Raw genomic sequence first — 72,089 nt, 5'->3', positions numbered from 1 at the left:
CCTCCCAAGAAGCAACGTATGTCATGTGTGAACAACAAGGAGAAGCCCAAGTGGTAAGGAAAGAAAGCCTCTGGACAGCAGCCTACAAGTAACTGGGGCATGCCAACGACCACATCGAGTGAGCCTGGAAGCTGAGTCTCCATTCTAATTCAGGCCGTGACTACAGGGCCACCTGACAGGCCGACAGCAACCTCCTGAGAGATACTGAAGCACAACCCCTAGCTAAGCCACTCGCAGATTCCTGACCCTTAAAACATCTGAGGTAATCAATGTTTGGTGGTTTAAGACATTGGTTTTGGTAATTGGTCACAGAGCAGTAGATAACTAATGTTCTCCCACTTCAACCGATTAAGTGGCTATGGACCTCGAGGAATTAGATGATTGAACAGCAGCAAAGTACAGAGTGCTATCCTTTTCCCACCAAGATGGCACCACCAACCCCAGCCGGAGAAGCAGATTCAGGAGAGAAAAGTGGATGAGGTGGACAGTCATGGATGGACATGACCTTGAGCTGATTTGAGAGCGCGGCTAGAAGGATGTGAGGTGTAGATCTGAGCCATTATCTATACTGGGCACTTCTGGATGTGACAGAATGAATCTTGTACAGAAACACCATGGCAGCAGATAGAAGTTTGCCACCCAGCTTACATCACTTGAGAACCACGAGTTCCCAGGCATCCTGGCAGCTTCAAGACAAAGCCCCTTAGGCTGGGCAATACAGGAATTCGCCTTGGGTGATTTAAGGTAAAGACTGATTCTCAAGAGCAGCAAATCTTTGCAAGTCACTTCTCTTTCCTCCCACTCATTTTTTACACAGAAGGGGAACATTTGCTGTTTTTCTAGTGCCTAGAGCCTTAGCATCTGCCCCCTCGTCGTTTGGGAATTGACTATCGTGGTGCTTGCTGATTTTCAAAGTAGCCATTAATCACTTAGCTCACACTTAGTCCAATGACAAACTGGAATTGGTTCTAAACCGGAGCATTAAAGGGTTAGCCCAACATGTCACCTGCTGACATGCCTGACATTTGTTCTCCAAGCTAGTGGGCACCAACCGGAAATTCTAGAAACCAGAAGAGGTGGGAAAACCCAGAATCCAGCCCTCCCAGGAGAAACTTTCTGTGTTCTCTCTTCCGATCCCTAAGACTTTGCCCACAGGTACCCTTCTGTGGGGGAGACATCCCACAGGAGGCCACTTCTAGAACGCTGCGTCATTTCCCTAAAGCAGGGTTGTAATCAGTTCCACCCTGCTGTTTTTCACTAGAAAAATTTATAATCAAACAAATTCCCTTTGAATTCTGAGATTCAGAAGGACTAGTCTACATTAGCACAGTGTTTTCTCCCAAGAAAAGAATGTTCACATCACCTTCACTTAGGATGTTTCATTTCAACCTTGTGGCAAGTCATCCACTCACAAAGGACTGAGTTTGGTTTTAAATTTTCTTTTCTGGAAGCTGGAAAGCAGGGAAGTGGAGTGGTTGTGGTATCAGGGGAAGGGTAACATGTGATGACCAGTCTCTGTTAAGTGTTAAGGAAAGGCTGAGGTGAATGACCAGTGGTCTCCAAACACTGAGTGCTTAGCTGCACTGCTCTGTGCCAGTAGTCATAGCATAGCAAAGGCTCTCTTCTAGTGTCAATTTCTTTATATCAACTGACAGGTAAAGGGCTTTTGCCTCCTAATTGCAGGGAGAGGAAGAGGTCTGGTGGGCAAATGAGGTATCTAGAGAAAGCTGACCAAGGCAGGGGTGCAGATGGTGTGGAAAGAGGTCCTCTCTTGGTCCCTTACATGGATTTAACACCTGTGGGAGGGATGCAAGGGCCAATGACAGTGACTTGTGAGAGCTTGATGGCATTCTGGACACAGGCAGAGCTGCTTCAGGGCCAGGAGGGGGTAGACACAGCTGTTGTAGAAGGTCATTCTCAGCAGAGTGGAACATGGTGCTGGTCCCTCAAGAAAAGGGAATTCCTGACACCATTTGCATTTCTAATTCCATCTGTTCCCATAGAATCCAATCTGTGACTTGTACACACTGGCCTTGTCAGAACCTAGTTCTACTCAGAACCAGCATTATTGCAAAATATCTGAAAATAAAGGTCTTGTATTTGAAGAAAGGTTTCATGTCACTAGAGTAAACTGAGGGTTACGAGGGTTATAACAATTTTCTACAACAATCAGCATTTCCTTCAGCCCCCTGGAGTGGTCTCTGCAACTGTTTCTTTAGAGTTTCACATTCCAGAGTGGGAGATTGGACTTGGTCAGCCAAGGCTTAGCCATTCTCTCAGCAGAGGCATGGACTGTCTCAATTCTTACTCTAAGTAATAACCTATCAGAGCCTTTCCTGACAGGCTTCTTCCCTTCACAGTCAGATCACCCACCTGGAAAGATGTTTTAAGAGCCATCTATAAATATCCATTCCCGGACCTCCTGACACTTGAAGGTGCTTATTTTCACAGAGCAATGGCTTCCAAGCTTATCTAGAGATGGTGAAAAGAACCCTGATGTACGGAACATGTGTGCTGTTGGGGACTTTGGGTTAGAAGAGGGGTCGTGTCATCCGGAGTTCACTAAACCTACTTAGAAGCCATGCAGGAACGTTAAATGGCATCTTTGAGTGGAGTCAAGTGGGTCCCCTCTGTTTTGTTGCCCACTGACATCTCTCTCATCTTTGCAGAATGATAGTGAATTATAAGGGTCTCCACAGTTAGTGGCTCTGTAGCTATGCTGGGCAAGCGTGCCTCTGGGTGCTGCAGAAGACCTGGAGAAATGCCAGCGGGCCCAGTGGCATCTGTCCTGGTGCTGTTGAAGGTCGCTTGGCAGCCATTTGAGTGGATGCAAACCTCAGGGTCTCTGCAGTGCATGGGGTGTACAAATTGCCACTTGTGCATCCTTCGGGGGAACAATTCTGTGATATTATTTGGGGTTATTTTCCAGCCTCCAAATCTGGCTTTTCATCTTTCCTGAAAATTACTTTCTTTTTCGCTTAGCCGGAGTTAGTACTTGCTACAAAAAAACTGACTTTCACCAGTCTCCAAAAAAAAAGGACAAAGGAAGAAAATTTACTTCAGTAGAAAAAGATTCAAATGTCTCCCAAGGTAGAGTGACACACCACTTCTGTGTACCCTTTCTCCCTACTGGGCACCCTCCATTCCCACCGACCTGAAGTCCACGCTGGTGGTGTTTTACAGTTTGAGCTGTAAGAAGTGTCTGGAGAACAGAGGCAGTGCTCCAGCACAGACAGAGGGCCATATCCTGAGGGCCTAGCCAGAAGGTAGAGGGCGAGCCTCTTCTGCTTCTAATTGATAAAACTTAAAGAATAGTGCAAAGCAGCCAACTTCTCCACACAAACAGCTTTTGGTATTAAATGCCTCTGCTGGCCCCCTGCCTCAGTGCTGCTCCCTAAAAGCAGAACTCAGACAAAACTTGCTTGCAGCTCTTTGAGTTGACAAGGCCTCCCAGGGAGTGGCAGTGAAGGTCAGGGGTCATGAGATAGGGAGTGAGGAATGCCATCACAGGATGCCTCACTGTCATGGAGTTGGTCATGGGTCAGCCTCTGAGAAAGTGTATGGGGCACCCCAGAACTATCCATCTAAGGAACAATGAGCTTCTATTTCCCATTGGTCAAATGTTGTCCTATGGACCTTAACCCACCCCACACACCCAAATTGTGCTGCAGCTGGGTAAGGTGGGTTCCCATAGACCCAGGGCAGGTGTGTTGGACCAGAGAATGTAGACACCTGAAACAGTATACTCTTGTTGTGCCTGGAATCAGAGGCTAGGCTGAGGGGTGTGAGGGGCTCTGCCAGGCCTCAGACTCACACACGCAGCCCCTTCCAGTGTTTTCTCACAGCACAACACATCATGATTTTCAGAAGGTTAATTCCATGCTGCACGTCTGTTAAAAATGACTGTCACCTAGCTCTGGTCATTTTCAATGTCATTTCTAGAACAAACCCCACCATCACTCAAGGAGAGGCCGAGGCCTGGCAAAAGCAGGCACACACTCTTCAGCCTCTGCATCTCCACTTTGGACTCATCCCCATGAGGCTTCTCAAAGCGAACAGGGTCCCAAGATGCGGGTTTGGGAATAGGAGAAGAGATTGTATATTTAGGCCTCAGGCATGAACCTCAAACACAACCAGCTTCTTTAGTTTATACTTGAGAGTCAGGGGCTTATGTCACAGACTCTGTTGAAGTGGCGGGCTGCTCTCCCGTGTCCTATTCCTGGGTGAGGCACACCCTCAAGGACCTCTCAGGAAAGGTGTGACTAAACCAAGGCATGACGCAGAGTCCTCACCACTTTGATGGCAGCAAAGCCCCTGCCTTCGCCATGACATTAACATGGGCAAAGGCGTGAATGATGACGCACTTATTCCACAAAAACTTGAAGCTCTTCTTTATGCTTCAGCTTTTTGCAATGACTACAACTGTTTTCCCTGAGTTACTTCCAAATAGATTTGCAAACAAACTTCTCATCCTCTCCTAGGGAATATACTTTATCAAGAGTGTTGTCCAGCAAAGCAAGGGGTGGAGGGAAGGTTGACGACCATACTTATATAATACTATCTCTGAATATATTGTCATTGACAAAGTGCAGAAATAAATCATGAATGAAATTAGGAATCTGGAGTTAAGTTCATTAGAAAAGCAAATGAGGTTATACTCATTTCATTCTTCTTTCCTAGTGATACTGTAAACTGACTCTTACAGTCACTAAACACTCTGTCAGCAAAGAATTTCTCGGAAAATCTAAAACAGACCTTACTCACTTCACCAATTTCTTTCTCAAGTCCATTAAGTGAAGGTGAGCTGTTACAATGCCTTTTTCCTACAAGGACAAGAACAGTGACTTAAGCAGCATTAATGTGTCTGAAGACATTAAAGAGAGCAGCTATTAAAGTGTAATACCCATGTCATATCATCATTACACATGCAAAAGTTATAAGGTGGTCTCGATATAGGCTGAACTGTCATTGACAAATAGTAGTGCTAATTCAAGGAAGCAGCCTAATTCAGCACAGGATTTAGACACTGCCCATCATGGTGACCCCGAACTTGAGCCCAAGCACTCTCTTCTAATTATTCTTTTGCCTGGAGAGCACGTCCACCAACCACATTACTACACACAGCATCTTGCTTCCAACTGCAGCTTTGACGTAGTTTTAGCAAACCATGTTCACATCCCTATCAGGATTTGTTGATATTTTCAATACTTATAACCTTGTTTTCTCAGATTAAAACTCAGTTAGGGGGAGTGAAGATGTCAGACTTCAAAGGACACAGGCATTCTCTCTGTAATGGCCTAAATATTGGATGTAAACGAGTGCAAAGGGAAGCATAGGTGGGTGCGTAGGCATGGCAGTTGCTGGGGAAGGAACAATGAATATTGATCATTTGATCATTTGTCACATTTGTCAGTGCTCTCTTTTTTTTTTTTTTTTTGGAGAACTGCTCCCCCACCCTCTTCAGACAGTTCTGGTCACCCTGCCACTCACAAGCTGAGTTGATCAGTAATTTGTCTCCTAGCCTTGCCTTGATCAAATTCAGCCTAATCTGAATCCCTCCCTGAAGTTCTTAGTTGTCCAAAAAAAAAAAAAAAAAAAAACCCAGATCTTTTTCCTTCCTGGTCATACAGCTGTAGGAAATGTAAGTCTGAAGCTATATGAGCCTGAGAGAACAAACCCAACATGCTAAGACATGTAGGCACAAACAATATAGAACAAATGGCCGGGGAGTAGCAATGACACCAAAGTCCCTTGATGCTTACCCCTGAGATGAGCTCTACCTACACCTGTCCTTGGACAAAGTCTAGAACTTGAAACAGACAGCTCTGATGCAGAACACTTCCAAAATGGAGATGCCAGCCGGGTCTTAGGGCAGGTCTTAGATGCACATTAAGGAGAATGAGCATGGGGTGAGGAGATAAAGGGAGGTACAATGAGCAGACAGATGGAACAAATGTGCTGTCCTTAATTGGGGGGATGATCGATCAGAAACAGGGACAGGATTGTACACTTTCAGGTTTGATATTAGAATAAATACATTCTAAGTTAATTCAAATTCTAAACACTGTCGAAAAATTTCCCTCCCATACCTGTTTCATAACATCTCAGTTCCTATCCCATCCCGTTGACTGAGGAAATCTATGTTATCAGTCTCTTACATGTACAAGCAATAAACATAGCTATTTTAGAAAGCTTTGAGCACCAAGATAAGGCATTTGGCTCATATTTAGTAGGCAATAAGGAACCACTTACAGGTTTTTTTCTTAAGGTATGATTTAAATATAATAAATACTACAGATTCTTAAAAGACAGATAGTCAAATCATCCTAAAACACCACTCTCCTTATCAGAAAAGTTCAGAATTTCATTGGGTGGCCTTAATAGTAGATTTGAGATGCCTGGGGTAGGGGGGAGGAGAGGAAAGTGACCTGTGGGACAATATCGAGGCCCTACATAGCTGTAATTTATTGGAGTCCTAGAAAGAAGACAGAAACGGGGTACAAAATTTGACAAAATCATCCATGTTTTCCAAATTTGGTGAAAAATATAAATGTTTAGACTGAAGACATTTAGTGAGTCTTGAGGTTAAATACAAATAATTCATAGTCAACTACTAAAAAAAAAGAGAAAATGTTGAAAGAAGCCAAACAAAAATGACACTTGACATATAGAGGGACAAAGTTAAGAATTATGGTTGGTTTCTTATCAGAGACAAGGAGGCAAAAAGTCAGTATAATAACATCTTTAAAAGTGCCGAAGGAAAACTCTCAGCCCAGAATTCTTAGTCTAGCCAAAATGTCCTTCAAGAATGAAGGTAATATAAAGACATTTTCAGAAAAACAAAACCTAATTAGTTTTATAACCCAAAGATCTGTTCCATAAAAAATGTTTAAGAATGTTTTTCACACTGAAGGCAAATACCAAATAGAAACTTGGATCTTCAAGGAATGAAGAGCATCAGCAATAGAAAATATATTGACAAACATGAAATACTGTATTTTTCTAAATTCTTTAAAAATACAAATGACAATATGTATAAAGCAATGCTTACCAGTCTCTGAATCATGGAGCTTATAATATATGTGGATAGTATATAGATAGTATATGTATATGTTATATATAGCAGCTATGAATGTATATATAACATATATATGTAGACACATAGCAGTCCCTTATCCAGTTTCACTTTCCATGTTTTCACTTAATCACCACCAACCATAGTCTAAAAACATTACATAAAATATTTTGAAAGAGAAAAAAACCACTTTTACATGTCTCACAAACAGGAAACAATAAAACTATAGTGGCCACATTAAGATTGGATAAGGTACTTTAAGAATAGTGATCAGTAAAGAGAAAGATACAAATTACGTAAGGGACAATTCCTCCGAATACAAATTATAAATAGTATAAACCAAGGCCTCCCTGATGGCCTAGGGGTTAAGTCTCAGCACTATCACCACTATGGCCTGAGTTAGATCCCCGGCCAGGGAGCTGACCCACATACAGCACAGCAGACCTCTCCTGTCTTACCCACTGCTGCCCTTAGCAGTGTATTTCAGTAAATCCACCTGTCTCTGGTGAACACACACACACACCCTTTTCACAAAAATCTTCAGGGTCAGATGATTTCATTAACATAATCTATCAAACATTAAAGAAAAAGATAACACTAATTTTAAACTCTTTCAGAATACATTAGGAAATACTTCCCAACTTATTTTATGCAGCCAGGATTTCCATAATACCAACGCTAGACAGTTGATACAAGAACACTGCACAAACTCATAAACACACATGAAACATTCTTACCAACATAATAAAATCACTGTATTAAAGACAAATAGGTTTATGCCCAGAATGCAACCTTGGTTTAAGATTTGAAAACAATCAATTCTCCAAATTAACAGAACAACAACAAAAACCACGATTGTTTCAATAGGTGCAGAAAAAGCATTTATCAAAATTCAACACTTATTTATGATAATAACACTTCGCATACTAGAAAATGTCCTCAGTTATGATAAAAGGCATCAATAAAACATCATACTCAAAGATGAAATGCTGAAGGCTTTCCCCCTACAGTCAAACAAAGCAAGGCTATCCACTCTTACCATTTCTATTCAACATCATAGTGGAAACTGTAGCCACTTAACAAAGATAAAGAAAAGCCTTAACAATTGGAAAGGGAGAAGTCAAACTATTATCTATTCACAGATAACATGGTTGTTTATGTAGCTCTATAAATCAATAAATTAACAAGAAAATTTAGTAAAGTCACAAGTTACAAAATCAATATTGAACAATCACCTACATAGCAACTGAAAAACTGAAGATTTAAAAGTATACCATTTATGGTTATCAGAGGGGACAGGGGTGGGGGTGGGGGGGGGCCGGGGGGGGGGGGGGCCGCCGGGGAAGAAAAGGTGGGAGAGGGAGGCAGATGGGGTATGGGCATGAGGAGTTTGGTGGAGGGTGAATAGAACAGGTGCACATATGGAAGAGCAAAAACTACAACCCCCAAAATTAAAAAATAATAAAAATATATACCATTGACAATGTTTTCAAAAGCAATACATTTCCATTTAATTTCTTACCTCCCTGGCATTACGTGTGGCCTATGCCCAAGCTCAGTCAATAGACCATGATAGACAGGATCTGCACCCATCTAGGCCCTGAGCACATATCACATGTATACTTGGCCTTTACTTCTCTCCTAGAAACAAGCCAAAACTATAGGACATTTTCATCAGGTAGATATGAGAAGAGAGAGCTGATCACTCAATAATCCTACTGTTTTAAATTCCAACAGGAAAGAGGCACAGTTCCAGTTTAGCCACTTACTACGTGAATTATATATGATTTGAGATGAGGCTCTTTAGACTAGAGACTCATCTCAGTATCTAACTGCTGGAAAGGGTGCAATAAAAATACAGTTAAGGCCCCATGAAACAGCAACAGCCATTAAAGTTGTACTACTAGTTAAAGAAAAACTCATAATTAAATGAGATTGCTTTGCTCTCACAAGAATACTCCCATATAACTTGGAAAGGCCCAGCTCCTAGTGACACAAAATACATTTTGATCGTTGGCCCACCTTGGGGAAGTGTTTGAAAAAAGACTGATAACACCAGGAAATACCCGAGCAGGATTTCATCAATGCAGACAAAACATATGAGAGAGGAAAATGCAAAGGCTCATCACATTACTGTCACATTACTGATCTCGGCAATAAAGTGTTTCAACAGGCTCCGACTCTGCGCTGCGCAGATCTCAGAACGTCCAAGCATTCACGTCTGTGAACCATACTAAGAATTGTATAAAAGACACAAATATGACTTACCATCAGGCGTAACTGTTTCGACTTGCTCAGGACATGGTCGCCACGCTGGAGCGGATGCTCTGCAGGAGAGAAGCCAGAATCACACCAGGACCCACAGACAGGCAGGGTGCATTCTATACAGGATGCATTTTTAGCCAAAATATGAAACATTAGATTTGTTCTGTAGCAAAGTAGGGTGTGTATGGGGAAGGAGGTTAGGGGCCAGAGTCACGCTTTAGAACAATTCTTTCAAAGTAGTAGGCAAATTTTTACACCCCAGGGCAAAATTTTTATGCATGTTTTAGCAGTTAGCGTCCTGGTAAGAAATACCAATACCATAGCACCATCTAGTGGCAGCCTAGAAAGACTCACTCTTCTTTCTTGGGCCACGTGGAGCAGAGGAAGGGGCAGTGTGTGGAGCCTGGGAGCCTTTAACTTTGCGTTCTAGGTCATCTCTGAAAAGGGTCCCCCCACTGGGCCCTACTGATGACATTGAAGACTGCCCTTGTCTGAATGAACCCAGTCACCCTTCATCATTGCCAAGGACTATAGTATCACTAAGTCTGTTGTGAAAATGAAAACGATTCACTTGTGTAGTGCTCACTCCCTGCACCTCATCTAGGTGCTTCAGGGTTCCTTTCCACAACCCCCCACAAACATGGGGACCCAGAAAAGGTGGCCAAGGGAGCAGCACTTCCAGCAAGCAAGAGCAAAATGTAGCTGCGGGGAAAGCTTCCACCTTTGCCCTGCTGGTAGGACCATTACCTGTTCCATGACCTCCAAAGGGAAGTATGGTTTTAACCACTTGTGGTTTCACGGACCCCTCTGGGAATCTGGGAAAATGTGGGTTCACCAGAGAAACACACACAAAACCTTGCATTTGATTTTGGGTGTTTGGCTGACCAACAAAGCATACTGCCGTGAACACCAGGGTTAACACTGCTGCTTTTAGAGACTGCAGGGTCACCTGGAAACAGGTAAAGGGGGACTTCCCCTCCAGTCCTTTTTTAAGCCCTGTGCTTCTGGCCCTGGGGGAGACCTATTGGTGAGCACGGGGCCCACTGAAATATTTGTTTTCATCTCTGCCTCAACTTATTGAGGAAAAGCTGACAGACACTTCTTAAAGCTGAGATAGCCATTTAGCTGTCTCCTCAAGCTGTGCTGCCTCCTTCCTCCAAGCCAGGGTAAGGTGCTTGGGGGCTATCCTGGGCAGTATGAAGGCCACAAGCAGAGGTCAAAAGGCCTGGGAATTCCACTGCTATTAAGACCCCAGCCACCTGGCAGGTAACTGAGGATTTTAAATAATAAAAAGAACAGCTTGCAAGCAGGTGGCGACCCATATCTTCATGAATGTCACACCTTCTCCCAAAGAAGTGCCTATATGGGGGTGACCTAAGCTGTTATTGGGAACCCCAGAGCTTTCCCCACCCCACCACCAGTTACTTCTGGACCATGGCAGTGGTCTGTTGGATCACAGTGCACCTCCAAATTCAAAAGTTGTTCAAGGTCCAATGTTATTGTAGGGATGTCATTTGCTATAGTTTTATTCAGCTCAATAATTTTAGAGACACATTATCTGGTCTGTATGAAGGGTATGAACAAAGATTGTGTCCTTCCAAAATCAAATATATCCACCTACCCAACTGGACTGTAGGATGAAGCAGGAAGAAGAAAGTTGCTTTTAGCAGGGTTTTTTGTTTTTAATTTCCTTCCTATAATTATGACCTCCACTTTTCTAAATTACACATACGAGCTAAAAAAAAGCCTCTGCGGACAATCATGCTTCACTAAGTCTAACCACCTCTGATTAGCCATAGTCCCCACCTTTTCCTTTTGTCTCCCAGACATCAGGACCATCTTTCATATCTTACATTCTCTTTTATGTTTTCTTTATTCTTTTCTATTCCTTTTGTCTGGTCTTTTAAAATTCATTCTTCAGTTATCTCTACTGTTATTTATCCTATATAATTGCTCATTATGTATACTTTTCTAATATTTCTGCTTGGTTCTTTGATATCTTGCTCTTATTTCACCATTCTCTATCTCAACTTCATTCATCATCCCTAGTTTAAGTCCTTGATCCAAGATTCCTATGGTTCTGTTTCAGAGGACTTCTGTTATTCAATTTAAGTTCTTTTCTGTAATAGCCATTACATAAATGTCTAATAATTGAGGCTATGGACTATTTCCTGAGGGCATCAATTACGTTGCCTGGCAATAGGTCCTGGGCAGAGCTAAGAGTCCAGTTCTCTTATTTTGGTCCTGGTGAGCTTAAGAGACAAGGAGAAGAACCGCAGTCACCACACCACATCCTTTGAGCTCTCTACTAGATGATTCCCACCTTTAAACTCAGACACATTTAAACAGCCTTGTGGGGCACTATAGAGGTAGAAGAATACACACAGGCGTGCCCATAAGTGCCTGGTCAGCTCTCTCACTTCCTTAACTCCTCACACAGTGGGGATCTTATTTGTTCACTGCCCTGATGTTTTCTGGCCCTCTCTGCATCTGGATTGCTCCTTCCTAACCCAGCAAGGAGAGAGCAGGCAGTAACTATCCCAAGGCAGCATCGGGGGAAGCATGAACAGAACCTAAAGCTTTCTCATAACCAGCAACAACCACCTCACCCCTAGGGGTTTTGCAATTATTTTGCAAGTTCCTAGATTTAACTCTCTCTTCTTACTTTGCTAGGGTTTTTTTCTTTTTCTTTTTTTTAAATATTTTATACATCCTTGTTTATTTTTCACAATATAGAACTTCTCCCCTTAGGTGTGGTCACCATAGTTTTCCCACCACCAAAGGACCCATAGACTTCCCCTGTAGCCCATTGTGCTTTCTTGATGGGCCAAGAACCCACACTGTTTATCTGGCCTTGCCAGGACTCACCCCCTTATTAAGGCCATCTTTCCACATATACTACCAGCTTAAATCCTAGTCACCTTAACTCCTCTAATGAAAGATCTCAGCAAGAATTTAGAAAACTAAGTAACACTATTTTCCTAAAGGTAGTGAAAACATTTTTAATCTAGAAAAATGAGATCTTCGCCATATCACTGTAAGCCCGGGGTTGTTCTCGTGGGATTGTAGAATAAAGAAGAGAAAAAGGAGATCAAATACAAGGATGCTTATTCCAAGGCCTCCTCACACTGGGGAAGGCAAGGGCCTACGTGTTCAGCAGTGAGCAGGTAATACCCTACTCTTGTTACTCTCTGAAGAGGTGATAAATTTCAAAAATCCCAAACACATAGGAATGAGCTGATGTTATTGAAACAAACTTTCAGTTATCGATAGATTTCCAAATAACTTTGGAATCCCCCAAAATTTAGTCTCATTTTCTAAAAAAAAAAAAAAAAAAAGGAAAAGAAAAGAAAAATCTGTTAAGATTTAAGGAAATCAGACAAACAGCTGAGAAAATAGCTGATTACTGGCTACCTGGGACTCTCAGCAGCCTGCCCACTGGACCGGAGGGAGAAACATGACTTTCTACCCTCTGGGCCCAGCTGCCAGTCTCACTGAGGGCTTCCTCTGGGAGCAGAAACTGCCAGAGGCAACTGGCGCACAGCACATCTCTTTACCCTGGAGGTTTACCTGGTGCCTAAAAAAAGGGTGTGAGTGCTACCAGCAGAAGAGAGGGAAAAGAGAGGAAGGGAGAAATAACAAAGGAAGAAAGGAGAACTAACAAGGTGTGCTTGGTTGCAAATCCATTTCCCAGCAGAGTCATAGAGGTTAAGATAGTTTTAACTTCATAGCTCCAGGTTTGCCACAAAATAGTAAATACATGCTCAGTAAATGCTTGAATAAAGGCATTGACTGTGCATAACATGTTGGATCATTAACTCAATTGTTTGCTAGTAGCTCCCACTCCTACATGGAGGCTTCTAGTTTAAACACATTGACAAGCAAGCGTCAAAGTTCACTCAACTTATAATCTTGACCTTCATCGAGCATGGGACCCCTAAAACTTCATTGCAGGATCAGCATAGCCACAGTCAAGGAGTGTTAAGTCCACCTCTTGGCAGACATATCCAATAAACTCAACTTTAAAACCAGCAATCCAAATGTTGTACCTCTTGTGTAAAGAGAAAGGAGATAAATAGAAATTTTGTTTCTACTTTAATTGTAATAATGCAACATATTCCTATAATCAATTTTAGAAATGCAATAACTGCATGTAGACAAAAATGTTATCTCTCGTATTACTCAGAAAAACATTGTTCCCAGAGGAATATAATGAAGAGACTGTGACTCTGAATGATTCAAACCTTTGTGAACCTTAATTAAGAAGACACTTCAGACAAGGTTGTAAGGATTAGAAAAATATGTCTGGTCTAGCACAGTCCTGGCAAAGAGTCAGTAATAAAGTGTTTCTGTTACTCAGAATGGCCTTCAGAAATCTAGGGGAAAAATAGCAAGGAATCAGTCCAATACTAATAGAAAGAGTGGGGGCCATGTCATTAGCAGTTTCATGTTACAGAAAATTAGATGGAGAAAAACTGTACATCTCTCACCTAGCGAGGACATAATTCACATGGTTATAATGGAAAGGTGATGGAGGTGCCACTCAAAGCTCTAACTTTAAGTGTGCCAAATGGCTCCTGGGGACCAGTGCCAAGAATATGGTTGAAAGTGTCCTGCCAAAAGCAATGTTAATGTAATCAACATGGAAAGGCAAACCAGGCTGAGTCGTCCCACCAACACAGTCATTGGGATCACAAAGGTGTCTTTTAGGTTTTCTGCACCCGTGCCAGGTAAGATGCAATATAGAGCCACAGTCCAAGAGTAGTTCTGAAAGAAGAAAGGCTAACGATGTGGAGAAATAGACAGGCCAGTCGGGGTCCCACCAACTCTATCTGTACATGGAGAGTCTGATGGTTAAAGCACATAAGAACTCACACCCCAAAATTGGAAATAAAATCTAAAAAAGACTGTTTTCACAGTCCCAGCTAGCACCCTTCTGAAAGAGAAGCTGAACAACCGCATGGACTCACCACAGCTGCCTCTGCTATGGGCTGCAATGAGCAATGTGATCAGTTGCAGGCTAGTGCCCCAATACCATCCTGCCATTAACTAGTTACCAAAAATGATGTCTCTGGGTTTTGATCATGGAGTCTCGAAGGGGAAAGAATCCTTTTCATCCCATGAAAGAATAAGAGTAAGAGTAGCAGGGTAGACTAGAGTGTCCCTGAATCCCTCTCAGCTCAATTTCTCCAATGTGTCGACCTCCTGACACTTGAGGCACGTTTCGGTTTCTCTTTAATTGGTGTCATATACAGTATTCATCATAGACTGGGGGCCTTTCATCAGCATACCTGGAATCTCCTAAAACTTTCCATGCCAGAAAACCTGCATTTCATTTCTAACCAAAACTTCCAACAGCTGCTTCACACTAGGCACGGACTTGAAGGAGGAGGCTTGAAGAAAGGGCTAACCTATCAAGGCAGGTCTCTAAGAAGGCATTACTTTTTGTTTGAGGATGCTCAACCTTTGCTTTTCCCCAGATAAATTAGTTATGAAACAGACTCAAGACCCAACACCTGAACGGAATTGAAGACAACTACCTAGGAGCTCATCAGTTCAAATAGCATTCACCTGGCCTCTTCACAGTGAGACCCAAGATTAAAATGACTGGGTGGTGTTGCCTTAGACACCCAGCTATCACCATTGCAAACTGGTCTGTCCCTTGCATGGGGCAACAGGTCCATGTGAGTCCCACAGGGTCGTGAGTGTGACTTCTTTATTCGGTCATTACAATTCAATTTTAAACTTCTAACCAAAGCCTCAAGAACCCCTAAAATAGCCCAACCTCTTTACAGGTGCTATTATCCAGGGTAGGCTGCATGGGTTTAATACCCTAAGCCCTCGACCCTTCAGGAGAGGACCCGAGTTTTAGAGATAGGGTGTCCCCTACTTAACACTTCAACACACAGCTAAAATTCAACCACTTTCTAATTCTAGAAAAGCTAAAATAGAGAAGAAAAGCTTGGAACCAAAAATTACTCCTCTAAAGCAGTTGTAAATTACTGGTCCCTAAAGTGGGACTCTCTAGGCACCCCACAAAAACAGTTCTAGTAAACTTAGAACCGTGTTCTCCCCCTCACAACCTGGGAGAAAATTATGGTTCTTTAGACCACAGTTAGGCTGGAAAGGGCAAAAGCTTGGAAGCTAAGCTCTCTGGAGAGCAGGAAACATGCCTGGGGCATTCAAGGCTGTGGAGAGAGCTGGCCTCAGCTCTACCCCATTCCTAGGAATTTGCTTTTTTGACAAACCCATTTGCTCAACTGTGCTTACCTTCCAGAGGTCAGAGAGCTCTTATCTCGGCCACCCAAACAGCAAGTTCCAAAAAGTACTGGCAGCAGCCAGCTCCCCCCACCGCCTGTGAAGGCAGCAGGTCTGACTCTGGGAACTTTTATAACCTGTGGCTGGATATCTGCTCAGGGAACCTGCAGGGGAGGGGGCATTTATCATTCCACTCAGCTGCCTCACACACAGGGAAGCTTTTTTACACAACAGTGCAGTTTCTAACCAGCAGTTGACATGTATGACAACAAAACACATGCTAGGTGGGTTAAGAAAAGTTGTGGTTAACTGTGTTTTTGGAAAGCGCACCTCAAAAGATTTGAACAAGTACAATACAAACAAGGATATTCAACTGGTCAATAAATAAATTAAAAGTGCCTAAACACTTCAGTAACTAAAGAAATAGAAAATAAAACCTCAATAAGATAACATTGAGGACCCACCAGATTGGCAAAAAGTGGAAAGTCTTGCAATTCTAAATATGAGAATATGTTGTGATGGGACATAGTTCTCCAGGTGCGGATGAAAGTGGAACTGCTTTGAGGGTGACTATTGATTGAAAGTCCAGTTTATCTAATAATGTAGAAGATACTATATCCTAGGATCCAGGAACTCCCCTCTTTAATCCTGAAGAAATGTGTAGACATATACACAGCATGCAAGTAAAAGAAAGTTCATGGCAACATTTTTTGTAATGGTTGCAATCTTAGGATGACTATTATCAAAAAGTTAAGGAATAATAGTGTTGGTAAAGAAGTGGAGATATGGCCACAAATTAAAAATAAAACTGTCATGATCCAGTAATCCCATTTCCTTGCATTGAATTTGTCCAGGGAATATGAAAAATACTAATTCCAAAAGATATATGCACCCCTGTGTTCACTGCAACATTATTGAAAATAGGCGAGATCTGGAAACCAGCCCAGTATCTGACAGAGGATGGTTAGATAAAGAGGATATGGTACCTGTACACAATGGAATATTATGCAGCCATAAAAATTGAATTCTTGCCATTTTCAACAACCTGGAGAGTCTTTGAGAGGATTATACTACATGCAATAAGTCAGAGAGAAAGTCAGATGCTATGTGATTTCACTTATATGTGTATCATCAAGAAAAAAGTAAACTAACCAAACAAAATCTTAGACTCTGACGGTGGGAAGTAAGTAGAGGCTGGCTGTTTGGTGGTGGGTGTGGTATGATCTCTACAGCTGCTGAGTTGAGAAAACATACATCTGTAAGTTGTAAACTTCCAGTAGAAAAAAAAAGAAAATAAATAAATAATGGTCAAAACGTAGATGCAAACAAACTGCTCATCAAATATATAAATTGGGGCACATTGCTACAAGGAAATATCATGCAGCAATAAAAATGACCTACCAGGAGCAAAAGAACAGATGAATATTGACAATACAAAATGAGTGAAAGACAAAAAACAATACCAGTATAAAACTTTACTAGATCATTTAAGAATAGATGCATAGGAAGTAAAGCTACAAAAGAAACAAGAAATGGTTATCACAGAGGCAAGAAAGGACTGGAGTAGGGAAGCTCCTCACACTTGGGAAGCAGAATCTGTGTGGTTTTCCCCCTCCCCAAACCCCCCAACACCAACCCGCCCCCCACTGCTGGCCACACAGGTGTTTGCTTTTCCGGGATAGATTAAACATCCCTTTTACATATGAATGCTGTATTTTACAATTAAAAGCATAATTTTAACATTTTTAATACAGATTTAACTTTTCTTTGTATTCTAAACTATTTGATATTTCCTTTTAGTTGTTTATATGAAATAGTGCAGAACAAATGAAAATCAGTCCTACTTTTACGAGGATTCCAAGGAAACTAAGAAACACTTTTCAGTTTTATGAGTATCAACATTGAGGGAGAGAAGGAGGAGAAAGATGAGCTTAGAATTCTGGCTGCACTAAATTAACAACAGGCACTGTCCTGCCACAGGCAGCTGAATGGACTCAACTAACAAGCAGGAAGGGGGTATAAGAGGGAGGCTGAGCCAGCGCGGGTTGCTGGGGTGGGGGGGGCGCAGCCGAGAAGATAGAATTTGGGCAGTTTCATGCAGTGAGGTCAGCTTGGGGAGCGGGAGCTGAAGCCTAAGTCCAGAAATGGGGAGACTTTTTGCTCCTGCACCAGAAAGGGGCTGCTGCCTTACAAGAGGCTGTAGAGCTGATGTATGAGGTGAAATCCAGCAATTGTAGAGAATTCCTAGCTGGAAGAGGAGGCTTTATGGGGGCTGGGGAAGGGGTTACTTCAGGGGTACTTTAGGTTTTTATAAGCTTGCTGAGTCTTCCTTCCAAAAATTTGACGAGGCTCTAAAAAATCTCTATAACTCCCTCTGTTGTCTTTGACAGTGGCCTCTGCCCAGGTGAGGCTGTTCCAGATGCTCCCCACAGGTATGAGTGGGGCTGTTTTGTTACCCATCCACACTCATCACTTTCAGGTGTCTCTTTGAGGGGTCTCTTAGTCTTTTGAAGATCCTTAAGTCGAGAAGAAGAATCAGTATGTAGAGCAAGAGTGCACCACCCGCGGGAGAAGGGGAGGGCAGGAGAAAGGAGGGGGAACAGCAGAGGCTTTTCTCCCTTAATTCTTAGTCGCTTTACTCTCCTGAAAAAAAAAGAAGGGAATGGAGGCATCAGACTCCCAGACTTCAAACTATACTACAAGCCATAATCATCAAAACTGCATGGTATTGGAACAAGAACAGACATACAGACCAATGGAATCGAATAGAAAATCCAGAAATAAACCCACAGATTTATGGTCAACTAATCTTTGACAAAGGAGCAAAGAATATGCATTGGAGCAAAGAAAGTTTGTTCAATAAATGGTGCTGGGAAAACTGGGTCGCTACATGCAAAAGAATGAAGCTTGACCACCACCTCACACCATACACAAAAATCAACTCAAAATGGATTAAAGAACTAGACATAAGACCTGAAACCATAAAATATATAGAAGGAAATATAGGCGAAACACTACGTGATTTGCACATCAAAGACATCTTTAGAGACACATCACCCAAAGCAGTGATAGTGAAGGCAAAGATAAACAGCTGGGACTATATCAAATTAAAGAGCTTTTGCACAGCAAAAGAGACAATAACAAAAACAAAGAGAAACCCCACCAACTGGGAGAACATTTTTGCACACAACACTAATGATAAAGGACTGATCACAAAAATCTGCAAAGAGCTGATGAGACTCAACAACAACAAAGAAAATAATCCAGTCAAAAAATGGGCAGAAGAGCTTAAAAGAAACTTCTCTGAAGAGGAAATGCAAATGGCCAACAGGCATATGAAAAAATGTTCAACATCACTTGTCATCAGGGAAATGCAAATCAAAACTACCATGAGATACCATCTTACACCAGTGAGAATGGCACATATTAAAAAAACTAGCAACAACAAATGTTGGCGAGGGTGTGGAGAAAAAGGAACTCTTCTGCACTGTTGGTGGGAGTGCAAACTGGTCCAACCACTGTGGAAAGCTGTGTGGAGATTTCTGGACCTACTAAACATAGAGCTTCCATATGACCCAGCAATTCCACTCCTAGGTATTTACCCAAAGGACACAGAAACATCAATTCCAAAGAACACCTGCACCCCTATGTTTATAGCAGCACTGTTTACAATAGCTAAGCTTTGGAAACAACCCAAATGCCCAAAAATAGATGACTGGATCAAGAAGATGTGGTACATATATACCATGGAATATTACTCAGCATTCAAAAAAGATAAACACATGCAATTTGCTGCAACATGGATGGCGCTGGAAGGGATCATGCTCAGCGAAATAAGCCAAAAAGAAAAAGAAAAATACCGGATGGTCTCACTCATAGCAGGAATCTAGAAAACTTAAATAATGGACCAGGAAAATGAATAACTATAAGAAAGTGAAAATCAAAATCAACAAAAAACTATGAACCAGAGACACTTTTAGGGGGGCGGGGGCGGGAGGGGAGGGATTGGGGTCAGAATGGGGGGCTGCAATTCTATGGGGAATATAACAATAAAATTTATAAAAAAAAAAAAAAAAAAGAAAAAAAAAAAATTCTTAGTCGCTTTAGTCCAAGGTCAGAAGGAAAGTGGCTGGGGCTCTGTGGTAGTCTAATGAGCGTTACTCCTTGTGAGACACTGAGGGGTCTCTTACTCCTCAAAGTCTGGCCAGTGACCAAGATGGTGTTTATCAATAAGGCTAGAAAATAGACCCAAATGTGACCAAAACCGAGTCCAATTTTGGTCCAGGTATTGGCAGGTATACTGTGGTTGACAACACAAGATGGAGGAAAGAAAAAAAAAATTAAGAGTATGACCTACTTGAAGCTTGAAAAGAACAAAAAATGCACTTGCTACCTCTGCCAAGGAATCCTGAATATGGAGCCAACACTACTGCAAGAACTTGCCTTTCAAATATCGATCTTTCTATGCACCAAGATAAAATCCTCTCTCCTGCCCTCCCCTTATCTCGTGAGTGGTGCATTCTTGCTCTACATACTGATTCTTCCTTTCGACTTAAAGATCTTCAGCTTCTCAAAGAGACACCTGAAAGTGATGAGTGTAGATGGGTAACAAAACAGCCCCACTCATACCTGTGGGGAGCATCTGGAACAGCCTCACCTCGGCAGAGGCCACTTTCAAAGACAACAGAAGAGGGAGTTACCAAGATTTTTAGAGCCTCGTCAGATTTTTGGAAGGAAGATTTGCCAGGTTTATAAAAACCTAAAGTACCTCTGACAAAATCTTGCTCAAAGGAGCCTTTTTCAGAGAGATGTCTTGGTTTGGAGATTTCCATGGAGAAAGCAGCAGAAAACCGCAATGCATAGCCCTGAGCTATCCTGAACCACACTCAACTAAATCTAGCAGCATGGAGCAGGAGAAGCTGGTTGAAGGTGGAGACAGTGAACCAAGACCAGCTATTCCTCCAGGAGCCAGCTGTTTGCAGTGATACCTAGTCCCCAGCCTCACAGTCCAGGGGGCAAAATCTGGCCATAAGTCAGGGCACTTCTCAGACTCCCTAAGAAGATAAAGGAGAAACACATACAAGCGAGTACCTCAAACTATTCCACTTTTAACCCCAATCATACCTCTGGAGGTGCTAATGAACAAGATGAGCAGGAGGAGGCAGCTCACCAGGGAAGGAGAGAGGGAGAGGCCAGAAGGCTGGATGTAGAAGGTGTCAATTACAGGAGCATCCACTTAAAGCCTAATGTGATCATAACAACCTCCCTCTCTCTCCCCCTCCTAAAACGCCTCTCTTTGGTTAGGGAGCAGCAAAAGTAACTCCAGGATACTCACTCATGCTCAGTTGGGTGTTGCAGGAAATAGGAAGACATATTTCATGACACCCTTTGAAATCCTTTGAAGTTGCTTCCTATTCCAATGGCCTCTGGCAGTAATTAAGTGGGTTCAGTGTCCCCTCAGACTTAGAGGGTTCCTTGGCTCAATACTTGAAAGCAGAGCCTTGGAAGTGCTTAGTTGGGCTTGGAATACAACTGCAGCAGGTGGCAGAGACAAAGAGGGGTGTGCCTGAGACTGCTGTGGGGATACCAGGCCACGCTGCTTAGAAGGGTCTCCTACCTCTGTGGCTAAACAATGCAAAAGGCACCACCTGCTACATAAGGGCCTGACTTGTTCTTTCCTGAAGTTGTAGCTCCTGCTGGTATGTATGAAGGGAATCAGGAACCAGTAGGCAATAGTGACCAAGACCCAAGCCAATCTTGAGAAAATATCACACACCACAAAGTGTGAATGAAGCTTATCCCAGTGCAGTAGATCTAAAAACAAATTCTCTCTGGATTCTCCTCAGAGGTGAACAGCGCTTCAAGAGTCTATTCATGCCGAGCATCACACAGAATCTTACCTTATTTGTCTCACAAGGATTTTAGATGCTCATTCTCAAACTTGAGCCTGCATCAAATCCCGTGCATGGTTTGTGAATGGTAAAATGGAAGCTGTGAGGTATTTTCCAGCCTCCCACCATTAGCATCAATGATAGACACCTGTGGTCTTATGCGGGCACCTGATGGCAGCACCTGAAGTGTGGTGTGGGCGTGTGTAAGAGAGCACACCTGAGCCTGGAGCTGAGGCTATATGGGTGGTGACACAGCAGAAGAGAGAGCGCGGCAGCAGAGGCCTGCGAGCAGAGGGCCATGCATCAGAGTGTAGCAGAGACCAGAGAAGAGATTGGAAGAGAAGGCCCAGAAAAAGTAAAGATTCGCCGGGGGCTAGGAAGCCTGTCAGCCTCCTGGCTCCCAGGCCTCCCTGCCTGTCTTGCGCCTGGTTACCTCACTACAAATGGTGTAGAAAGATCATTAAAAGCCTGAAAAATCCACGGAGGGCTCCAGGACTCCTCCTTTTCCTGTCTGCCCGGATCATCGAAAACCTGCTCCGTGCTTTGCTGGCACTACAGTTTGTTAAATCACAGGGCCCCACCCCAGAGTTTCTGACTCAGGAGAATTTGCATTGCTAACAAGTTCCCAGGTGACGCGGCTATTAGGGATGTTTCTAGATGTTGGACAGGGATGTTTCTAGATGTTTCTCTTTGGCAGAAATCCTGTGCTTAAGAAAGTCCAAGTAGCAGTTCTTCCAAAGGGCTGCAAGCAAATAGAGGTTTCTTCCCAAACTGTAGTGTCTACAAAAGCCAACACATTGCCTGAAGCCACTGAGATCTGAAAAGGCAGAGGACTTAAGTTTTAACAAAGACCTAGCTCTCTGGGGTAAACTGTGCATCCCCTGTTGTGAATATAGCAGATGTGGTTGTAATTGTGTCTGCCTAAAGTGAGAAGTTTTCTATTAACCTACAACTGGAATTGCTGCCCATTTAGGTAAATGTTTGGAAAAGTACAAGCAGGAAACAAAGACTCCAGAGAAGTTTATAAATGAGAACAGCTGCTCTAAGTTTGCTTTGTGTAGCTGACGATATTAGCAATAATGGTGAGTGAAGTACACGTTAGTACCTCATAGCCCTGGATATCTACAGCAAATGAGGGGTTTTGGATAAGCAATTGATCTCATTTCCTGAACCTCATTACCTGTTTATCTGCCACTTACATGAGCGTAACCAAGTACATTGTTGGAAAATTGCTGTTTTGCTTTTCTACAGAGTTTGATGACCACAGTGTACAGCTTACAACAAGCCAGTAAAATCCTGACAACTTCCACTGAGAGAAAGTACTACTATGTTTATCAAGACATCTGAGTTCCATTTTCATGATCCCAAGTATAGCTCGTTAGTCTATCTGAAGTTACTTTGAGGATGTTGAAAGTTTTGATGGAATTTATGCTAAAAAGTAACATAATCAGCTGAAGTTTTAATTAACAAATATGGCATTCCAGTTAACCGTCCTTCTCAATAGTGAGTCAATCGATTATTTTAAAATATATTTCTATATTAACAATGTTTAACAACAGGGATGTACTGGGCCTCCCCTGGTGGCGCAGCAGTTGAGCACTGGGCTGCGAAGCTTTCCGCAGCCTCTGCAGCACCAGCTCGTTCCCCGGACGCTGGCGAGGGTCCCACATGGCATGCAGACCTCTCCTGCTGCGCCTGCTGCTTCCCTCAGCAGTGTATTTCGTCGGTCTGCCTGTTCTGTTCCCCGCTCTAGCTCTGGTGAATTCTCTCACCCTCCCGTGCTTCTGACTATACCTAGTGCTTGTATGGATAAATAGATAAATCTTTAAAAAACAAAAACAGGGGCCTCCCCCGTGGCGCAGGGGTTGGGCGCTGGGTTGCGAAGCTGCCTGCAGCCTCTGCAGCGCCGGTTCCATCCCGGGCTGCTCCCCGGCCACCGGAGGAGAGTCCCACATGGCGCGCAGACCTCTCCTGCCGTCCGCTGCTCCCCTCAGCAGTGTACTTTGGTCCTTGTGCCTGTTCTGCTCCCCGCTCTGGCTCTGGTGAATTCTCTCACCCTCCCGCGCTTCTGACTGTACCCAGTGCTTGTATAAATAAATAAATAAATCTTTAAAAAAAAAAAAAGTAACACTAAATCTAAGACAATCAGAAAAAATAATTTAAAAAAAAATAAAAAAAATAAAAAAAAAATAAAAAACAAAAACAAAATAACAAGGATGTACTGTCCCTAAAAAAGACACTGATACTTTTTTTTTTTTTAAGATTTATTTATTTATGCATACAAGAGCTGGGTACAGGCCAGAGATGCAGGGGGTCAGAGGATTCACTAGAGACAGAGTAGGGTACAGAACAGGCAGACTGACTGAAATACACTGCTAAAGGGAGCAGCAGGCGAGACAGGAGAGGTCTGCTTCGCGTGTGTGTTGCTCCCTGGCTGGCCGGGGATCGAACTCATGTTGCAGTGGCTGCGGATTTCTTCGTAGTATGGTGCTTAACCCCTTGCGCCACCAGGGAGGCCCTGATACTAACTTTGAGCTAAATTGTATACTTTCTCCAAGAATTGCTCTTCCTTTTGTAAACTTCCAGACTCTAGAAATTTTCTGTCTGTTGGCTTTATGCTTCAGAACCTTGAAATAGCCATGACTGTTATCTTACCTTAACTATTATCTTACCTCTTGCTAACAGAGAGATTGTTAGAGGTAACTGAGTGACCCAAGATGTCAATTAAAGGGAGGAAAGTGTGTACATGTTTACAAAGATGAAAATATGTGGTCAAGTATATTTCCCTTTGAAATCTGTTTATTTCATCTGAAATCTGCTCTTTAAAATATGTAAAGAGGAACTGCAATGTTCCTGCACACAGCAGTGCTAAAGGTCAGTTTCAGCCTAAGCATCCCTGGATAAGCTCCTTTTTATGGGGTGCCAAGTTTACAAGGGAGAGAATATAAGATGCAATAGCAATTATTTGCTCTGACGATAGAGATGCAGCCAGCCTGGGGAGATCACATGGAAAAGTTAATTGTCCCCAGTCATCATCTGGTGGTAGTGACAACTTTGGTTTTGTAGCTCAGAATATAATGTGGGTGTTAAGAGAGCAAATGTGTAATTATTGGGTACTATATGATTTTCTGATGATTTTCTGTATATAGGAGATTTTCCCTGTCACACTGTCAAATCAAACCCTTTAGGCAACCATCTTCTCTATCTACTGACAAGCTTGATGTTGACATAGTGACCATTGGCATAACCCCTTCTCTCTGAGGATCTTCCATTTTGGGTAGTAAAATGGAGATTCCCTCCTCTGTAAACAAAAACCAAATAGGTGGGGACACGGGGCCATGCGGGGTCGTGCCGTGTGGAGCGCGCAGCCGCCTGGAGCCCCCCACCCGCCTCCCCGGCCCTCTGCAGGTCCCAGTGTCGCGGCGGCGCGCTCTTGGCGAGAATCAGGAAGAGGAGACAGCAAGGATAGGCCCAGGAGCAATGGCGTCCAAAGAGGAACAAGAGCAAAAAAATCGCGACATGGAAAGCGCGCAACAGGAAAAGGAAGAAAGGGAGCAGCCCCTTGTGCAGAACGGAGAGGAAGCACAACAAGTGGGAGGAGGTGAAGGCCAGAAGCCTGGAGGAAAACGGGGGCTGATTAGTGATTGGTCCCTAATTTTCACTGGGGCATACCTAACAAGCATACTGATCACAATGAAGTGGGAGATGATGTAGAAAAGTTTGTAGGGCAGATGGTGGAAGTCAAGAAAAAGACTAAGGAGCAGCAAATGAGGCATTACATGCGCTTCCAAACTCCTGAACCTGATAATCATTACGACTTTTGCCTTATACCTTGAATCCTAAGGGCTTTCCTGGGATTAATAATGTGGCCTCTGCTCTACAAGCTTGTAGTTTTGTGATTTACATTTTCTGTAAACCTTTGGTATTTCCACTTAACAATTTCTATTTGATTATTGTTTTTGTCTTAATGTTAAACTTTTTGGCAGCAGGGCTTTTTCACCAAGTTTAGGAAAAATATTCTCTTCATAATTGAACTTAATAAAGCAGTTTAAAAAGCGGTAAAAAAAAAAAAATAGACTGCAGTGATAGCCCTAATTTGACCAGATAAATACAAGATCCCTTATAGCAAATTCCTAAATACAGGCACATGCATCCTAGGTATCTTTATTTATTTTTTTTTTTTAATAGAGGCATGCTTTATTTATTTGTTTGCTGGTTTGTTTGCTTGTTTTGTTTATACATGCACTGGGTACAGTCAGAAGTGCGGGAGGGAGGGTGAGAGAATTCACCAGAGCCAGAGCGGGGAGCAGAGCAGGCAGAAGGACCGAAGTACACTGCTGAGGGGAGCAGCGGGCGGCAGGAGAGGTCTGCGCGCCATGTGGGACCCTCCTCCGTTGGCCGGGGAGCAGCCGGGGATTGAACCGGCGCCGCAGAGGCCGCGCGCAGTTTCGCAACCCAGCGCTCAACCGCTGCGCCACCGGGGAGGCCCTATCCTAGGTATCTTTAGACAGGTTTGGGCCACATGAAAAGGCAGCAGAATATATCTGCCTTTGCTTCGATCTCTCTCTCAGGCCAGAGGTTCCTGTCTCCTGAAGAATAGTCACTTGGAAGTACAACAACTAAGCAGCAACCAAGAGGAAACACTTAAGAAATGATTGATTCATAGCACTTTTAAATGACTTAGCCTCTTGTGCCTCTCAGTGGTAAAACAAAGAGGTTAGACCACATGATTTCTAAGGTCCTGTTCTGCTCATAAATTCCTACTGTGTTCATTTTGTACTTATTACATTGAGTAATTGAGTTCTTTGACTCAAGGACACAATCAAAGGCTCTTAAGATTAAAGAGCGTGGAGTTCCTGAGGCCTAAGGAAAAAGTGATGCTTCATCCTTGCTGCTCAGGCTCGGGGGCCCTCTAGTGGGTTGAGTTAATTGAGATTCCAAAGTCTGAACTTAAATAGATAAAGTGAAATATTTGGGACCAGTAGCCAATTTACCTTTGTTCTTGAGGTAAAATAGGATGACTGATTTTACTTTTTAATACTTAAGGAGTACCAGTATAAGTTGTTCTTTGCTGAACATCAGATAATGCAGAGGAGTACTCTACATAGTTTTCCACTGAAGCACAACTTCCCCTCCTTCAGAGACAGTGACAGAGACAAAACTTAAATATTCAGGGACCACATTAGAAATTGTGGCAACTACCACATTAAAGAGTTTGGACTTCTTGTTGTTAGTTTCAGTCTTTGAGCAAAGAAAGGTCTTGAAGGGTCAGCTGAGACAATGGCCAGGATCCCCTTTGATTGGCAGGGCAGGAATGGGCAACAGATAGAAGTGTGACTGAAATAACACAAGGGTTGGAAGCATGAGTAAAATTTAGGGGGCTGATAGTTGATGTCTAGGCCCTGGTTTCAGAAACCCCTTAAAGGGCTGTTTAGCCATCATTGTGTTGCCTTTCTTATCCATAATTTGCAGCAGATTCAACCACTACTGCCTTGAAGAGGTTGACTTTGGGATAAAATTTTGGTTCCCAGTTAGAGAAATGTTCTAATGAAGTAACCCTTGGGCATGACTCCAAGTCAGAATTGCTCAATGACATCTGTGTCATCTAAGCACTGAGGTGAACATTTTAGTGCAGTTCAGTCTAGACTGGTTCCCTGAACCTGTCTGGAAAGACTTTTTTTGGTAAACAGTATTGTATGTATGCTGTTTTGCACATTAGTATTTATTTTGATATCCTGTTGGTTTTAAAGTATTATATGGCATACATAGTATTTATTTGTGTATGTCAGTGTGAATTTAATGTAACACATTATATGCTGTCATAAACTATTTTACTGAAAAAAAATAAAAGAATACTTTGCTGATGTAGTAGTTGGTCAAAGTCTGAGCGTCAGGGCCAAAGTAGTGGCAATAGAATGAATGACAAACTCAAAAGTAGGATCAAGCAGATCTGATGAATGTGGATGGATTCTGGGTCTCAGTGTTCAACAGTTGAGTAGATGGTGGTGCAGCCAACATAAAAGAAGAAAGCCCTTGAGGAAAAATAAGCTGAGTTTTGCACATTCAAAGTTTGAGGCGCCTACAGGCTATCAGGTGAACACAGAGAATGCAATTTCTTGAAAAGTGGCCACAGGAGAACTGGGACGGACTTAAAACTGGCTACAGTTTTCTTAGTGGACAGCCAGACGTGAGGGGTGGGAGGTGGGAGAAGAGGCCGGGAATAGGTCCAGCCTACAGGAAGGAAGAGGGTGCCCCGTGGGGGACCCGCCAAGCAGTCTCCCGGCGACGCCGCCGCGCGGCCCACAGCCCTTCCGCCCGTTGGGCCCCACCGCGCCTGCCCCGTCCAGGCCGCGCAGGCCCCACTTCCGCTTCCGGGCCGGGCCTGAGTGTTGGGCGGCGGGGAGGTCCCGGGGCTGTGGGTGCTCGGCGGCGGGAGCGGGCTTCGTGCGGTCGGTGGTTTCGGGGAGCCAGCACGGTGGCCCCCGCCGGCAGGGCGGACGGCCCAGGGCCGATGCGGCAGCCACCCCCGGGACCTGCGACCATCCTGGGGCATGAGGGTGACATGCGAGGCCTGAAGAAGCGAGGCCGGCGGCCAGGCCCGGGCCCGGGACCAAGCGAGGCAGGAGGCTGCGGCTCTGAGGTCGGGGGGCGCGAGGAGAGCAGGCAAAAGAGGAGGACGGTGGCCCGGGCGTCGGGGAGAGAAGAGGTGGAAAATGACAAGTCGGGTGAGGTGTCCGGGGCTGGGAAGGCTGGGAAGGCCGAGGCGAGGCGGCGAGAGGAGGGCCCCGAGAGCCAGGTGGGCCCTTCGGACCTTTCCGACGTGCCGGGCTTAGAGGCTGTGAAGGAGGCGGAGCTCCCCTTGCAATCGGGAAAATACAGTAAGAAAACGCTCAGGGATCATCCCCTTTCTAGCCTTTGCACCTCTGCCTGCTCCATCCTTGCTTTAATTTGTTTATATATATATATTAATTTTTTTAATATTTTTTACAATATTTGCTCCCCCCACCCCTCAGGTATAGTCCCCATAGAGTTTCCTTCCCCAATGCACCTGTGCACCCTCACCTCAGTGGCCTGTGCTCCTCCCTCCCTCTGATCCCTCTCCCTCCTCCTCCCCTGCAGGATGTCTCTGATTTATAATTGCCCGTTTTTTGCTTTGTTGTGTTTTGTGCTGTTATTATTATTTTACCCTGATGTCTTATTTGGTTCCCCTATATTCCTGTTATAAGTGAAACCATCCGGTGTTTTTCTTTTTCCTTCTGGCTTATTTCACTGAGGATAATTCCTTCTAGTTCCATCCACGTTGCTGCGAATGGCATGAGTTCATCTTTTTTGATTGCTGAATAATATTCCATAGTGGATATGTACCACATCTTCTTGATCCAGTCATCTATTTTTGGGCATTTGGGTTGTTTCTAAATTGAATCTGTGTGGGGTTCACTGATGCACATGGTTGATCAGGAGGCGTAGAAAAACAGGAATTCTCTTAAAAGGTGTTTAAGCAGTTTGGAGCCCTTGGTCAAAATTACTATAAGAAATTTCTGCTAATGATCCATTTTAGTTAGTGTGAAATGATGATGCTATAGAGTTTGATAGTCAGCTACCTTAGAGTCAATACAGGTTTGTATGCAGTTCCTTAACAGAAACTTTTCTCATTTAAAAGCAAATATGCATTTCCATACTGCTATTCAGGGAAATAAAAATGGATGTCTTCAGTTTATTTTACAGTTCACTTTGCTTTTTCCTCCTCCATATAAAATCTTTTCTGGTATGTTTTGTTGTTTTGATCAGCCAAGGAAAAAAGAAAAGTTACTGAAGCCTCAAGTCATGATCCACAGCCAGGGATTGACCTGGTAAGAAAGGAATCATTAATCAGTTCGGAATGTTTCCAAACAGTGGAGTGCAGTGAATTTCAGAGTATGGCTTTCTTGCAATCTTTGGGTAAGGAAGGTTTTGTAGAAGGTATTAAAAGAAGATTTCAAGTTAAAAAATTTAAAAACATAGAAAGCCCACCTCTCAAAATAACTGAAAATAAGACTACACAAAATATTAAGGTTGAATTCCAAGATGAACTGTACAAGAATATGCCGAAATATTCTTGTAACAGCTTATCACCTGGAATAGAAAATAATTCCATTTTAAAATTACATAATTTCAATTGTTTCCCCCATTCCAAGGGTTGGAATGATGAAAACAACCTTGCATATAAACATGATGGTGGCTGTATGCATGTGCCAGAAAATACCTCGAAGAAAGAAAACCTTAGGAGTCTTGCAGAGAAGAGTGACACAAATACTATTCCTCACCTTTTACAAGTTGAAGAAAACTTAATGGGAGTAAATAAGCTATTGCTTGAAGAAACTGATTTATACCAAAGTAAAAATGATGGCTTGCTCTCCAGCCTTCAAAGTGAAAATATGAAATGTTCACTGGAGGACAGCAATATTGGCAGAAAACCCAGGAAAAGGATAAAGTTGTCTGAAAAAGAAGAAATGGTTACTGAGGTGAGCATTTCTAATGTGTATAACAAATCTGAGCTGGTATTACATGAAAACAAAACAGTTGCCAAAGGTAAAGAAACAGAGACTTTAGAGGCTAGAAAAAGTCCTTTAAAAGTTTTGAGAAAAGCAAACCATAATATACTCTCTCCAACCGATCATTTATTAAGTCTTCCAGAAACAGCGGGGGAGAAGCCAAGTCCTGAACATCATGTGAATACTATGTTGCAGAAAACCCATGAGCCACTTTTGAAAGAAGGAACAAAGAATGCTTCAGAACCCTTAGGCTGCAAAAACATGGAGCCCGAAGAGTATTTTAAGTCAGTGAAAAGCCCAATAATAAAATCACCTAGTGGTTGCCATCCTATTGAAAAGAAATCTTCAGGGGAAGACTTGAGAAATGAATCTGAAGAATCAAAGTTAAGCTGTCACAGAACAATACCAATGACTGGTAAAAGAATTTGGCCTTGTTATTCATGTGCTAGAATATCTGCCCAGTGTTGGAAAAAGGCTTCCTTGCCAGAATCAAACTTCTTTCTTCCTGGATCTCGGGAAAGTTTGAAGCAAGATGATTTTCTTAAACAGGAAACAAATCAGACTCATTTAACTGATTCCAAATTATCATTACAAAGTTCCTTAACAGAAACAAATAGTGAATCTTCAAGTAAGGAAAAGTTGGATTCTAATTTAAATGGTTTCTCTTCAGTCTCTACAGTAGAACCTATTTCAACAGGTACAAAGCAGCCTATAATCAATGGTGATAAAAAGATGAAGCCAGAAGAACTGCGCAAAAGTGTGTCAGAGGTAGTTTCTATTAGCACCGAAGATACTCAGTTAAATAATGTGACTCAAAGATTAACAGGAAGTAAAAAAAAAGATAGAGGGAATTTAACAAAACTTCATTTGACATTGGCTTCCCAGGATAGCCAGGAAGCAAACAACCCTACAGGCAAAACTGTGCATCGAAAAGCATGCATTGCTAAGCAAACACTTGTGGTTCCAGACTTAGTTAAAATATTGAACACAGGACGGCTGACTAATTTTAAAATTCCTTTACTTAAGAATAAAGCAGAGAAAAGAAAAGATATAAATGCCAAGTCATCGGAGAGAGATGCCTATAGTCCCTTAGAGCTTCTTGATAATTTATCTGGAGCAGAGGTAAGACAGAATAGAAATAAAGAAAACATCTCCACAGTAACTTCAGCATCTCAATCTTTGAACATACAAAATCGTGTAACTCCTGTGCAAACTAGTTCTGCCTCATGCTGCAGTAAGAATTCCTATGGTATTTCTCCAAGCTTTTTAAAGCAAGATAATGATAATAAGCCATCTAACCACATCTCTGAACCAGGCCGTATTATTTCCAATAAGGAAGCTATTTCTCTTAGAGTTGAAAATAATCCTTTTTCTTTTGATCCTGGGTATACAGAGAAAAGTTCTGCCTTCTGCTCTAATGAACAAGAAACATTTGTACCAGTTTCCTCTGAAGTGAGTGGTAGAAAAATGACTAAGAATTTTTCAGAAATTAAAGTGGGATTTCCAGATATTCTTAAAGCATATGAAGATGATGTCCTCTTAATTGATGTAATTCAAGATGACCCAGACCTCTTTGGAGTCTCTAATGAAGGCGAGCTCTCACTTACTTCAGAGGTCCCCATCATGATAAGCCAGGAACCCAGTGTTGCTGAAGAGCACCAATCAAGAGACTCCAAGCACGTGGAACTTCCAGAAAAAAAAGAACCAAGCAATGATTTGAGGTATGCATGTTCAAGTACACCTTTTGGGCAAATCATTGTTGGAGCTTAAAAAGTCAAAAGCACTTTCTGCTCTTAGCTGTCACTAACTTATACAGTGAATAAATGAAGCTCAGTGAAGCTCCATTTACTTCTTTAAACCCAGTTATTTATTAAAAATGTAATGTTACTTCTGAGACAAGGATATGTCATGCTAAAACTTAGTCAAAATAAACATGGAGATATATGCTTGAGAGTTAAAACTATCTTGTATTGGAATAATACTTTAAAACTTTCTGCATCTATATGTTATCAAACTAAGTTTGAATGGCAGCACTCCCTAATTATTTAGGCATGTGTGATTAAAGAACTAAAAAGAAATCTATATGGATGTGCTGGGTTCTGAGTCCTATTGTAGTACTCTGTTTTGTAAGGTTTGAGCAGATATTCACCAGCCGCCAAAGCTAGTAAAACAAAATAAATATCTAGTTCTGAGTAGAATATGTCGTATCATTTATGCTCTGTTTGCTTTAACAGAGAACTTCCTGTATTGGATCCTGAACTGATGAAATCAGAGATCTGTGCTTCCTTGTCAGCAGGTGAAATTCTACATTTTCAGAGTATGTAGTATTCAAGTATCTTTTTAGATATCCATTTAGGCCTAGTCTAAATGCATTCAGTAATGAGAAGCTTTTCATTTTAGAATCTGTTAATCTGTCAGCAATTTTTTTCAGTTTTAATTAGTTGTCAGATGAGATTTTAAAACATTTTCTATTTGATTATTTAACTTCTTTATTAGGTTTTATCTATGAAAGACAATTGACCTTATTAATTTTTATAGTCGTACTTTTGAAATTGAACTATACAGTCAAGCTTTACCACATTTTAATTCTGAGTCCATTTTTAAAACATGATTATAATCAATAGCAAATATAAGTTTAAATACTTCAGTTGTATTTATAAGAAGTATTATCAATAGCAAATATAAGTTTAAATACTTCAGTTGTATTTATAAGAAGTATTATAGTATAACATGTACTATAAGTATTATTATAAATAATTTAAATCATAACTTTAAACTTTAAATAGGTTTAAGTCACCACAGGAAATTTGAGTTAATTTTACTTTGATTTTCAAGTTTTAACAATATATTGATAATGGCTAGATATGATCAAAAGGATGCTTTATTATCTTGAAATGTCTGTCAACTTTTAAAACAGTCTTTGAATGACTTGATTACTTTGTCATTTATAGTTTCTACAGTTGAATGTTGTTTTTTTTTCAGCAAGTGAAATAAGACATGGTTCCAAAGGTGCAAATGTTTCTTTGGGAGAAATTGCTGATGAGACTTCTGAAAATGAAAAACTGGGAGATTTAAATGACCAAGTAAAAAGTACAGACTTGGATGAGAAGGTACTAGGGAATCCTTTGCTTTTTAATTTTTACTTAGTCACATGTATTGGTTTATTTGTTGATACTTAATATTTTCATTTTTTCTTATGAATAAACTATATTTCTTTGCTATTTGAGTTATGAGTCATATTAGAGAAATCCTTCCCTATTTCAAGATAAAATTTTCTCCTATATTTTCTTCTAGGTGTTTTTTGTTCGTTTTGTTTTTCGGTGTTACTATGTTTAAATTTTTTATCAATTTAAATCTAAAATTTACGATGGGAGAAAGAATGTAGAAATAGTATGACCTTTATTTTGCAGATGACTTTTGTATACTTTCTATTTTCTAAGCATATGAAAATATTTTAAATGTTTGTATTCAGACATGTTAATTCCATATGGCATGGTTTCTGCCTTTGATACCATGCTTAGGTTTTCTCTGCTCAAATTATGTTTTTGCTACTTTATTTTTGCTACTTTCTGTATTAAAATCTTTAATAAAACTAAATGGTGTTTCTGAAAGGTATTTTAGGATATAGAGAGTTGGTACCAGGCTTACTTTCTATCCATTTAACTAGCCTGTAGTACAACAGTGGTTTCTCAGTGTACAACATTTACACTGGTTGTTGTACTACAGTTTATTGAGTCATTTCCTCACAAATTTCAAATGCCATCTTTAATATATTTAAAATTTTATGTATGAAGGGCCTCCCCTGGTGGCGCAGCGGTTGAGTGCTGGGTTGCAAGGCTGCCTGCAGCCTCTGCAGCGCCAGTTCGATCCCTGGCCACCGGCCAGGGTCCCACCAAAAAAAAAAAATTATGTATAAAACTGTTTCTTAATTTTTGTTTCATTGACTGCTTAAGTCCTGTACCAATACCATATTGTCATTTATTTGAAAAATAAAAATAGTAACAAAGCCTTGCTTTAAAAGATGCTGAGATGTATTGTAAATCAAAAATAGTGTTAGGCTGTTCTTATATTCTTCTAAGATTGATTTAAACTTGTAAAGTGTTTTCTAAATGCTAAATTAATTTGGTGGGAATTAATATCTTTAACCTTGATATTCTCATCTAAGAGCATAGTATATCTTTTTCTGTTTGTTAAATTTAATGTTTCTCAGTTGATTTTTTTTCAGTTCTATTTATAAATTTCTATAGTATATACATTGTATGCCACTATTGTAAAATATGATAATATAAATTTAAAAAGACTAGAATGCTGTAAAGTAAGATTAAATAGTATCTCTGATTGGTTAAGTGATGAGTGATTTGAGGATTTGTTTTTGGTGCCCATATTTTTTTCCCAAAAGTTTAATTTTTAAGCATACGTAACTCTTATAATTAAAAAATCATAATTCCAAAATGGCATACATTAAGTATGTCAGTGTTTTAAATACATATAAATACTTCTTCAAATGAATGATAATTTATGTTTATAAATACCACCTAAAAATGAAACTCACTCAAAGCTTTTTTTCTGAATTAAAAAATATTTAACTTTCGGGCCTCTCTGGTGGCACAGCAGGTTAAGCGCCAGGCTGTGAAGCTGTCCACAGCCTCTGCAGTGTGGGTTCGATTCCCGGCCAGCCAGGGAGATACCCACATGGCACGGCAGACCTCTCCTGCCTCACCCACTGCTCCCCTCAGCAGTGTCTTCGGTCCATCTGCCTGCTCTGCTTCCCACTCTGTCTCTGGTGAATTCTCTCACCCTCCCACGCCTCTGGCCTGTACCCCAGTTCTTGTATAAATAAAACAAATCTTTAAAAAAAAATACTTTCATTGTCCATGATAATTTGAAATGAAGGTCTTCATAATTAAAGGTGACATCAAAAGTTACGAAAATGTAATGATTCACATTTTCTCTTAAACAACAATGGAAATTTTTCAGTTGATATTCAGTATTTTTAGAATTGTTTTCTAGGTTGGCCATAAGTTAGTTGTTTAATACATTCTAATAGATCTGATATGCTTCATTGTTTCACATGGAATAGATACTCACTTGTATTTCTTAACCATAATCTCTTCACAGTGTGGATTTTCAGAAAAGGTGATTATTAAAGAAGAAAAAGAAAATGTTTATGAAGTTTGCAAAAGGTCTGTAACATAGTTTTTAATTACATAATTTCAAAATTGTTATTCATGTAATTTGAATATGGTTTTTATTATCTGCTGTATATACTTGGTCTACCCCATACCATAGACGTACATGGCTATTATTTAATGTTCAGGTGTATCCAGATATAAGGGATATTGTAAGTTACTTTATAGTTATCAATGTTTTTTTTAGCTATTAAAATTTTTGAGAAGGGCCTCCTTGGTGGCGCAGGGGTTAAATCTCAGTGCTGGCAAGCTATCTCCATTCACTGCGGCATGAGTTCAATCCCCTGCCAGGGAGATATCCCATATGGCACAGCGGACCGCTCCTATCTCACCCACTGCTCCTCTCAGTAGTGTATTTCAGTAGATCTGCCTGTTATGCTCCCCACTCTGTCTCTGGTGAGTTGTCTCACTCACAGCTTTGACCTACACACCCATGCTTGTATGCATAAATAAATAAAATAAGGGTTGTTTTTTTTTTTTTTTTTTTGAGGAATAAGGAACAGTGATAAAAGAAAAATAATATGTGGGGGATTTTTATGAGGATAAGAGTGATAAAGCAGATGAACATTGCAGTTTATGAATGCAATGATTAGTACTGAGACTTACAATACACTCCCTAGACCATATGTGAATATCAGATTTGGAGGACATCTTGGGGATTTTCTGATCCAACCTCCACCCTCATTTTGCTATTGAGGCAAGGCATTCTAGGTTCAGGTAACAAATACTTCAATCAGGTAACATGAATACTTTAATGTTAAGGTGGTGGTTTCAAAGTGATCCTTGGAACAGCAAAATTGTGTGGGAACTTAGCAGAAATGCAAATTACCAGGTGCTACCCACAACCTACTGGAGATAGGGCCCATTAGTCTGTCTTTCAACAGGAATACCAGTTAATCCTGGTACATGCTCAAATTTGAAAACCACTGCATTGGGGAAATATGAGGCAAGATTGGTACAGAAACCCCATAAGATTCATGACTATTTGGAGACCTAAAAGAGAAAGTGGCAAGGGTTAACTTTTCTTTTGTAATGAAAGTACTTTGCTTATAAACCAGTGTCATTGCAGCCTGCAGAGTTTTATTATCATCACCTCAGCTTTACCATAGTAACCAGAAGTGTAACATTATCCTGGGCTTCTGTCATCCAACCAAGACGTTACTTAATAATGTCTTACATATATAAAATTCTATAATTCCTGTTTCTTTTATGTTACTTTTTATGTTATGTTTCATTTTATTATATTTAGAGGTGGTTGTGTTGATTGCACAGGTCAGTGATATTCCAAGTTGGGGAGAATTGTGAATATATTTTGTGTGTGAATTTTTTTTTTTAAGATTTATTTATTTATTTATATAAGCACTGGGTACAGTCAGACGCGTGGGAGGGTGAGAGAATTCACCAGAGTCAGAGCGGAGAGCAGAGCAGGCAGACTGATGAAGTACACTGCTGAGGGGAGCAGCGGGCGGCAAGAGAGGTCTGCGTGCCATGTGGGACCCTCACCCGGTGGCCAGGGATCAAACCGGCACTGCAAAAGCTGTGGGCAGCTTTACAATCCAGCGCTCAACTCCTGCGCCACCAGGGAGGCCCTATTTTGTGTGTGATTTTTAAACTCCATCACTGCCACTAAGTTTCGTCTGTTTAAGTGTGGGCTCCTCGTCTTAATTATTTTACTGTCCTCTGGCCTAGAAAACCCCAACTGATGAAGCTTGTTAGAATTGTTTTTAGGTAAAATAGTATCTGAGTGAGGGTGTAAGTCTTTCTCCTAAAACTAAATTTATTTATATCTGAAACACTTCCCACTCTCTCCCTTATTTATTTTTTCTAGGTAAGTAACCATATCAAGTTTTACTAAAATGAATTATATAGGATCTTACATACTAGAATATAATCAAAGCTATTTAAAGTCAGCAACCTACAACAATACATTTGTTACACATGTCTTTCCAAAGGAAGCTGGCAAGTACATGTATAAATTTCTTATATATACTTATCATAAAGAATAGGGTTCATTTATTTCATTGTACTCTCCATAGAATAATTATATTACTTTTTCTGGATTAGGATCCCTTTTGTTTGCCATAATAAAAATATTTTGCTCTAGTTTTAACCCTACCATCCCCTCTTACCTTTTCCCCAGCCATTTAACATGTATTGGTTTTCCACTTACAAAGACAGGTACAAGCTACTGAAAATCCTGTAGAATTTTAGTATGATAATAGTACACAATATAGTATATAGCATATGTAACACTCAGTTGTCTTTTTACTTGCTTGATTCTCATTGCTTGAATCTTTTAAAATAAATTTAAGTTATAATTTTGGTTTTTCTGCTCACACAGCAAAGATGCAAATAATGCAGAGATTATGGTTGGTGATTGTCAGTTAGCAGCCCTGGGGCCCAAACCTCTGTGTTTATCAGTGCCACCACTGAATCTAAGTGCTCATCAAGAAGACACACTACTGAAGACTTGGATGAATGGTACTATTAATAACTTCTGTGCCTTTTGATAGTATAAAAATATAGGAGTATTTCACACCAGAAACAAAAATGGTAAAGAAAATAGAGACAAGCATAGAATGTTCACATTAGAAAGTTTATGTACCTTTACTTAGTACTTAGGCAAATTTAGGGTATACCTAAAATATTCATATTTTAATTGAGTATTTTAGGATTCTAGAATTTTTTTGATCATAATGCTTTAAGCAAAATAAACTAGATTGAAGAGTGAATTTAGAAAATATACAGTGAAAGCTTCAGCGTGTTCTAAATTATATCTGGATACTGCCAAAGTAAAAAATGAAATCGTTAAAAAAAATTTTGTTTCCAACATTTTTTTTTAAACTTTTAATGTCCTAATTATTTTAGAAGATTGCCATTATTAGTCTGGTGGGAGGCATCCAAGAGGAGAAGGGAAAGGCTGAAAAGGGAGGGGAAGACAACAGTGGACTCTGACTAGAGCTTCCAGAGGGGAGTGTGATGGGGTGGGAGCACAGAAGAGAGGGCCATCCAGTGGAGGATTACTGGGGCTTTGGTGGTGCGTGTGGCAAAATAGCATACATCGGTAGGGGTGTAAACCTATACCTCAAAACACACACTGTGTTGTCAATCAACATTATGTCAGTATATATAACTTTTAAAAAAACAAGTAAAAATGGACATAAAAGGATATGATGTCTGAATATTACTCAGCTCTGGTATATTATTCAGCTCATCCTGCTTTAACAAAATACCACAGACTTGTGACTTAACAGAAATTTATTTCACACAGAAGGAGAACCATCCTCTGGTTCCCTTTCTAACTTACAGGTGCTGCCTTCTCACTAAGTCCTTACATGGCCTTCCCTTGGTTCATGTGTGTGGAGAGGAAGAGACTAAGCTCTCTGATACCTCTTCTTACAACAACACTAATTCTTTAGATCATATCAGAGCTTCACCCTTATGACTCCATTTAACCGTAATTTTATAAAAGACCCTGTTTCCAAATACAGTCACATAGTGGGTTTAGGCTCTAAGATATGACCTTGAGGGGGAAGGGAACAGTTTATTTCATGGCCCCTGGATTTGTCAGTGGTTTTCTTCCTTTAGAAGGTTTATTGGTTTTGTAATATTTATCTGTTTAATTTAGAAATAGTCATTTGAATGCAGTGTTGAGTGATGCTATGTCAGTGTTTAGAGAAAGTATCTTCAGCTTATAATAAATTTGATATTTTAAATTGAGGTCTAGAAATACTTAAGGAGCATATAAGATATAAATCTTTCCATTTCACAGGAACATACCATGACAGCACAGTCTATGAATAGAGCATGAATACTCCAAAGTGAAACTTTAAAGCAGATGGTAGTGGTCATCTGTTTCATTGTTAATAAAGGCAATGAGTTATAATTTACTGGTGTATAATGCCATTCTTAATCTTATAGATTTCAGATTTCCAGGAAAACATTCTGTTCTCAAGCTGCAAAATCCTGAAACTTGTGAAATATTTAAGAGGGAAAAAACTGTAGGGGTGAGTTTCCCATTTAAAATAAAAAAATCTTATAAAGCACATACTAGGGGTCTTCCCCTGACTATCATAATTTTTTAAGCAATTCTTGACATTACACAGATTTTGAATGGAGGTTGATGGTAAGAGGCAGCCAATGAGTAGTGATTCAGGGGATATTCACATAAAGATTGATAGCAAAAGGGGAGGAGGGGAGAAAAAAGTAGAAAATACAGGATTAATTGCTCCATGTCATGAAAGAGAAAGTTAATAATATAAAGCAGCCTATAGAAAAATTTTTTGTAAAACTCTTTGACTCTGTCACTTATATATTTCTGTTTACCAGAAAAGCTAAGGAAAATTTGGTTCTAATAAATGTATCTGCAATGCATATTATAATAGAATTAACTTTGAAAAAGTAAAGGGAGCTATATGAGAAGGAAGGAAGGAGGAATAAGCTTTTAAAAACTTGTAAAGTAAAATATAGTAGCTTTGGATATTTTACAATAATAAATTATAAATTCAGACAAATTACTCATTTTTTTCCATGCATTGTTTAGATTTTTTTTTTAAACCAAGCAGGCAATTTATCTTGATAGTATTTTGGGTATATACTATTTATGGTTGCCTCAAATGTTTACTTGATTGTAGTAAGTTTCCTCGATTTTAGTAAGTATTTTTTACAGTTAACACAGAAAGGAAATTTATTTAATTTTCTAGGTGTTCCAGAAGCCACTGGGGTTGATGATACCCCATAGATACTGCAAATTTCATTTTAATACATTACGTGGCTGTGAGCGATCACTGTGCAAGTTTGCTCATGTGCCTGAACAAGGGGATGAAAAGGTAAAATATGAATTTGAAGGGGAGATTGTTTTAATAACATATCAGTCATACATTGTAAGTTAGATTCTCATTGACTTCTAATAAAAGATGAGCTTTGCCTGGTTTTGAACTTTATACACATATAGTCGCACAATCTGTGCTTTTATTTCTGACTTGTTTTGCTCATTATTTTTGAGATCCATCTGTAGTTTTTACTTTATTGTAGACTTTACTTGCTCATTGCCATTTAATATTGAGTATTCCATTGTGTAGCTATCTCAAATAATTTATTTTGTTGATAAAATTTTATGGGCATGTGGGCGGTTTCTCAGTTCGGCAGTATTCTTTTATATCTCTTTTGGTTAATACATACACATTCTGGTGGATATACTTAAAACTGGAATTAATGGGTCATAGGATCTACATGTTTAACTTTAGCAGATATTGCCAGATTTCTTTTTTTTTTTTAAGATTTATTTATTCATTTATACATGCACTGGGTACAGTCAGAAGCGCGGGAGGGAGAGAATTCACCAGAGTCAGAGCGGGGAGCAGAGCAGGCAGAAGGACCGAAGTACACTGCTGAGGGGAGCAGCGGGCGGCAGGAGAGGTCCGCGCACCATGTGGGACCCTCCTCCGGTGGCCGGGGAGCAGCCGGGGATCCAACCGGCGCCGCAGAGGCCGCGGCCAGCTTCGCAACCCAACGCTCAACCGCTGCGCCATCCGGGAGGCCCATATTGCCAGATTTCTAAAGTGGTTTACCACATCACACTTTTCACCAGAAATATCAGAATTCTGGTTGCTTCTTTTCCTCCCCAGCTCTTAGTACTATTATCAGCCTTTTAATTTGTAGATGGGGAGTGATGCCTTCCTTGATGATTGATGAGTTCAGCTTCTTTAAAAATATTTTTGGACATTTGGATATCCTCTTATTGAAAATATCTAAATATTTTACCTATATTATATGGGATTATCTTTTTTGTCCATATATTATGCATAAAAGTTCCTTTTTAGATATATATAAAATAAGTATATGTATATATTGCAAGTACCTTATACTATTTTAAAAGTTGCTTTTTCTGCCTTTTGTATTTAGTAAATAATTTTTATCTGGTCCAATTTTATCCAGTTTTTTCTTGCATGATGTTAATTTTTTGTACCTGTTAAGGAAATCTTTGTCAAAACCATGGCATTTTGTTTTTCCTTTAAAAGTTTTACCTTTGGCTGGCATGGGGGGGAGGCAGGAAAAAAAAAAATTTACCTTTGGGCTTTAGAACTGTAACTCATCCTGAATTGATTTTTGTTTTATGATGTAAGAAAGTCAAGGTACATATTTTTTCTTAACACCGTTCACTAAAAAAAAAAAATCCTTATTATACTACATTGTCACCGTGTCATCAGTTAGCTTGTTGTATGTGAATGAGTCTATTTCTAGACTGTTTTAATCCATTGGTCACTGTATTTATCCTTATACCAGGACATGGTTATTTTTAAATGACCTAAATAAGGTCTATTTATTATATAATTATTATTATATAATAAAAATATTATTTATTATCATAATATCCAACAATTTCCTCCCTTCCCAGATGTTAATCTTGACTGTTTTGTTGACTATTTCTTTGACAGAATTTGTCTAAATAAGGTTTTATAATGAATTCAGTATGCTTTTTACATACTAACCTAGTATCAACTTTATTCCATTGCTTTATAAGTTTACTTGAAAAAATAGAATAAGCAAAAATATGGGATTGAAATTTGTGTGGTTTGAATTAAACATAAAAAGGTAATTTTATATTTTCATGATCTTTGCAGGTTTGCATGGATGTGCTTAAGAAATATATAGGTATGAATGAACTGTGTTTGCTACAGCGTGCAGGTATGAGTCAATGGAGTGATTATTATAAATTGTTTCAAACAATGAGTTATTGGGTCTTATAGTTTGACAGTAAATTCAGTATTTTTAATATCATGGCTCTGTTGGTTTAGAAAGGATTAAATATACATGTGGCATTTTGGTTAATAAAAAAATTTAATCCATCTAACACTATTAATTTCCTTACATACTAATAGTTCCATGACTCAGAAATTTTATTGTAGTTGTTAGGAAATGATATTAATTGGCTTAAAATCTTTCTGAAGGAGTCATTCAGAAACTTCCTTATTTTATCCTTTTTTTTTACATTTATCCCTTCTGCTTGATGTACCATCCATACTGTTATCTAAAAATCCCTGGCAACAGCTTATAAGAATTAAAAAAAAAAGTCATAAACAAACAAAAAATAACAAAAACAGCAAGTCCTAGGGAAGAATGAGACTCTGAGCTCCAGAGTTACCACATTATTAGATTCAAATGCCAGTTTCAACGAAAAGTCACAAGGTATACATAGAAACAGGTAAAGTATGGCCCTTTGTAAAAGTCGGTCAACAGAAACTGCCCTGTAAAAGACCTGCTAGCATATGTTTTAGACAGTGACTTTAAAACAATTTCCTTTTTTAAATTTTGTGTTGAGGTAGAGTTAGTTTTTGAATTTGGCTTTGTTTGACAGTGGTTTCTCTATATTCCACATATAAGTGACAACATCTGGTATTTATCTTTCTCCTTCTGACTTATTTTACTTGGTATAATCCCTTCCAGCTTCATCTGTGACGGCACAAATGGCATGAATTTATGATTGCTGAGTAGTATTCCATTGTGTATATATATACCACATCTTCTTGATTCACTTACCTAGTTTTAGGCAATAGGCTATAAAACAACTATCTTAAAGATGCTTAAAAGAATGAGGTAAGGGCCTCCCCGGTGGCGCAGCGGTTGAGCGCTGGGTTGCGAAGCTGCCCGCGTCCTCTGCAGCACCGGTTCGATCCCTGGCTGCTCCCTGGCCACTGGAAGAGGGTCTCACAGGGCGCGCAGACCTCTCCTGCTGCCAGCTGCTCCCCTCAGCAGTGTACTTCGGTCCTTCTGCCTGCTCTGCTCCCCGCTCTGACTCTGGTGAATTCTCTCACCCTCCCGCGCTTCTGACTATACCCAGTGCTTGTATAAATAAATAAATCTTTAAGTTGCTTCTTATATAGGCAACTATATAGGTACTGCAAAGTGAATTAACAGGAAGAATTTAAGTGCTCAGTAACTATAAATGTATTCTAAAAAGAAGCTTTAGATGAAGCTGAATATTGCACTATAGTATTAAAGTTGTTCGAGGTTATTTTAACTTCAACATTAATTTTTTTTCTATTAACTATTGAAGTTTATCAGTATCTGTTGATTTTCCCAAGGTACACCAAGTATTACATATGGTATTTGTGGTAGAAATATGCAACATAAAACCCAAAGTAATTTTTTTTAAGATTTATTTATTTATTTATACAAGCACTGGGTACAGTCAGAAGCGGGGAGGGTGAGAGAATACACCAGAGCCAGAGTGGGGAACAGAGCAGGCAGAAGGACTGAAGTACACTGTTGAGGGGAGCAGCGGGCGGCGGGAGAGGTCTGCGCGCCATGTGGGACCCTCCTCTGGTGGCCGGGGAGCAACCGGAGATTGAACCGGCGCTGCAGAAGCTGCGGGCAGCTTCGCAACCCAGCACTCAACCGCTGCACCACCAGGGAGGTCCCCAAAGTAATTTTTACTAAGTTAATTTCACCTAAAGTGTACAGATACTGACATGGGGAAAATAATGAAGTGATTCTAATAAAATAGTCTTTGTAAAGTTAATAGGGGGTGGGAATTGGAAATAGTTGTAGTGTTGAAGCGAATACAGATTAAGGATTTGAATCAACATTAAGAGACCACTTTTTCAAAAGAAATTAACCCTACAATTTTGGTAGAATGTTTATAATCATAAACTAGAATAAAAAATTTCCCCAGGGTATCATGTTGGTGGTGTTTAAACAAGAAGAGGTAGGTGTCAAGGTAGGTGTCAAACTAGTCTGCATCCATTCCCAAATTATACTATTTCTCACACTTGACCAAGCCCACTGTTTGAAGACTCCCTGGAGTTCATATTGACTCTCTAAGACCCCTGGATTTTTGTAGCATTTTAGACCTATTTTTTGTGGATATTACATGAACTGACTCCCTGTCAAGTGCCTTCGTGCCTGATTGACTTCAGCTGTTACTGCCATTAACTTTTGCTTTAATTTCTTTTCATTAAATATTTCTAATAGTGGAAACGTGCCTTGCAAGAAAATTAATTTTTACTGCTTAATCTTTTTTTTATGAAGCTTATTACTGTTCTAGCTTTACAACACTACTACTATAATCTTATTCTATCAATACTCTATAGAAAAATTGTCTAACTTAAGAAAGGTGGTTATCTTAAAAACAACAAATGACTTTAATATATTTTTTTCATTTTCAGTAAATATGTTTATGGATTATTACAGAAAATTTCCTCCAGGTATGCACTTTGATATCCAAGTGCTCAATGACTTTCTAAGTTGTTTACTCAAACATTGTTTATTGAAAGAAGTATTTCAGGTAGTGAACCTCAGCATAATGGTTAAAACACTGGTAAGTCACATGAAAAATCTTTTCTATTTACTTTTTTATTACATTTCTTGTTTGTATAATTTAACCATCAAATTTCCGTGTTCCTATAGAACTCTTGTGTTTTTAGCATAAAAGAATTTGAAAACTTAAGGTGTACTGAAAGAAGACATGAAAATGAGTGTAACTTTTTTGTTTTATTCAGCCTGCTATGAAAATATTAATAAAAATATTTGAGCATGTGACAACTATGAAATTAAGGAATGCTGTACCTGCTTTAATTGATATCTTTTGCAAGGTATGAATTTATCTTTTATTTCTTATGGTGAATAAGAAATAATGATTCTACTTATACTAAAAAAAACTTCCTTTTATTCATATTCTTGATGCCAAAGAAGTCTATTTTCAGAGATATTCTATTCTCCTGAAGTGGGATTTAAAACAGACTCCACTGACTGTCCGACCTTTCCCTATTAGTTCTAAGCACTCCATGTAACTGCTTTCTGACTTGTGAACTATCCTCACCTTTACCTCTTAAGGATGATTGAAGAATATTCTCTTTTTCAAAAATATTTTAGGTGATTTATAATAAAATAAAAATAAATATATAAATCAGGGTATAAATAGAAAATCATGATCAAAACAAGGTAGGTAGAACCATGGTCACTAAGAATTACTTTTATAGGGCCTTCCCTGGTGGTGCAGGCGGTTGAGCGCAGCGCTGTGAGGTGTCCGCGGCCTCTGCAGCACTGGTTCGATCCCGGCAGGCCAGCAAGGGCCCCACATGGTGCGGCAGACCTCTCCTGTCATGCCCGCTGCTCCCCTCAGTAGCGTATTTCGTCTGTCTGTTCTGTTCCCTACTCTGACTCTGGTGAATCCTCTCATTCTCCCGCGCATCTGGCCTGTACTCCGGTTCTTGTATAAATAAATAAATAAATCTTTTAAAAAAAAGAAGAATTACTTTTATATTCGCCACTAAGCAAAAAGAAAAACAAAAATTTTTATAACTATTAAATATATTAAAATTGTTACTTTTGTTGGCTCTTCTGGATATTTGGTTCTACTCAGCCATCATTTAAAATAGACCTAATTATGGGGAAAAAACATTTTCCTTGGAAGTAGTGGAACCATTGCAGCAAATTAACAGATACTTTGGTGAATGCCTGTAGTTCCACATTATAAAACCTGACAGAATTACTTGCCTGGAATTTTTTGAATCAGAAATTAACATCTGTAGTAGTAGAAAACCTCAGTTTCTTTTTGGGAAGTTTACAGTCAGGCAGAAAGTATAGACACCAGTGTTGTACTGCATGATGAATGAGCACCAAGTAAGAGATGCAAGTTACTGAGTTAACTTGGAGAACAGGAAGAATATTCAAGTTTTGAATTCAAAATTACTGTTTTCATTTTTGCTTTAAATTCTTGAAATAGGGTATCTTATTATGGTGCTCAAATACTTGAAGATTTATGCTTCAAATTTTGAAATGAATTTTAATTTTGTTTTTCTCCATGTTTCCCTTCTTTTTTTATCAGTCTTAATTGTTTCACATATATTGATTTTTCAACTTATTCATATTTTTGGGCCTTCCCTGGTGGTGCAGCAGATGAGCACTGGGCTGCGAGGCTGCCGGCAGCCTCTGCAGTGCCAGTTTGTTCCCCCACCGCTGGCGAGGGTACCACAAAAAAAATAAAAAATTCAACTTCTTCGTATTTTTATAAGAATGACCTTTTTTCCCCTCTTCTACAGATGGCTGAAGCTGGGATGGTGCTTGATCCAGAACACTTTAACTATATTGTTAAGCTATTACACCAAGTACAGGCTTCTAAACAAGAAATAACTGCAGTTCTGGAAATGAAATCCAGGTAAGAGTAATCATTATAATTAAGGTTAAAATGTATTTTTAACATTTTTGTGGGGTTTAATAGGATGAAGGCAAAGTACTTACCCTGTTCGTATGTCCAAGCATCTTAGATAGTTGCTGACCATAAGCTCTTCTTCCATCTCTTGGCTGGTCCTGGTAACACTGTCACTTGTCAAGGTACCTCTGGCCGATCCTCCTGACCATCCTCATCAACTCCTTCTCAGCACCTCATTTACATCTAGTGTCAAAGGCATCTCTCACCCTGTTTCACAACTTTCTTAATTCTTCCTTTGTCCTTTTATGTATATACAAATTAATTCTTATTCTTCTTTCACTCAATTCTTGTCATGTTAACTAAAATTTTTTCCCTTTGAGTTCTGCAAGATTTTTTCCCCTGTTTTTCTTTTATTGAAGTAACATTGCATTATAACATCATGTGAGTTTCTCGTCTGCATCACAGAGAAGCAACACGTATATATACTACATTTTTTCACTCAGTTTCTCTGTTCCCACCAAAGATCTTTCTTTTTTTTTTTTTTTAATAGAGGCATTTTTTTTTTTTTATTATATATTTGTTTGTTTGTTTTGCTTATACATGCACTGGGTACAGTCAGAAGCGCGGGAGGGTGAGAGAATTCACCAGAGCCAGAGTGGGGAGCAGAGCAGGCAGAGGGCCTGAAGTACACTGCTGAGGGGAGCAGCGGGCGGCAGGAGAGGTCTGCGCACCATGTGGGATCCTCCTCCGGTGGCCGGGGAGCAGCCGGGGATCGAACCGGTGCCGCAGAGGCCGCAGGCAGCTTCGCAACCCAGCGCTCAACCGCTGCGCCACCGGGGAGGCCCCCAAATATCTTTCTTTTTAATGTATGACAGTTTTAAGAGTAATACCATCATTTACCTGTAGTGAGGGGAAAAAAAGCCATGGTGTTTAACAAAAATTTTTATTAAATTATTACATAAAGTGTAGTCTTAGTGGTAGTGTCTTTTTATCAGTGTTAGATCCCTCTGGTAGTGTCCTTTTTCAGTTCTTCCCAGAGGATTTGTTTTCATTTGCTTGCTTTGTTTTCATTTGGTTAGTTTTTTCTTGCCAGAATCTTTGTGGAGCAGAGAGGGTGCAGTGGGAGCAGTAGAGAGCAAGGGCTGGGTATTAATGTTTTTCCTCTTTTCATTTACAATTATTTTGAAGTTTTAGCATTCTCTGTCTTCAAGTTAGGCTGAAAATGTGGTTTCATGTAGAATTTGCTGCTTCTTGTTGCCTATGGCTTGGGAGGAAATAGTGTAAGGTAGGTATCTATGCAGTTGCTATTTTTTTCAGCTCTAAAGAATTTGGGGGGGGGCTCTCTGGTGGCACAGGTGGTTAAGACACAGCCTATGAGGCTGTCCACAGCCACTGCAGCACAAGTTTGATCCCTGGCCAGGTAGCTACCCACATGGCCCAGCAGACCTCTCCTGACTCGCCCGCTGCTCCCCTCAGCAGTGTATTTCACTCAGTCTGCCTGTTCTTTTCTCCACTCTGTCTCTGGTGAATCCTGTCACCTCCACACCTCTGGCCTGTACCCCAGTTTTTGTATGCATAAATAAATAAATCTTAAAAAAAAAGGAATTTTTTTAGTGTATTATTGAACTCAGTTTCCTCCAAACTCTTAGAGAACAAATGTAGAATAAGCGAACTAGGAGTAATAGTCACTTTTGGAGGAGTGAACATAATTAATCCTTTTCTATTGTTCAAGGTTACGGATGAGGCAATTTAAAAAGAACTGGAAGTGTGATTTAGAATCAGCCTTGAATGAAATAGAGGTATGAGACTTTTTTAAAGTAGGTTACCGGGATTTCTGAAAAACAACAACAAAAAAACTTTAATGGTAACCTTCTTTTAGGAACAGTTTTAGAAATATGGTGGTTATACAAAGAGAATACTCAATGAGGAAATAAAATTTAATTTTTGTACAATATCTTGAAATGCAAAATAATGTCTAAAGTTGTAAACTAGTCTAAAAATAATCCTAGAAATAATTAAGTTTCAAAATTAACACATTAAGGTATAATAATCTAAAGCTTCATCTTGTCATGATCCATGGATGGCTGTGGTACATGAAATGAGTGGAGAAAGCCAAGATTGCTGTGGGCTCTCCAAGTATTTAGAGTATAAGAAATAGAGGATTTCCTGGATGATTTTCTTTTTTAATTTAAGATCATTTTTGTACTCATCTGGTAATTGGTGGTCTCTTCCTTAAATAGTATTTATATACTTGAAACAATTTTTTGTTGGTGTGGAAAACTATCTCCTACCTTGCAAATAGAAAATAAGAAGATAAAAGTTTGCTGAGATTTACATTGTAGCCCCTTTTGTATAAGAAGTGTAAAGCCCAAAATGATATGCAGGCCTTAAATCATAAATAGCCAAATAATAGTTAAATGTAGTCTCTAAAAGCAGTAAAATAATGCATTGCTGTAGGGATTGTTGAAGTCATGCTGTTAATTGTGATGGTAGTCTGTTTCTACCATCTAGTTCAGGTTTGGGATAACATCATTAAGTATATTAGGAACATGATAGTTAAAACAAATGTACTTTGCCATCTGGAGCTTATAAAGGCATTGCCAAAATCAAAAAAGCAAATTATAAGATAGCATGTTATTAATATTATAATGCTTGTTGGTAAGTTTATAAAGATTGCAGAATTTATGTCATTTATGTTTGTATATCTAATACCTACATGTACCTATCCTATAATATTGCATTAATGAATTTCCTTTCTTTATTTCATTTTTAATAATTCTGATAGCATTGTAAAGAGAAAGGTGACTGGACCAAATTGGGAAATTTATACATTAACGTAAAAATGAGCTGTGAAAAATTTGCAGATTTCCAGAGATTTTGTACTTGTGTTGCTGAAACACTAACAAAAGACTATAAAGAAGAGAGACCGGGTGTTCCATTTTGCGAATTTGCTGAAATAGGTAAAATGTCACTGTTTTGATCTGAATATTGTCTGTTAGGGTAGTATGGTATTCTTAAATAGGAAAAGTTCTTAATAGTTTCCATGTTGGGGATGAGTTAATTTTGGAGTTTTCAGATACTTCTCTATAATATTTTCCATCTATTTATTGTAAAGTTAGGTTATAATGATGTAAGGTCAAGAATTAGTGCTATAATATTACATTTTTCATGTTCTTATTTTTCTTCTCATTCTGATCGGTAAAACTATTACTAGCAAATTACACTGAAGTGCCTGAATTTTTGAATAGTTGTTACTATCTTCACTATTACAAGTCAACAAAATTCAAGTACATTTAGACTTTGGGGGGGGGGGAATGATGAGCTATTCAGTGCTATATCCTCTATCAGGAATCAGCAAACTTATTCTTTAAAAAAACAGATAGTAAGTATTTTAGGTTTTGCATATACTACATATGATTCATGTCACATAGTTTTCTTTGCAAACAGTACTTTAAAAATAGAAAAACTATTCTTAACTCACAGGCTACATAAAAACAAGCCACTGGTCAGATTTGAAGTGTGGGTTCTAGTTTGCCAGCACCTGGTCTTTGTCGTAGTATCAGTGATTCCATATTAATTTATCTTTTCCACCATTTTAAGTGACTATTTCACTTTTTTCCGATATGCCTATTTGTATTTCAGTTAGCAAAGATCCACAAAATCAAGAAGCAGATAAAACACTGCTGGGAAGAATTGGAATCAGTGCTATGTACTTCTACCACAAGCTGTTGCAGTGGTCCAAGGTATTTTATTACATTTTTGTTTTGACCTGGTATAGAATACTAGTTTTCAATGACATAGTATAGGTTAACCCTGCTTATTAGCGCTATAATAATCATTACATGTGACAAAATAAGCCCCAGACTAGTAAGTAAATTATCAGGTGATCTAATAAGCAAATGTGGAAAAGGAGATAGCATGAGACTGACTTCTATGGTGAAGTTTGGTATAGGAAACACTTAGGAAGCTATGCTAAATGTTATATTTATTTGAAGAACTTGAAGATCATAATTCATTTTGTTGGCTCCTAAGTATCAATGGCATTGTAATTTTGAAAGAGTTCAAGACTCCTTTCTTCAGATGAACCCAGAATACTCACAGCTAACAGAACTCCTCAAAATCAAGCCCCTAGAATGTTCCTGAACATGACATATATGACATATATCTTGATATTTATCATGTAAAGGATGTTTACTGTTGAAATTTAGTTCACCATAGTAATAGTCTAGTGATTTTAGATTGTGTTGTACTATCATTCTTTAGGTTTTCCTGAGGTGGCAGGTGAGATTATAAATTCAGTAAAGTTACTTAGAGGAGAGGAAAATCCAAAATATGGGAGAAATGCTGAGGGATGGAGTAATCTAGAGACTGCAGCAGTTGAGACTATAATCGCTGTTGAATCAGCTATAAAAACAAATCTTCGTTACTTTCATGTTCACTAGCATTTAAGTACTAGAACACTCATATATATATATATAGTCAGTTCATGAATTCTTTTTTTTTTTAATAGAGGCATGTTTTTATTTATTTGTTTGTTTGTTTTATATACATGCACTGGGTACAGTCAGAAGCGCGGGAGGGTGAGAGAATTCACCAGAGCCAGAGCGGGGAGCAGAGCAGGCAGAAGGACCGAAGTACACTGTGAGGGGAGCAGCAGGCGGCAGGAGAGGTCTCCGCGCCATGTGGGACCCTCCTCTGGTGGTCGGGGAGCAGCCAGGGATCGAACCGGCGCTGCAGAGGCTGCGGGCAGCTTCACAACCCAGCACTCAACTGCTGCGCCACCGGGGAGGCCCAGTTCATGAATTCTTAAACATTAATTACATTTAATGTTTTTAATTTAAAAAATAATTATTGTACAGAAGGTCTCCAGTCTCCAAGATCTCCAAGAGCAAAAAATTTGCACTTACTGTATTGTAGGCCTGGGATAGGCAAAATGTACCTTGTCCATGCTCCCACACTTAGTTTAAGGTTGGTTATAGTATTAATTTCTTAGATATTTAATGCTTGATATATTGAGGACTGTCAAACAAGAAGACCATTTTTGAAATCTCAAGACTGATTTTGCTGAAATATTAGAGTATATTTTCATTTTATTTCATTATTGTTATTTTTTAGGAACTAGTAAATGTGTGCCTGTATTTTAATTAAAGTTTTTCACTATTCTATATAATAATTTATTATATTAGTATAAATTTTTAATGAAAAATATCCCTTTTTAAACACAAAAGTAAAATCATTGATATTAAAGGTATCTCCTGAAAAATACTCTCATTTATATAATAGCATATTTGAAGATACCTTGATATCATAATATGCATCTGACTCAAAATAGTATAGAATATATATAAAAGTATAGTCTGCAAATTAAGTATCACATCTGGCACACAGCATATTTTGTATAGTTCTTGACTAAAAATGTTTTTTATATTTTTTAAAGAGTTAAGATATTTAAAAACAATAACAACCAAAAAAACCAAAAACAAAACAGTGCACTGAACTTATGTTACCTGTAAAGTTTAAAGTATTTACTATCTCATAGTTTATACAGAAAGTTTCTTGACCCCTGGTAAAAATAATAGTAATAATAATAATAATAATAATAATAATAATAATAATATAGGTCCAATTTCTGAGATTTATGTTAGAGACAATCTTCATGTAGAATAGGTGAAATAATTAGTCTATTGATTCAAAAAATAATCTTCAGTCAACAATTTTATCCTTTCTCCCCCAACTATCATTTTCATCATTTGATCACAAGTTATCTTCATTTTCACTGTCTTCCCACTGCTGGATTTCAGGGTGATCAACAGAAATAGAGTAAAGCCTTATAAACAGCAGTTTTCCACACTAAGATGTGAAATCCTTTTGCCAAATGAAATCTTTAGTGGGAGACAGTGTATAAACCAGATGAAAGGAGAAATGCTGGAAGGGAACCGAATGGTGGGGGTTAGTTAATATGAGGCAAATCCCTTCTTGCTCCCCTTCTGCTTCCCTTTGTGGCCTAAGGAGAGTCTTAGAGCAGTTTTAACTGATGACCTCTGTAATACCCTAAATAATTAATACTCAATTAGTGTTCTTTGTTTTCACTCTAGGGAAGGAAGGTCTTAGATAAACTATATGAATTGAAAATACATTTCACAAGTTTAAAAGGACTCACAGGGCCGGAGAAGGTAGCACCAAGATGTCAAATTGTGAATATCGCAGCAGAAATTTTTCTAAAAAGTGGGAGTCTAGATGGTGCCATTTGGGTACTAAGGGGTAAGTTCTGATATATGCAAGCATGAAATAATTTGTTACAAATTCTTGTCTATGTGATTATCTTAATTTTGGTGTTGAATTAGGGGTGATAATTTGTTCTAAACACTGGTGACCATGTGGGTTGAAAGGTAGTGGTTGTATAAAGTGAAAGGAGGAGGTTAACCTAGCTTTAAAGAAGAAATTGTACAACTTGTGTGGAAAAACTAGTTCTTAGTTTGGCCTAGTGTGATACTAAATACTTTACCAGGGTTATCTCAATTAACCTTCATAGCAATCTTATGTTTGGAATTAATTACAATCCCCATTTTATAAATAAGAATATGTTGTCAGAAACATTAAGAAACTTGCCAAAATTATGTTAACAAGGAGTGGAGGTCAGATTCCAACCCTGCTGGGCAACTTCAGAATCCAGGCACAGAAATCCTAACTGCAGTCTGCATAGAGTCTATCTTTGAATGTATAGGCAAATACAACTTCCAACCAAGATAAGTAGAGCTTACTTTCCCTAATAAGTCAATCCTTCTAACAGAAAGTACAATAACAATTTAACCAGCAGAAGCAACTGAGGTTAGTTTGATATGAGGTAAATATAAATTTAGAGAACACGGTAGTAGCACAGCATTTTATCTAATGACAGATCTGGCTACAAGGACCATGGAGCAGATTTTGCTTAATAAAATAGGATACAAATGAAGAAACTGGAAAAATACTACAGTTTAGGTAGAAGATGGAATATATGCACAAATAAAACAAGTATTACAGATGACCTTTATGCTAGCACACAGATACTTATATTATACATATACATGTCTGTGTGTGAATATATACATATTAAATGCCATGTATTTGTTCAGTACTGAGAGTTTATGGAATACAGAGTTTGTGAGTGGTCTTCAAGATTAAAAACTTGTAGGGAGGGCCTCCCTGGTGGCACAATGGGTTAAGATGCAACCTATGAAGCTGTCCGCAATCAGGGCAGTATGAGTTTGATCCCGCAGCTGGCCAGGGAACAATCCGCATGGCTCAGCAGACCTCTCCTGACTCGCCTACTGCTCCCCTCAGCAGTGTTTTTCACTCAGTCTGCCTGTTCTGTTCCCCACTCTGTCTCTGGTGAATCCTCTCACCCCCACACCTCTGGCCTGTACCCCAGTTTTTGTATGCATAAATAAATAAATCTTAAAAAAAAACTTGTAGGGAAAGGTTTTCTTTAATTTAACACATATAACCAGTAAGGGTCCCGAAAGGGAAAGGTAACCAAGATATAAAAAAGGGAATTAGCAAAATGTCATCCAGAGTTCACAAACTCTGTGAGAAAGAGATATAACAAGAAATGGAAAAAGTAATAAGTTGGTAAAAATGAGTTTGGATGATCTTGTGATAGGAACTTCTGCCTAAAAGTTTCTGGCAAAATTATTTCTCAAACTGGAGACTGGGGGAAGAGTTTATGGGAAAGACGGAGTAGCTTATGGAGATTTAAAATTTTTACAATTTGCTGTGTGAATTTAGACAAAAAATAAAAATTCAGTTTGTATACATACAGGATTCTCTTTTCCACTGACTGTTTCAATTGCAAATCATTTTCATAACAAAATTTTCTCTCTTCAAAAGAAGGACACACAGAAGAGAAGTTTGCTAGATTCTGTGCCCACAGAATTTTTTTGTTCTTAAAAGATTTCTATAGTTAACAGGCCACTCTCAAGAAAGGAAATATAAATAATTTAATCTCACTTGTAATAAGTGAGAGTAACTCATTGTAATAAGAGAAATGTCCATTAAAATTACAAAACAGCTATCTGACTAACAGTTGGGTGACTGACTTTCACAACGATATAGAGAAAAGGGCATTCATATACAGTGTCCTCAAGGATGGTTTGGCAAAATATCTGTTAAAATATAGTAATGCTTATTTCCTTTAATCTATTAACTACATTTCTAGAAATGTACTCTACACAGACATTTATATTTGTATACAAGTGTTTGTACTATAAGTTATCTGGATTTTTTTTTTAATTCAACAGTGGTAACAAAGGATTCCAGTTAACTTAAAATGTCCATTAAGGGAGTATCAGTTAATTAAACTGTGCTATAGCCATATGATGGAGTAGATAATTCTACTCCAGATCTACAGATAGTCATTTGGAATGCTGTCCAGGGTCTGTTACCAGGTGCAAAAAGGAATGTGCAGAGCAGTGCATACACTATGCTACCATTTGTATAAAGTAAAATGAACCTGTACATATTTCCTTATAGATATAATATTTGTAGAAGGAAACTAGCAACAGTGGTTGCTACTGGAAAGAGGAATTGAGTAGAGGACAGTAATAAGAAGCAGATTAATTTTTTACATGTATTTTTTCCATAATTTTTCCTAAAAGATGTGAATTTATTACCCAGTAAGCTTTAAAAAGAAGGAATTACATATATTACCTATGTTTGAGAAATGCAGAATATTTTATGCATTTTTGGTTATGGTGAAAGGAATTTATTGATTTTTACTTTCGACTTTAACATCTAAAACCCTTTCTCTTATATAGCAGTATTTCATTATGTGTCCCATTATGTTTATGTAATAAAGGGAGGTAATTAAGTAAATGATAAAAAACTGATGTTTCTAACATTTTAGCACCTCAGCATTCTTTACTATAATCTCAGACCTTCTGTTTTTCTCAATGAGAAAATCAGAGCAGAAATAAAGCAATTTCAATATATTAGGAAATATGCTCTTTTTTAAAGCTGTGTGAATAGGTACATGAAGTTAATTTTATTACTATGCTTTTGTAACTTACACGTGTTAGTTTTATGTACATATGAAATATTATATAATAAAATTGTTTTAAAAATTGAAGGGAAAAGCGATTCATTAAGAACACCACAGGTGTAAATAAATTATGTATTATAAATTGCTGAACTTATCTACACAGATTTTTTTTAATTTAAATTTTATTTTTATATTCCCCTTACAATTACAACCCCCTTATTTTGACCCCAAGCCCTCCTTTCCCCACCCCTCACCCCCGACAGAGTGTCTCTGGTTCATAGTTGTTTGTTGATTTTGATATTTTCTTATAGTTATTCTTTTTCCTGGTCCCTTATTTAAGTTGTCTAGATTCCTGCTATGAGTGAGACCATCTGGTATTTTTCTTTTTCTTTCTGACTTATTTCACTGAGCAGATCCCTTCCAGCTCCATCCATGTTGCTGCAAATTGCACGTGTTTATCTTTTTTGAATGCTGAGTAATATTCCATGGTATATATGTACCACATCTTCTTGATCCAGTCATCTATTTTTGGGCATTTGGGTTGTTTCCAAAGCTTAGCTATTGTAAATAGTGCTGCTATAAACATAGGGGTGCAGGTGCTCTTTGGAATTGATGTTTCTGTCTCTTTGGAATTGTAATATTTTATATTACATCAAATATTATAATCTGAACATTTTTGTCATATAAAAATAAACATTAACCACAGAATCAGTAACTGATGAGCACACTGAGAGAAAAATGAGCAAGAAAAGTGTGGCAAATTGATCATTGCATCATCTTAGGATGATGATCACTATGTAAGTTGTTTCTAATAAATGTGAACCCTGAGTGCATATTTAAGTTTTGCCACTCTCTTTAAAAGAGAGTTTAAAAAATTGCTAGTTGTCAGTTTGCTATCAAGTATAATTTTTACAGTATGAAGTCCTAGCACTTTTTTCTTTTTGGAAGAGTCAGAATGGATCATCAATACACCACTGTGGCCTTGTGATAGGCTGGATGTACTCAATCGACATAATCTGCTCTGCACGATTGCACATGAAATTTTAGCCAAGAGCCTTTATAGACAGACATTTGAAGTCTTGCAAAATCTACCAGGTTTTCAGAATTCTCAAGGTATGTTTTTTAAAAGTATAGCTTAATTATCTCTTGCCTCTTTGGTGTTTAACTGTTAATAAGAAACAGTTTTCCACCTTTTTAAATTAAATTTTATATTCTAGTATATCTTTTCAGTAACGTTATTTTCTGTAAAATGGGTTCTGTGGGAATTGAATATGCTGTCTTGATTGCATCCTGATATGGATCGGAGATGTTTCTCTTTGGGTTGGTTGTTAGCAGTTTTAACAGCATTTTCATCATTCCCCTTTCCCTGCCTCTGTCAAGTCACCAGCTGTCAAGTCACCAGCAAGCAATATGTTAAATGCCCCTCGCAGTGTTCATATCTTAAAAGAAGTTATTGCTTGGAATGATAAAGTACAGTTTTTCTTTTATCAATTAACAAATATAGAACTTAGTTTGCATTACCTTGGAATATAGGTAAACATGGATTAAATGGAGGAAATTAAGCAGGTAACAAGTTCAAAGAGAAATACTCATGTGCAATGGTAGGTTGTGCTCTTGAATGCTGCTAAAGCTTAAGTCCTGTGAACAGGAAGAGGGTGTCCTTGTTGAGAAAACATGAACAAAAGCTTTGGGTCAGGAATGAGTTGAGTGATGGGTTAACATTTAATGAAAATATTAATCTTAGGGCTAAGGTCAAAAGTTTGGGATCTAGTCAAGTTTCTCTGGTGGTAATAATCTAGAAACAGTAAAGAAATGAATTTCCCGGTAAGCCCTGGACTACTAAAAGAGTCAAAAGTGATAATGAGCTAGAATCTACGTCATAGACAGAGCTGACAGCATATAGAGTGTAAAAGAATTGGAAGTGTCCAAGATGACTTCACTTTCTTTCAAGTGACAAATAGAGAAGATAAAAATACCCAATAAGGGCCTCCCCGGTGGTGCAGCGGTTGAGCACTGGGTTGCGAAGCTGCCCGCAGCCTCTGCAGCACCGGTTTGATCCCCGGCTGCTCCCCGGCCACAGCCACCAGAGGAGAGTCCCACATGGCGCGCAGACCTCTCCTGCCGCCCGCTGCTCCCCTCAGCAGTGTACTTCGGTCCTTCTGCCTGCTCTGCTCCCCGCTCTGGCTCTGGTGAATTCTCTCACCCTCCCGCGCTTCTGACTGTCCCCAGTGCTTGTATAAATAAATAAATCTTTAAAAAAAATTTTTTTTAATAAAAAATAAATAAAAATACCCAATAAGGGAATTTTTTAATTGAGACTGAATATTTATGACTGGATGACTTATTGTTAGTTGTGGAAATAGAAATCTGAGATCTGAGCTGTAGATTGAATGCAAATGGATGACTGAAGTTGTTCATTTGAAGCATGACAGATGCTGTCACTTAAGAAATCAAAGGAGTGTTAATGTAGCTTCTGAAATAGTCAAGCCTCCTTTCATATTTTTCATTACAAAGTAAATAAGTGATTTTGCTTTTGCGGAATACTTTTTATTTATTACTTAGAGTATATGTAAGATGATTGCATTTTAGTGACTGACTCCTGTAGTCAGTAAGAATGCCGGGTTGGGGAACAAAGGGAAAAGGAAAGTAGGATGAGAAATTTGCAAGACTAAGATAGATCAGTCTCATATCAATTACTTTTTTTCTTTTCAGAAACTGTGGAGGTCTCACAGTATAGCCTTCTTTTTAATAAACTTCTAGATGCCTGCATAGAGAGCAGCAGTCTTGGTATGTCATCCTCCGTAGCAGAGTTCATGATTTCAAAGAGCATCCCTATTGATTTTTCCTTTCTTAGAAGATTAATTACTTCTTTAGGAAGGAGTTGTTTATGGCTCAAAGCCAGAGCCCACTACAAAAGTAAGTTACATTTTCCTTTTTTTAATTCGATATATTGGTTTCAACTTTCCTTTTCTAACCCTGAATCCTTGTATAATATTTGGAACTAGGAACTTCAGTTAATTTTAAATGTTAAAAAAAATGTAGTTGTACATTTAAAGATGCAGTGATCTAAACAGATTTGCACTCTTTTGAAATCTGTTATTTATCTTCTTTTTAATTACTACATTTTTATTTCTTTTCACATTAACATATCCACTGGGTAGTGTGCAAAGGAAATAAATGATAGAACTTGAACCATTTTGTCATATCTTGTAAATATGTACGAGTAAAACAGTAGCATGAAGTTTAAGGAATATTTACACATATTTTACACCTGCTATATATCCCTGATTTTATAACTTGGAATATTTTTATAGATGGCCACAGAGGAAGAGTAAAGGCAGCCATTACAATTCAACATGACACATAACAGTTCTTTACCTGGTTCCCAGTAACAGAACATTGTTAATTTAGTTACAGCTGTGTCTACCAAGTAAATTTTCTCTAGTTCCAGCCACTTTGCAGTTCTTTTAACTAGACAATCATTCCATGTGGAATCTAGATCTAGAAAACAATTCTTCTCTGCCTTCATGCAGTCATTTATCTAAAATTTCCACTTCTACCACTGTCATATATATAACTAACATTTGAGTGCCTACCATGTGTCACCACTGTGCCACATATACCATACATTTCCAGCCACCCCTGCCAGCACAAAAACCTTTTCTGAACTTAGAAGTGTTTTTTATACTACTGACTATGAGCAATTTACCAGGTGGTAACTTTTGTTTTCCAATGAAATGGAAAGGAAAGAGAAGTGTGCATTAGTATTATTTGATAAAATTTTTATTTCAGTTACATAATATGCATATGTGTGCTGGACCATTATGTAAAATGCATTTCTATATTGGGTTACAAGCAAAGAAGTTTTGAAAGCAAAATTTTAAAAGGATGATGAGAAATATAAAGGAAAGGTAGACTTGTTTGTTCATAACACCTCATTTCAGTTTTATATATTTCTCTACAGAATGCTAGAAATCACACACAGGTACTACTCACTATAGCTTTTTGATTTTAGTATTTAGATTTGATGTTCACCGGGTTATTTAATTTTTAAATAATTGTGCAATTTGGGGAAAATGCCATCAGAGGTATTTATAAGTACAGAAACAAAGTATAAACTTAAAAATACTTAAATGAGATTTCTATGAATATTATTTTTAGTTGGAAATCAAATTTTGTATTATAACCACTAAACTTCATTATTTATTTTTAAAAATTAACAGCTTTATTGAGAGTTAAAATACTATATACTTCACCCACTTAACATGTACAGTTCAGTGACCTTAGTGTATGTAGAGTTGTGCAACCATCACAGTTTAAAACATTTCTATCATGCCAGAAAGAAACCCCATATCCATTAGCAGTCACTTACCATTCCTCCAGTTCTTCTATCCCCAATAATAACTTAGTTTTAAAGATTTTTTTTAGCAGTGTGCTAAGCAATTAATGCCTAGTACTTTTCTTATTAGCACTTTCACTCTTAACCTAAACATACTTTAATGTCATATACAGTGAAACTTCTGGCGTTTATACAGATGAGGTTATTGGTTTAAGAATATGTTTGTGGTTTTTTTAAGTGTACCTAAATTATAGTCACTGATCAGTCTTCAAAATGTCACATTTCCTGGCATTGTTGACTTTTAAAATATCATTGGAACTCTCCTTTAGAGTTATCTTTATGCATAGCTTACATGTGCTAGAAAAGTCTTTTAGTATATTACCATCATATTTAGTATTATAGACATGATTCTGGGCTTGTGGCTAATTTTTCATTAAGACTGTGATGTCAATAGCTTTGTTTTACCTCCCTCTCTCTCTCTTCCTTTCTCTCTCTCTCTCTACATATATAATATATATATTCTTACAGCTTTATTAAAATACTCTCACATGTCAAGTTTACCCTTTTCAATTATACAGTGCATTAGTTTTTATATTCGCAGTTGCACAACCACACCACAATCCAATTTTAGAACCTCCAGAAAAAGAAACCCTAAACACATTAGCATTCATTCCCCAGATGTCTCCCACCCAACCCAATCCCATCTGTTGCTGTGGATTTGCCTATTTTGGGTATTTCACATAAATGGAATTATTCAGCATGTAGTTTTCTATGACTGACTTTTTACACTTAGTATAATGTTTTCAAGTTTCATCCATGTTGTAGCATGTATCAATACTGCATTCTTTTTTTTAACTACTGTGTAATATTCCATTATATGGAATTTGTTTATCCATCAGTTGGACTTCTAAGTTATTTCTGTTTTGGGGCTATTATGAATAATGTTAATGCAGATATTCATATACTAGTTTTTGTGTATACATATATTCTCATTTCTCTTGGTAGCAGAAATGCTGACTTACAGTAAATCTTTATTCAGCATTTTGAAGAACCATCAAACTGTTCCAAAGCAGCTGCTCCACTTTATATCCAGCCATGTTTGGGATTTCCAATTTCTTCACATCCTTACCAACACTTGTTACTGTGTTTTTTTTATTTTGCCTTCCTTGTGGATGTAAAGTGGTATCTCAGTGTTTCTCCTGGTTTTGATTTGCATGCTCCTTATGACTAATGTTAAACAGCTTTTTAAGCTTATTGGTGATTTATATATCTTCTGTGGAGAAACAGTTATTAAATCATTTATCCTTTTTTTTCTTTGCACATTTTTAAATTGGATTTTTTCCTGAGTTGTAAGAGTGTGTGTGTGTATATCTATAAAGGCAGACACATACATACATATATATACACTTACAGTCATGTGTTGCTTTAACACAATTTCAGCAATGAAGAATCACATATATGGTAGTGGTTCCAATAATAGGATACACCATCTTGGTTTGTGTAGTTATACTCTGTGACCTTCACACAGTGACAAAATAGCCTAATGATGCATTTCTCAAAACATAGTCCCATCTACATGACCGTATCTGTATTACACACAATGTACATACACATACATACACACTCTGGGCAGATGTCACATGCTAGATACATGAATTTCATGGGTTTTTTTCCGCATTATTTGAGTTGTTTTTCACTTTCCTATTGGCTTGACTTTGCTTTTGTTCCCCAATTTGTCAGAAGGAAGTGGTTGCCTTCCTAATGCTCCTGATTCGTTTTCACTAGTCCTAAAAATACTCCTTTTCTCGCATAACTAAAAAGTCAGTAAGAGGAGATGTTATTAGTCTGTCTTTCCATTTATTTCCCTCCTAAAATTAATGGAAATATTCTTCTTTTCATGTTTGATTTTAGAGGAAAAAAGTAAAGTCAGTAAATTTTTACTCAACTTTTAGTTTTTTTGTTTTCCTCTTGTCATAAAAGTTAAAACAGGAGTGCATGTAAATTATAACTAGGAAAATTAATGAGTCAGTAATTTGCTAGTCCCAGCAATGACCCAGGAAGGTGGATTACTTACTAATTAGAAATCCAGATTTACTAATTAGAAATCAAATTTCTTTGACTCCAGATTTATTGGACTCCAGATTTATTGTCAGCCTTATTGGAGGGTGCTTACCCAAAGCCCCTAAACTGTAATATGGAGTCAATGTACCTAATATCAGAGGTCATAAATTGCCCTGTTAATATTAGATAAAACCTATGTGGTTAGCACAGGTACCTGGCTTATAGTGGATCTTCAAAGACTTACATCACCGTCCACATCATCATCCACAATAGATTTCTTGAAGAAACTTAAAACATTTTAAACAAGATTTTTATATACAGATTTAAGTTGGTTTCCGTGAAATATAACATGGTTGCTTATATATAATTTGGATGTCCTGACACTTAAGGTGACTTCCCTATGTATCACTTGTAATAAAGACCTAAACAGTTTAAAAGTTAAATCTCTTTTCTTGGGAAGTAAAATTTGTAGAACAGAAATTTCTGAGTATGACTAAAACACTCTTAGCACCTATTGGGTGGATGTGTTTTTTATTCATTTTTATATCTAGTGTTTACATTAGTGCCAGATATATAGTAGGAAAGTAAATATACAAACTACATATAACAGCACAATAAATAACATTCAAAAATACTATAACTGAGAGAAAGTCAAATCTTTCAAATTTTAATTTCTACTTTCTTCCTACATTTTGGATTCATATTCAAAATAGGTAATAATTATATGTATTTGGTGTTAGATTGGGTGCCATTAAAACTGAAGTAACCAAGTTTTTATTCTGAAATTACGTTGTGTTGAAATAATGTTATGGCCTGAAATAAAGGAGCAGTTACCATGATGAGACTCAAAAGTCATTTGTTAGAGTTTTTCTTCCATATTTCACTTCATATTTAATGTCTCAAAAGCATTCACAAATGTACTGGGATAATCACACTGCCACATAATTTGTGTAATAAATCTGCCAGTGTGAACAATTATTCCATAATGTAAGTAATTAAAAACCTATGGGTATTTTGGAAGTCTAGATTTTCACCTATTCAGATTTTAGTAAAGTTTGATCTATTATTTAATTTTCAGGTGCTCTTTCATTGGGTTGCTACCCACCATTGGAGGGAAATTTATACCGAAAACTTCTTCTGGTTCCTTCTTATTTATCTGAGATTGAAATGCTTTTAGCTATTGAAATCTTCCTGGTATCTAATGCTAGTAGTATTCAGAGTCCTGGAAATTCTACACAGATGCTGCAGATAGTTTTGAAAAGGTTAGTTGATATAATTTCTAACTGCATCCTGAAAGCAGATCTTGGCTACCCACACCTGTCCTAGAATGTAAATGTTTTTATATATACATATGCACACACACATATACATATACCAGTATACAAGCCTATAAATTTGTATGCATATATATTTAGATACTTGTATATGTATATACATGTAAACTTCAGTGACACTCAAATTGAGAAAGGATTTGACCTGATTAAGAGTTAAAACTAAACAAGTTGGTAGCATTCAGTAAACACCTTAACAACTACAGAGATGTTAGATGTTCAGGGGCGGGTCCTCTTTAGGTCTCAATCTTTGTCTTGTACTAATAGTTTTTAGTTAGATACCTAAAAGTAACTTTTTGTTCAACACAAAAGATCTAAACGCCAGGTCTAAAAAGGAAAATAAAGCTATCAGCCTAGTTTCTGTATTTTAAAATGATGGTATAAGTGCATAAACATTATAACATGGCTACTGGACCAGAGATTGAAAGTTCCATAATTTAGGCTTATACCACTCCTATTTCTTGTCAGCCTTATCTGGGCAACGTGCTATCAGAATCTCAAGGAACTCCTATTTTAGAGCTTCCTGACAAGAATTTTTCTTCAGTTTACTGGTGTTACAAACCAAATCCTCAGACTGAATGTTCTGCCAGGTGTTTTTACTGTGCATAAATTATCTCAAAACTTAGTCGTTTAAAACAGCAAATATTTCCTCAGTTCAGTGAGTCAGGAGTTTTGGAGTAGCTTAGGATGGTTTTGGCTCACTGTCTCTCATGTAATTGGACTCAGGATGTGGTCAGGAGGTGCGGTCACCTGTGGCATGACTAGGGATGAAAGATCCATGTCCTAGGTGGGTCACTTACATGCCTATTGGTAGGAAGTCTAGGTTTTTCCCCAAATAGTACCTCCATAGGTTCTCTGTCTTTATGACATGACAGCTCATTTCTGAGCTGACAAGGTAACAATCCAGATGATAAAAAGAAAAGAGGAAGCTACCTTATATCAAGAACTATGAAGGCTTTGATATTATACCCTATTTGCAGGCTACAAGTCAGCCTGCCACACAGTTTATAGATCCTAGCATGAAACTCAAGACTCCAAGTTAGAGCAGAAGAGTTTAATCCTGATGTTGGAGCAAGCAGCCTGATTATCTGCATATTTGTATCTTTCTCTCACTCCCAAGTGGCACAAGATGAGCTGGGATGGAAACCTTCATATGCAGTGGGTTCTATTGCAGGAGAGCTTGACCTTAGGAAACCCAAATCTTTTATAATAGGTAATAAGCACACTGGCCCCTTGCTCTGCAAAGAAACACTAACTCCATCTAGTAAGACTGTAAGCAAACTGCCTTTTGCTCTAAAAGGAGAAACTATCTTTGTCTTTCAGAGATGTTCGCTATATAACATCATCAAATCTGAAATAAGGGATTAGTGTCTCTGCACTCAAAACTTCAGAAATGCAACAGACTCATGAAGAATTATCGAACAACCTAGTGTCCAAAGTTGTACACTGTCATTTCTGCTTCATTCTCTTTGATAAACAAGTCATTAATCTAGAATATAACTAAGAGGAGAAGAATTATGAAATAATTTCTTTTAGCTCCACCTTTTATTTTAAACCCACCTAAATTAATTTTCTTTTATATATAGCTCTATTCTGAGAACTTCCTTATTTACCACTGTGTACTGCAGTGGCATGAGGCATTTGGGTTCACACTCATCCCAATGAGGGTTTAGTTTCTTCATAGCTTTTTCATTACCCACATACATGCAGCCTCTTGATTTGTTGAATTTGGGGAGTATTGGTGATCCTAATACATAGCTAGTGACATACATAGATCTTTGATTTCATCCAAGCCAGTATTAGTTTTCTCTATTGTTATGATACTGAGTTAGGTCTTGTTACATTAACCTCTATGAGAAAGAGAATTTTATTCCTCTTTAGACTTTCAAAAACTGCACAAAAGTTGGCATATGCCCACTCTATCAGATTCCAGGCACCAATTCCTAAGCCAGAATGTACTGAAGACCTGGCCTACCTTTCCTCTGTGTGAGCAATGGTTCCTGTTCCATTCCCACCACTCTGTAGAGCACACTGTGTATTAATGCAGGTAGGCTCATTCTAGGACCTTGCTGCTGAGACCTACTAGTACCAAGAGCAGGACACAGTGAACACAAAGGAAAAATGATGCCTAATATAATAACCACATCTCTGTCTTAAATACTTTCCTGTCCCATAGGAAAATGGTCATATAGTATAAAGTCTATGAAATTTCAAGACTGATAGAAAAGTTACTAGAAAAGCAAATTCTAGCATTTAGTGAAGTAAATCAGGACTGAAGAATATAAGTGGAAATTTAGTAAAGGCATATTGCTACAATTTCTGTTACCAGATATTGACTAGATATTAAGTATATGCTTATAATTTAAAAATATCTATTACCAAGGTAAAATGTGAATGTTAGTAACTTGTTTAAATTCATTATTCTGCCATGCATCATAATAATCATGTAGTTACTAACTTTGAAAAAATCAGCAGTCAAGGTTATTAGCTATGTTCTAGATCAGTGCTTTTCAAACTGTGGAGTAATCAATTAAGATAACTGCAACCACATTATTAAAAAAAGAAAGCTAACAAAGTAGAGCACATCATCATATAAGTAAGTCTTGTTTCATGAAACTTCAGTTTCTATATGAGGTATGTTCTGGATCTCAGCATACCATGTCTTACTGTGTGTTGTGATCAAAAAAGTTGGAAAGACTTTAAAGGAATATAATCAAAAGACTGATAGCTTAGTACCAATAATGTAAATGACTATATTTGAAGAAACTAAATAGCTTCTTTTGAGAGTTTCTGACTTTGTGAGGTGTTCACTTTATAGATGTGAAGAAAGCAAATCTCGGAGCAAGGATGATTACCAAGCTGCAGTGGAAAGATTAATTATGGCTGCTCGTATATCGGACCCAAAGCTTTTCATTAAGCACATGACTGTCAATGTTAATAAGGAACAGGTTTATAGTTTGGAGCATTGTTCTGCCCTGAAATGGTTGAAAGAGAATATGAAGTGGGCTGGAAAGGTTTGGCTTTTCAGTAACCATTAGCCTAATAAAGACTTTTTTTTTTTTTAAGTTCAAGTAATCATTGTTGAAAATAAAAGGTAATAAAAACAGTTATTATATTCAGCTTTTGCTCCTTGTTGATTTACAGTAAGTTTTCAAACACTAAAAATGTCAATTGATAAATGCAATTTACAATGGGTTTACCAACACTGAAAAGTGATTTTTCAAATTACTTTTTGGCTTCTCTTTAACTTAGGTTAACATAAGTATGGTTAAGTCCCTATTTATTCTGAAATCCAAACAATGAAAAGTCACAAACTGAATATTGTGCAGAATTTAGTAGGAGGGACACTTAAAAAGAAAAAAATGCAAGCAGGTAACTGGAGTTTTCAGAAAAACCTTTAGGGCTATGAAAAAGTGAATATTCAGTCCAGTCTCTACGTCTATCTACATCTGCAATCTAGGCTAGTAAATTACTGTAAACTTTCCCAAACACTAAAATTCCAGAGGATCTTGTTACCAAAAAAAATTTTAATTACCCTCAGAATATTTTCCTTTAGTATATATTAGATTATATGTATTTTCAAAATTTTAATTTGTTACGTTAGGTATGACTAAAACAGTATTTTAAATAAATATAGTAGAACTTATATATTCAAAGAAGGGATTGCTCCTTTCAAGCCACCTTAGGAAGTTACATCTTCTTGTTTGAAGTCATCTTCAGAATCTGTGGCAAAGTAATTCTCCAAGGTGTTCACCCTCAACCCTTAAATCGATGTTAGATTTGGTACTTTAAACCATAATTTAAAATCACTTAGAGAAAAGCCTGAATGAAGTAAGTAATAAAAGAATAGGTTATGAGTAGGGGTGGCTGACAGTAACTCTTAAAGGAGTTCCCAAATACATAATGGCAGTATAATGGAATAAATCTATAACCTCACAAGACAAAAAGTTAAATCCTAGCACTTAGCAAAACGCCTTACTATGATGAAAGGTGGAATGAACGAGAGGTACGGGAAGTGAGGCAGATGGAGTCTTAAAAAAATATACCCAGTTCTTTAGTATGAACAAATTGGGTGACTAACATGAACCACTTAAAAGCTACACTTGGAGATAAATTGGGTCTAGAGATTACTACCATCAGTTGGAGGTACCTTTGAGAACAAACGCGGAATGATAAATGAGCGATTATAGTCTTTTCTGTAAATCGTAACTGAAACCCAAAGGAATTAGAAATATGAAACCGTTTAGATGCTGGTAGACGGATGCATTTGAGATAACGAAGGTGAGAGAAGCTTTTGGGGAAAGTGGGACTACAGTAAGACCCCATAATGCTGGAGGCTTCAGCCAGCAGTGTCAAAAGGTGGAAAAGGAAAGAGCCTTTTGATTTGCCTAATTTCATCTGGGTCAATTTCTGGGGGTAATCAAAGTCACGGGAATGAAATAAAGCTAAAGTATAAAACCCAAAAGAATGGTATAGAAAACTTTAGTTTTGAAAGCGTATATCGAAGGGGTCAAATTCAAAAGAAATGCAAACCAGAGAAGAAAAAAAAATTAAGGAAAGCCAAAGAGCAGCTACTTCGATAGGACCTTTAGAAACTGGAGAACCGTCCTAAAGTAAGGCCCGAGGACTGATCGCCGGCCCAGCCTCGTCCCCTTCTCCGGGCTGCCCTTGGTGGAGGAACGGGGCGGGGGTGGAAGGGGTGGGGGGTGTCGGGGGGGGGGGCAGTAAGGTGGCGGTGAAGGAGCCTGCGCGCATGCGCGTCCTTCACCCCACCCAGCTACAGACCCTGGCTCGCGCGCGGTCACCCCACGTTCCCTGCCCTTCTACCGACCCTCAGGCCTGGCCCGCCACCTGCCGCCCTACCACTCTCCGACTCCCCCGCCCAGGCCTCATCTCCGAGTGCTCATCTGCGCCCCCTGAAGCTTTCGGCGGGGCGCCCGGCGCCTCATCCGAGCGAGACGGTAAGGCGAGGGGGCGGGCGCTTCGCTGCGGCGGGGCGGGCGGGCGGGCCCCTGGGCATGACGTCATGACAGGGCCGCGGGGCGCCAGGTTTCCACCGCGTCGGGCGCTGCGCGCAGGCGCTCGGGGAGGAAGGCCCGGCACCCCTCAGCCAATGAGAGCGGGGCCTGCGGCCTCGTGCTCGTGCCCGCACTCACCTCGAGCCGCCCGCCGGGGCAGGCGCCGGATGGACGGCCGGAGCGGCGCGCGCCCCGCGGGGATTTCAGGGGCGGGGGCCCGGAGAGCACCGCGGGTAGGCGCCTGGCAGGGCCTGCCGTCCGGAGGGCGAGGGCGGGCGCCGGCGCGTGCTCGGGGCCCGGCTGCACCCCCGCTGCGCATGCGCCCTCCCTCACCCCCCCCCCCTTCACCCCCCCCCACCCCCGGCTCAGCCCTGCGGGAGGAGCGACCATCCTCCCGGCACCCGGTGGGCGGTGGAGCGGGTCGGAGGCAGCCCCCGCGGCCGACCCTGGCCGCACTGTAAGCTGGAGGGAGGGGCTCCCTGCGGGCTGCCCGGGCGGAGAGGCGGGCGGGCGGGCGACGCCAGGTCACGCCAGCTCGTCGTGCTCACTTTTGAGCTCAGGCAATGCCACGGGCCGGGCACTCACCTCGCATCGGTTTTAACTTGTTTTGAAAGGAGGAAGCAAAAGACGATTTAGGTTTTGTTGTTTCCGACTCTATTTCTATTTGGACTTACCCTGTGAGAGTGTTAGGACTCAGATCCCATAGCAGAGGATTTAGGGCAAGGAAGCTACCTGCGCTGCTGTTGCTACAATTTATTAATTTATCTACTATTACTTCCTTCTTTTCTTTTTTTTAACCCGGTCTCTAAGATGTTTTCAACTGAAAAGCATTGAAAAATTGCCTGATTATCTCTCTCCTTGATGGAACAAACTGCTTTTTTAAACCTTCACGATAGTTACTAAGTTTACATCAGAGTCACCCGAGGGAGTGAACTGCTGTTAAGTTACTTTCAAATAGAAATTGTGCCAAATGGTCAAAGATCGACCCTAGGACCAGTCTACTAGGCAATCACGATTAGCTTATTATCTATCAAAAGTAATTCAAGTGCAACAAATCCATCGATTCAAATCCATCGATTCAAATCCAAAATCCATCGATTTAGATCTTTCTACCAAATTTGACTTGAAACTGCACAGAATTAAAATCAGAAAATTTTATGAATTAGAAGCTAATTATCGGGTCTCCCCGGTGGCGCAGCAGTTGAGCACTGGGTTGCGAAGCTGCCCTTAGCCTCTGCAGCGCCGGTTCGATTCCCAGCTGCTCCCCGGCCACCGGAGGAGGGTCCCACATGGCGCGCAGACCTCTCCTGCCACACCCTCTGCTCCCCTCAGCAGTGTGTTTCGTCAGTCTGCTTGCTCTGCTCCCCGCTCTGTCTCTGGTGAATTCTCTCACCCTCCCGCGCTTCTCACTGTACCCAGTGCTTGTATAAATAAAGTAAATAAATCTTAACAGAAAAAAAAAAGAAGCTAATTATCACTGTTAGTGGATTACAGCAACCATTTACAGTGGTTTGTCGGTGAATTGTGCCCTCCCCCCTTTGCCACCTTCTGTTCTGAGTGGTCACTATTTCCTGGGAAAAGACCTTCATTCTAGGTGTACCACCTGCGAATTTCCCATAGCACTCTGCAGGGCTGTCTCATTTCATTTGCTGCATTGTTTTATTAGTATCTACTTGCGTCTGTTTTCCCACTCTCCTCACCTCTAGATTGTATGTTTTCAAGAAGTAGAATGGTGTATAGCCTGAAGCCTGACTTGCTAGGTGCTTGGAGAATGCCTGCTGAGTTGGGTAAACTAAGAACTCAGAGTGCCTCATAATATAGTGTAATCATTTTAGTTGTTTTGTAGCATACCTCGTTCTTTTTTTGAAGAGCGAATGAAAATTTGTGTTTTATTACTAAGCAAGTGCTAACTCTTGTTTTCGAATAATGAAAATAAACACCTATGCGTATTTGTTCAGATAAATTCCATTTTCCCCCCTGAAGTTAGTGAAATGAAGTAATTCATTTGTTAGTGAAATGAAGTAATTCATGAAGTTTTGACTTGTTTAGAACTAACAAAAGTTCTATTTTTAGAACTTTCAGACACAAATCCCTTATTTCAATCATTCTGAATTTTCCAATCTCAAATTTTGTCTTCACATAAAATGTGTTTACAGCATGTTCTAGCTATAGATGTGCTTATTAGGAGGGGGGAAGAATTCTACAGTTTTTATACAACCTGGATTATACGATAATTGTTGCCCCTTTTATAAACTTTCTATGTGCCAGGTATTGCTAACCCCCTTATGTATATTATTTTACTTACTGTGGAGACTGCCATATCTGACCATGTCACGTTAACTTAAAGCACTTTTGCCTGGCATTGAGTAGGGTCAGCAGAGTCTGCTAGAAATAAAATGTGAGCCACAGGTGTAATTTTACTTTCTAATAGTAAATTGCAAAAGACAGTTAAAGCCAGGTTGTGTTTTACTTTTTAAAAAGCAAAAAGAAAGAAGTGAGCTTAATTTTAATGAATTGTCTCATTTCAACATCTAATCAACGTAAAAAAAAATAATGAGATACTTTGCATTCTTTCTTTGTACAAAGCTTTAACATCCAATGAGTACTTTACTTTTGAAACACATCTCAATTCAGAATGACCATGTTCCAGGTGCCCACTAGCCTCCTTGTGGCCCCTTTAGACAACTGGGGCTCATTTCTTGCTCCACTGAGTGTGAACCTTTTTAGGAAATAGCCTTTTCACCAGAAAAGCTGACAGAAAACAGCTAACTCTTAACCTGGATTAACCTAATTTTTAGAAGTTCTCTTTCTTAGATCTAGAAAGCATGATTTAATAATCATGCTTATATTGGAAAATGAAGGGACTCAGAATAGGCCTCCCCAAGAGGTACCCCTTTTGATGGATGGTTTATTTAGAGCTGAACTCAATCAAGAGTTCATTATGCGGCAAATTACCCTGGCCAGCTGAAGAGAAAGTTTTCTCACTCCTTTAACTACCTAGGAAAATGTAGATTAAGGGTCTTACCCAGGATTAGGGTTATTACCAGAAATAACCTTTCTATTTGAATAACATATCTTTGTCAGAACAAACATCTACTTAACCAGACATCTGCCTTCTTTTCATCATGTGAATTGCCATCCTTCCCTTCTTGAAGCCCAGACCCCTATCCCATGCCTTAGCCCAGGATGGCCTGTCTATGTAACTTGCTGTCAGTCCTCAAACCACTCATGTCTATGTGGGCTCCCTATACATACAAAATTAATTAATTTTTTTCTCCTGTTAATCTGTGTGATGTTAATTTGTTTTTTCAGTCAACCCAAGAGGAACCAAGAGGGGTAGGGGAAAATTGTCCCTCCTGCCCCACAAGAACATTTTATTTTCGGTGGGATAATCTGTTGTCATAGTTCCATATATTGATGTCCTTTACTAGTCATTCCTCAAAGTAGTTTAGTTCTATTGTGTCTTTGAGCAATGAAAGAGTAATTTTTCTGCATAACAAACCAGTATTTTAAGGACAGAAACTTTTTACTTAGAATATTTTTGACAGATGTTTCTGAAACATGCTTCATAATTCTCTCTGCACAACGTTCTTTATGCTTTATGTTTGAAAACCACTAAAGAGCATCATGGTTGCTGCCAGGTTTTGGCAATTATGAATAAAATTGTTATAAACATCTGTGTGCAGGTTTGTGTGTAGACATCTGTGTGGGTAAATACCAGGCAGTGTAATTGCTACATAATGAACATTATAAGTTTTGTAAGAAACTGTCCAAACTGTCTTTCAAAGTGGTTGTACCATTTTGTATTCCTACCAGCAATGAATGAGAGTTCCTGTTGCCGTACATCCTCACCAGCATTTGATGTTGTCACTGTTTTGGATTTTGGCTATTCTCATTCTTTTAATATGCAATGTCCTAATAACATTATGTAAATCACCTTTTCTTGTGCTTATTTGTTAT

General features: G+C 38.9%; 1 protein-coding gene across 1 annotated transcript; it reads left to right on the top strand.

The window, feature by feature from the left end:
- Nucleotides 1–27,595: 27,595 nt before the first annotated feature.
- On the top strand, nucleotides 27,596–66,203 carry TOPAZ1 (testis and ovary specific TOPAZ 1; the record flags this gene model as incomplete). Its single annotated transcript, XM_084247788.1, has 20 exons — nucleotides 27,596–28,367; nucleotides 29,278–31,741; nucleotides 32,255–32,316; nucleotides 33,003–33,130; nucleotides 35,139–35,203; nucleotides 37,551–37,690; nucleotides 39,131–39,216; nucleotides 39,913–40,038; nucleotides 41,833–41,896; nucleotides 44,377–44,528; nucleotides 44,710–44,802; nucleotides 46,252–46,367; nucleotides 48,094–48,160; nucleotides 49,147–49,321; nucleotides 50,004–50,104; nucleotides 52,457–52,622; nucleotides 56,329–56,493; nucleotides 58,093–58,296; nucleotides 62,859–63,042; nucleotides 65,930–66,203. 20 exons carry the CDS (start codon nucleotides 27,596–27,598, stop codon nucleotides 66,147–66,149), a joined length of 5,550 nt encoding a protein of 1,849 aa, XP_084103914.1. The 3' UTR covers nucleotides 66,150–66,203.
- Between the last annotated feature and the right edge of the window lie 5,886 nt (nucleotides 66,204–72,089).

Source organism: Talpa europaea (assembly GCF_964194135.1).
Source record: "Talpa europaea genome assembly, chromosome: 11".
NCBI classification, from domain to species: domain Eukaryota; kingdom Metazoa; phylum Chordata; class Mammalia; order Eulipotyphla; family Talpidae; genus Talpa; species Talpa europaea.
This window is presented reverse-complemented; position numbering and strand designations above follow the sequence as displayed.